The following is a 60,948-nucleotide window of genomic DNA, read 5'->3' as shown; positions in this document are numbered from 1 at the left end:
CCACTTTGCCACCATTCCGTGGAAGATGATTACCACGTACACTGTCCAAACCTATTACTTCATTTTCAATCTCCAATGATATGCTCTATCAGTATTGAGCTTAATTAGAGTCATAAAGGTTTGCAGCATGGAAACAGGCCCTTCGGCCCAACTTGTCCATGCCGCCCTTCTTTTTTAAACCCCTAAGATAATCCCAATAGCCCTCATTTGGCCCATATCCCTCTATACCCATCTTATCCATGTAACTATCTAAATGCTTTTTAAAAGACAAAATTGTACTCCCCTCTCCTACTACATCTAGCAGCTTGTTCCAGACACTCACCACCCTCTGTGTGAAACGATTGCCCGCCTGAACACTTTTGCATCTCTCCCATCTCACCTTAAACCTATGCCCTCTAGTTTTAGACTCTCCTACCTTTGGGAAAAGAAATTGACTATCTCGCTGATCTGTGCCCCTCATTATTTTATAGACCTCTATAAGATCACCCCTCAACCTCTTACGCTCCAGAGAAAAACATTCCAGTCTATCCAGCCTCTCCTTTTAACTCAAACCATCAAGACCCGGTCGCATCCGAGCAAATATTGAGGATATCCTTAAAATGTAATTTGTGAATTAAATACACTCTTTATTTTGAGTTTGTATGTGTACAGCCTTGTGCAGTTATCAAGTTCAATTATTCTCCTTGCACAGGCAACATGTTTTATATACTGACCTGATCTTTAGTGTGATTTTGGGATAGGGTTCCCAATCTCCTTCAAATCTCTCGCTTTTTTTGTTGAATTTTATGATATTATTATTTATTGGCCAATTGATTAATTCAGTTTTCCATTGTTTTCATAGACTTTTTGGCTTTTGGCATTCGCCTGTAGTCCTTTTTACAGTGAACTTTCCCATCCTGTTATTAGATGCATTGCTTATATCAAGATATATGTTTCTGAGATGGACATATTTTGCTGCATGAAGCGAACCAGCTGGAAAGTCGCGCATTCGACAATGATTTCAGAAACAGTTCATGCAATTCACACATCAATGAATGGCTTTTTAATTTGATTTTGATTTGATTTAATATGGTCACTTTATGGTTGCGGTGAAAAGTATCGTTTCTTGTGATATATACCGACACAGCATGACGTTCATATAGCACACAGAGGTGAATGAAAGGAGAGGATGCAGAATGTAGTGTTACAAATGGATGTGAAATGCATATTGTTACATAAATGATTGTCACAATTCACGCATTTATCAAAATTAATTTACCGAAACAAGTATAATCAATTCATGTGTCAGTAATTTCAATCATATGAAATGGGTACTGACATGATCTAATTTAAATGCTCACATTGCCTTAAAACGTATTCAGGATTATTTGGTTATATATATTTTTTAGTTCCGTCATGTTCAAATATAGATTTGACCCTCCATTATTCGCTGCCAGTAAACATGATTGCAACATGTTGACACTGATCAGCGTTCGTTTTAATCAACTTTTGTTTGGAGCTTCTAACAAAATTAATGTTCACCCCAAATTATAAAAGAACGCCCTTTCAATTTGTTTCAATTTGATTTCATAGAGTCAAATCCCATTCAAGTGACAATTATAATTTAAACCAAGCCGGCTGGAAACGGAATACTCTCTTTCTTAGCAAAGACTGTTTGGGTGTGTAACAGCACTTGATACTGAACATCAGACAAAGCTGCACCTGCTGCGCGTGGAAGCCACATAGATATTTTTGTTGGAAATATTTTTCATTTCAAGTGCCGTCTGATCTTAGTATGATACAATGAACTGAGCCGAAAATAAAACTTTATTCACTGTTCAAATGTGGAAGAATCCAATGCATATTGCGTAGATATTTACGAATTGTTGCTGAATCAATGCTTGCTTCAGTTTGTATTGACCGTTCGGAAAATTAATAACAGATACTAGCTCCAAATAAATAATGTTTCAGAAAGCTCGTTCTCCACAAGCGCAGTTATTTACGCTGTTTACAATTAGCAGCAATTGCCACTTTGGGAGCTGTGCTACCACTCCAAATGTTCTTTCCAGTAGAATTTATAGAGAGGGCAATGTAGGAATTAATGTCCACCCCCCCCCCCCCCCTCCTCAAACATGTCTGATAGATTTCCTGAGCAGTCCTTTGTGCTGTTTAAGAATTGGTTTTGCAAATATTCTTCGACCTGCTTGGCAGTTAGAGCTGAATGCATTTTCTATACTTCTCTACGTTTTCTGCTGCACGGAGTTCTCTGCGTTGTACAGAAGTTCTCCTTTTCGGTCTCATCGAAATTAATATTTTTTCTGTCATCAAGGGTTTCCAGATTTGGCCACCTGCATTTTATTTTTGGGTCCATGTTAATTTTTAACGCAATGCATCTCCAATTTCATGTCTCCATTTTCTTTAACAAAGCCTTCAGGTAGCTGCTTGCAGTCGGCTTTATCTGAATGAATCTCCTGCTTCGTAGTATTTCACTTACCCCAACTTTAAACTTTACTGATACAATATATTTTTACTTTTCAAAAATTATGACAAAACTATCTAAATTCTGAAAACGGCTAGATACAATCTCTGCCACTACTACTCCATCCAGCAGTGAATCTTCTTTCCAAGAGTCAAATCTCGAACTATCTCCCCTTGTCAAACAGAAGTAAGCTGACCAGACAAGTTTTGCTGAATGTCCGTTAAAAATTCTGTCCCTTCCAATCGTTCCAGAATAATATTAATCTTGTTCACGTCGGGTGAGTGAATATCTCCTCCTGTCACCGACATGCTGGATTTTTTAGCACGTTTTAGTTATTTGCCAGCGGATGCACTCTTCGATCTGACTAAATTTGGGACTGCATTGCAGGCGCAGTGGCTTGATGACGCATTTCTCTTCCCCAGCATAATCATTATTGCCTCAGCTGATGATTTTCTAAACGTATCAATAATGCTCACACCAGAAAATATTTCATTGACCAACTTTGCCAAATTTCTCCTTGGCATATTCCCCCACACTATTTCATCTGAAAATCCTGTACCAAGGACAGTGAGCGGGCCTTCATGTTCCTTGTTAAGCCATCGTTTCTTACAGATGTCAACCTGCATTGAAATGTATCTATGTGTGCTCTCAAATGGTGTCCTTATCTGCCGTAGGACTTGCATTGAACGATGTATTCTTGGACAATGTCGGTTGTTTGAATTTCATTTCCAGACCTCATTTCCTCTAATTTGTTATTTCATTCAGTGTTATTCTTATTTTTATTTCGGATTCTGATTTTGTTACGTAGCAATTCACTTCCATGTTGCTTTCACCATGAAGTTTCATGTGTTACCCTGCCCGCAATCATGACCAGACCTCACGTCAGATATTCCTGATCTGGCCCCATTGCCCTGCTGTTTCTGTCGCACTGATCTCCGTCGAACTTGTTCGCGACACTCCATGAATCCAATCTGGTCGCCTTCTGTGAATCCTCGACTGGTTGGTATAATTAAATGGAACAGGTAGCGATATGAGTACTTTTTCCTGCACTTCGGCATATTCACTCTGTCTTTGGTCATTTTCAAACAGTTGCAAGCTTTATAAAGTGAGTAGTTAATGCATATAGAGTAATTCTGTTGGAAAATTATGTTAACGCTACTGCCACGCAGAGTACTGATTGTTTGGTTGAATTCCCTCTGTCCCCTGTTATAGCGGGTTGCTTGAATCCATTTGAGGGATCTCAGCTCTAATCTTTCAACTTTAATTGAATCCTGACAATTTTTTTTCTTGCCATATGTTTTTTTATATTTTTGTGAAGATACAGTGATAAGTTCTTCAGCAAGAACGAAACTATTAAGAATTTGTAGATTAGGACTGTTAGTTCCACAGAAATTGAATGCAAGAACATAAAACGGGAAATTTAACATTGACTCATCGAGAAGAATCATATAAATCATAAAGTGCAGAAGGAGGCCACTCGGCCCATCATGTCTGCACAGAGACTCCGACATATTTACACAACTAATCTCCCCAACCTACACATCTGGGGGCACTGAGGGTCAATTTATCATGGCCAATCCCCTAACCTGCAGATCATTGATCTCTCAGAGGAAACCGGTGCACGGGGGCGGAGTGGGGGTGAGGAGTCGGGTGTGTATGTGTGTGTGTGGCAGGGGGGCGGTGGGGAGAGACCCACGCAACACGGGGAGAACATGAAACTCCACGCAGAGAGTCTCCCATCCTGGAATCGAACCCGTGTCCCTGTTGCTGTGAGACAGCAGTGCTAACCACCGTGACAGCATGAAAAAAAGAATCCTGACTGCAAAGACACTTGACGTTATTTCATGATAATAATGTTCCAAGACTTTTGCGTTGAATGAATTGCATTATTCCTAGAGCGTCCCGATTTTAATATTGAATGAATGGAACTATTTGCGACTGTGTCTCTCATTCAGATATTTACGTTCCAGGGACAACGTTTCTTCCCAGTCAACATCACTTTAAACTTCTTGTCACTTCTTGCAATGTGTGTGTTTTTTAACATTTCGATACTAGATGGAAGATACCAAGCTTAACTTCCAGCATTCAAATTAATGATTTGGCAGAAAAAAAACCCGGTCAGCATCAATGTAATTGTTCTGTGCCTATTGTAATTTGAGGCTGAGGGGACTGTGAGAAAGAAGAGTGCGTTTTTTTACCATTTGCTCCTGTGCACGCGTCAGCCACAAATCCCATGCATGCGTTTTACATGCAGTCCCTTATAAAACTCTGCGTCATGGCGGCGTTGGTTTTATCTTGACCTGGGAATTCAATGTCCTTTGTGGTTGAATTTTCAAACTCTATTTTGTAATATATAACCCTGCTCCTCCACGTCTGCCATCTGGATAAAATTCTGAAACAGGAATTGGCCAATTTAAATTATTTCAATATGACCGACAAAACACCGCCAGTCGTGCAAATTAAATCACAAATCATGATTTGTAATTTCTTCCACAAATGGACAGAAATTATCTCCTTAAGTATTGTTACATTTGTCAGTTTATTGTTTGAAATGGTCAATCATCTCTTGCCACAGCAAACTGTAACTTTCAAATTTCGTTTCAGGCAAACATGGGAACAGTCAAAGTGGCCCTTCAGGTAATCTCATTTTATTGTTATGTTATGTAGTGTTAATCTGCCCTAAACATTTCGATTGAATATTGAGACTCCCAAATAATCTCACTTTCACCATATCCACAAAATAGGCCATTTTCCGCTTATGTTTCTGGAGAAAAGGGTAACTTTTCCGATGAACATCGCTGTTAGCTAAATTCAAATATTTATGAAACAAAAAGTGTAATTTGACCCCTTCATGCTCATGAAAATCTAAAATAGGAGTTACTGAATTTAAGCCAATTTTCAGCTTCTGGTGTCTGGATATGCATCTTGAGGCACCTTAATTGTGCATTCAGGAGCTTCGTTTCGCAATGAATCAGCTCCAGATCCCAATGCCTCTCCAGTCATTCCACTAATCGCTTTAATTCTATGTTTATTTTTCTGTTGATAGTTAAGCTTCGTAGAATCAGTAATTCATATCCATTTTGTGCCCTACTCATACATTTCGATGGTTTCATCAAATCTCAAACTAAATTGCTCACTCCCCCCCCCCCCCCAAACAAAGCACATCCTATTCTGCACAGTTACATTTATCCATTCTTAGTAAGCCTAATGAGAAATACAAATTCCTTACTGCAGAATGGAAAGATGGGGCATAACTCAAAAGCATGTCATGGATGACCAGCTCCAGGTACGTTGCTGCAGATCACAGAGGATCTTTGATTCCCAACCTCAACAATCAGTGATAAGATTATGATGATTTTGGCAGTCAGCCCCTCAATTACATAATACCTCAGATTTTTTAAAAAAATGGGTATATCTTGCAATCATTACTGAGGTTCCGGTATCTATTCTTTCAACATATGTTGTTCCACTGGAGCAAGCAGAGAGGGAGTGATTGGAGGCAGGAGTGCTGGTGAGACATTGATTGAATTAATTATTTATTTAATTAGTCAGTTAGGGTGTGGGTTTTTTTATGGCCTGAACTTTTGTAGTAGTATTTTTCTTAAGTTTAAAGTGAAAACTGGAAGTGGGTTGCTAAGGAGTCTGGGAAGGGTTGTTATTTTAACTTTAAAAGTCAGTTACCTGGGAGGTTCCCACTCATTGTTCCACTGGAGCAAGCAGGGAGGGAGTAAATGGAGGCAGGAGTGCTGGTGAGAGATTGATTGAATTCATTATTTATTTGATTAGTCAGTTAGGGTGTGTTTTTTTTTGGCCTTAACTTTTGTAGTAGTATTTTTCTTAAGTTTAAAGTGAAAACTGGAAGTGGGCTGCTAAGGTGTCTGGGAAGGGTTTTTTTAAGCGCGTGAAGTATAAAAGGTAGGCTGCAGTATACAGCGGGCAGCGTTGGGAGCGGGCAGTGGAGTGTGTGGGAAGCAGACTGTGAGCTATAAGGGCTTTGGCTCACAGGGCGTGGGCAGAAAGGGCGAGGCAAGATAAGTTATTTTTATCCTAACCTATATAGGATAAGGGTAACTATGAGTGATAGGCCAGTTCAGTGCTTCCGGTGTGGGATGTGGGAGTTCCTGGAAACACCAAGCCTCCCGGAGGTTCACATTTGTGCGAGGTGCGTGGAACTGCAGCTCCTGAGGGACTGCGTCACGGAATTGGAGCTGCAGATTGCTGACCTTGGTCTAGTCAGGGAGAATGAGAGAATAATTGACATGAGTTATAGGGAACTAGTTACACCGGGGCATCGGGAGGAAGACACGTGGGTCACAGTTAGGAGGAGTAAAGGTCAGAAGGGTAATGTACCAGAGAGTACTCCAGTGGCTGTCTCTCATAATAGGAAGGGCTCGGCGACAGGTGTGTGAGGGGAGGGGAGTGAGCAATTAGTGGAAGGGTCATCTGTGGTTTTCCCACTCCAAAACAAGTACATTGTTTTGGATAGTGTGGAGGAGGATGACTCTCCAGGGGTAAGCCACAGTGACCAGGTCACTGGCACAGAGTCAGGCTCTGTGGCCCGGAAAGGAAAGAGAGGGGTTAGGAGAGCAATAGTGGTGGGGGACCCGTCAGTTAGAGGCACGGACAGGCGATTCTGTGGGTGCGAACGGGACTCCAGGATGGTAGTCTGCCTACCTGGTGCTGGGGTCATGGGTGTCTCCGAGCGGATAGGAGGCATCTTAAAAGGGGAAGATGAAGAAACGGATGTCATTGTACACATTGGTGCAAATGACGTAGATAGGAAGAGCAGGGGGATACTACGAGAGCAATTCAGGGAGTTGGGAAATAGGCTAAAAAGTAGGTCCTCCAGCGTGGCCAGCTCTGGGCTGCTCCCAATGCCTCATGCCAGTGAGGCTAAGAATAGGGAGTTAGTACAATTGAATGCTTGGCTAAAGGACTGGTCTAGGAGGGAGGGCTTCATTTTCCTAGATCAATGGGAAGTTTTCAGGAGAGGATGGCACCTGTACAAGAAGGACGGGTCACAACTAAGCTGGAAGGGCACGAATATCCTGGCTGGAAGTTTTGCTAGTGGAGTTCGGGGGGGTTTAAACTGGTATGGCAGGGGGGTGGGGATTAACATATTAGGTCTGCAAGTGTAGAGGCTGGGGACGAGCTTGGGGCTGGGACAAGGCTGGCAAAGAAGAAGAGCACTCTGTGGGAGGATGACCTCACTGGGCCTGGAGGTCTGGAGTGCTTATACTTCAATGCCAGGAGCGTAGCAGGTAAGACAGACGAACTTAGGGCCTTAATGCTCACGAGGAATTTGGATGTGGTTGCGGTGACAGAGACTTGGTTGAAAGAGGGACAAGACTGGCAGCTGAATATTCCGGGGTACAAGTGTTTTAGGCGAGACAGAGGAGGGGCCAAAAGAGGTGGGGGAGTAGCTGTATTAGTTGGAGAGCATATTACAGCGGTGCAGAGGGAGGACAATTCAGAGGGGTCGTGTAACGAGTCACTCTGGGTGGAGCTTAGAAACAGGATGGGCGCAGTCACTGTGTTGGGGGTGTACTACAGGCCCCACAACAGCCCAAGGGAAGTGAAAGAACGGATATGTCAAGAGATACTGGATAGGTGCAGGAAAAATAGGGTCGTTCTAGTGGGAGGCTTCAATTTCCCTGGTATAGACTGGAAATCGTTGAGAGCTGGGACTCTGAATGGGGAGGAATTTGTAAAATGCGTACAGGAGGGTTCTTTGGAACAAAATGTAGATAGCCCGACTAGAGAGGGGGCTATACTGGACCTAGTACTGGGGAATGAGCCCGGTCAGATCTTCAAAGTTTCGGTAGGGGAACATGTGGCAAATAGTGACCACAATTCTGTTAGCTTTAGGATAGTGATGGAAAAGGATGAGTGGCGGTCCCAAGGGTAAGGTGTTGGACTGGGGGAAGGCTAACTTTCGTGGGATTAGACAGAAATTGGCAGCTCTTGATTGGGAGAGGCTGTTTGAGGGTAAATCCACATCTGGCATGTGGGAGTCTTTTAAGGAACAGTTGTTAGGGCTGCAGGACAGGCATGTGCCTGGGAAAAAGAAGGATAGGAAGGGTAGGATTCGAGAACCGCGGATAACCAGGGAAATTGAGGGACTGGTCACAAAGAAAAGAGAGACGTATGTTAGGTCCAGGCAGCTAAACACGGAGGGAGCTCTGGAGGAGTACAAAGAAAGTAGGAAAGAACTCAAACGGGGAATTAGAAGGGCAAAAAGGGGTCACGAAATGTTCTTGGCAGACAGGATTAAGGAGAATCCCAAGGCATTTTATTCATACGTTAGGAACAAAAGGGTTGTCAGGGAAAAAATCGGACCTCTCAGGGACTAAAGGGGGGAATTATGCTTGGAGCCGAAAGAAGTAGGGGAGATCCTAAATGAATACTTTGCGTCGGTATTCACATAGGAGAGTGTCTGTTAACTGGGAGTGTCTCGGAGGGGAGTGTTGAACCGTTGGAGAAAATCTCAATTACAAGGGAGGAAGTGTTAGGTTTGTTAGAGAATATAAAGACTGACAAATCCCCAGGGCCTGATGGAATCTATCCAAGGCTGCTCAGGGAGATGAGAGATGAAATCGCTGGGCCTCTGACGCAAATCTTTGTCTCGTCACTGGACGCAGGTGAGGTCCCAGAGGATTGGAGGATAGCTAATGTGATCCCGTTATTTAAGAAGGGTAGGAAGGATAACCCGGGTAATTATAGGCCGGTGAGCTTGACGTCCGTGGTCGGGAAGTGGTTGGAGAAGATTCTTAGAGATAGGATGTATGCGCATTTAGAAAGGAATAAACTCATTAACGATAGTCAGCATGGTTTTGTGAGAGGGAGGTCATGCCTCACTAACCTGGTGGAGTTTTTTGAAGAAGTGACCAGAATGGTTGACGAGGGAAGGGCCGTGGATGTCGTCTATATGGAATTCAGTAAAGCGTTTGACAAAGTCCCTCATGGTAGGCTCGTGAAAAAGGTTGGATCTCATGGGATAAAGGGGGAGGTGGCTAGATGGGTGGAGAACTGGCTTGGTCACAGAAGACAGAGGTTGGTAGTGGAAGAGACTTTTTCCGGCTGGAGGCCTGTGACTAGTGGTGTTCCGCAGGGCTCTGTATTGGGACCTCTGCTGTTTGTGATTTATGTAAATGATCTGGTAGAAGGTGTAACTGGGGTGATCAGTAAGTTTGCGGACGACACATAATTGGCAGGACTTGCAGATAGTGAGGAGCATTGTCAGAAGCTACAGAAGGATAGGGATAGGCTGGAAATTTGGGCAAAGAAATAGCAGATGGAGTTCAATCCTGATGAATGCGAAGTGATGCATTTTGGTAGAAATAATGTAGGGAGGAGCTATACGATAAATGGCAGAACCATAAAGGGTCTAGATACGCAGAGGGACCTGGGTGTGCAAGTCCACAGATCCTTGAAGGTGACGTCACAGGTGGAGAAGGTGGTGAAGAAGGCATATGGCATGCTTGCCTTTATAGGACGGGGCATAGAGTATAAAAGTTGGGGTCTGATTTTGCAGATGTATAGAACGTTGGTTCGGCCGCATTTGGAATACTGCGTCCAGTTCTGGTCGCCACACTACCAAGAAGGACGTGGAGGCTTTGGAGAGAGTACAGAGGAGGTTTACCAGGATGTTGCCTGGTATGGAGGGGCTTAGTTATGAGGAGAGATTGGGTAAACTGGGGTTGTTCTCCCTGGAAGGAAGGAGGATGAGGGGAGACTTAATAGAGGTGTATAAAATTATGAAAGGCATAGATAGGGTGAACGGTGGAAAGCTTTTCCCCAGGTCGGTGGTGAGGGGTCATAGGTTCAAGGTGAAGCGGGGAGGCTTAACACAGATATCAGAAGGACATATTTTACACAGAGGGTGGTGGGGGCCTCGAATGCGCTGCCAGGCAAGGTGGTGGAGGCGGACACACTGGGAACATTTAAGACTTATCTAGGCAGCCATATGAACGGAGTGGGAATGGAGGGATACAAAAGAATGGTCTAGTTTGGACCAGGGAGCGGCACGGGCTTGGAGGGCCGAAGGGCCAGTTCCTGTTATTTGTTCTTTGTTTTGTTCTTATTTCAGTCCTGACCATTGTGGAGAACTACCGTTGCACCAACCCTCATGTACCAACTCGTGAAGCCTGAATATATTCAGAGTAAACGCCTGTGGGTTTCATACTATTCCATATAATTCACAAAGGCACTCCAAAAGCAGCAGTTGTTATCTGATAGCTGCCAAATGACACGTTTCCATTTAGATTGACCCAATGCCGCAGTGAACGATCTGAACCATTGGAAACGTTACTGTCTCAATCTAATGGTCCATTCTTCAACTCAGAAAATCACAGAAGGTATCTGTTGGCATCCCCCTCTGAACGTCCTGGCCCTGATCCTAAAACGGAACCCCCTCTTCATTTGCTGCTCAACGAAGGGGAGCGTTGCTTCTTATTCATCCTGTCGATACCCCTCAAAAGCTCATGTATGTCAATCATTTCCCCCCACCCTAGCCCCACCGCCTTAAATGCTCCAAACGAATACATTCTCAGCCTCTCTATGCTCCCTCCATATCGCAAAAGCGACATCCCAGACAACATCCTGGTGATTCTGATCTTTCCCCCCTCTCATCCTTCCTATAGAGAAGTGACTAGTGCTGCACACCGTATTCCAATAAGTTTAAACTGTGGCCCAGCCAACGTCCTGTAAAGTTCCAACATTACATCCTTGCTCTTACAGTTTACATCACGACGAAAACAAGTCTCCCATATGCCTTCTGAACTGCTCTATTCACCTGCTCTACCACCTTCAGCGATCTCCGAATGAGCACTCCAGGATCCATCTCTTCCTCTGAGCTCTGCAGTGTCCTGTCATTGCTTACATACCCCCCGGTTGTGTTACTTCTTCAAAAGTGCTTGACCTCACACTTATCAGGGGTAAAAATCATCAGTCACTGCTCTGTCCATCTGTCCAATCCATCTGTATCATCCTGAAATGTACCATCTCCTCATTCACTATTAACCACCTTAGCAATCTTGGTGTCATTTACAAACCTGCTTGTGATGTCCCCTACATTATCATATATACGTATTATGCGTGTCCCAAACATTAAGTGTCCCAGCGCTGCAACTTTTGGTACGCCACTGGACATCAGCCTCCGTCACTAAAACAGCCTTCTACCATCAGCCATTGTAAACTATTACGAAGCCACTTTCTAATGCATCTTGCCAAGTTTCCCTGAGCTTCAAGTGCTTCAACCTTCAATCAATCATCCACGAGGGTACTTCTCAAAGGCTTTGCTAAAATCCATATAAAGTACATCAACTGTACTTCCTTCACCCACACACCAGGTCACATTTTTCAAATACTCTGCCAAATATGTTGCGCGAGAACATCCTCTGACAAAGTCATGCAGGCTATCCCTGATAAACCCATGCCTTTCCACTTGAAGATTAAATCTCGTCTTCAGAATTTTCACCAATTGTTTGCCGACCAATGAGGTGATCCTCACCGGTCTATAATTTCCTGGTACATCTCTCCCATCTTCTCGAAAAGTAGGACAACATTAGCATTCCTTCAGGCGTTTGTAACTTCCCCGTGGCCAGAGAGGAATTAAAAACTTTGTGTCAGAGCCCGTGCAATTTCCTGTCGTGTCTCCCACAGCAGCCTGAGAGGCAATTCATGCGGGCCTGGGGATTTATCCACTTTTACGCCCATTAGAGCCTCTAAGACCTCCTCATTTCCTTTGCAAAATTGTGCAAGTCCCTCAAAGTCCCTTTTCCTGCATTCTGACCTTCTCCTTTCCCTTAGTGAAGACCGATGAGACATATTTATTTAATACCCTTCCAATGTCCTTTGACTTCCGGCACAAATTGCCCCCTTGGTCTCTAATGAGCCCTACTCTTTCCCTCGTTACCTTGTTTCCCTTAATTTATTGATTAAATATGAAAGGAGTCTCCCTATTTCTGTTTCCAAGTCCTTCTCGTGCCCCTTTTTGATGTGTAGTTGTTTTTTCAAGTTTCCACTTGCACTTCCTATATTCCTCGAGGTCTGCAGTGGAATTGCTCTCCTTGGGTTTGCCAGAAGCCTTTCACCTTTTCCGCATCCAATCCTGAATTGTCCGAGGCATCCAGGGTTACCTGAATTTATTGCTGCAAAATTTATCCCTAAAAGATCAATGTTGGACTTGTTCTATCCCCAGGTCATTTTTCAATGCTCCCCGCTGGTCCGCTGAAGGCTTACCCCCAAATGGAGCTGTTCCCAACCAAATGTGGCTGGTTCCTGCCTTATTTTAATGAAATATACCTCCCCCAATCCAAAGCTGTTTTTTGCAGGCCATCTTTCTCCTTGTCCATAACAATTTTGAACCATACAGTTTTGGGGTCGGTGTCGCTAAAATGCTCCCTCACTGGTACATTGAACAATTGTCTGCCTTCCTTCACCAGAATGAGATCCAGCACTGCGCCATTCCATCGTGGGCCTTCTACATACTGATACAAATAACTCCCCTTGATGCATTTAAAGAAATCCACCCCTTCTCCCCTGAGCAATATGACTATCCCAATTTCTGTTGGAAAAGTTGAAATCCACCAGTATAATTATTCGATTATTATGCTCACACACCACTGTGAGCTGTCTACACATTTGCTCCTCTATTTCCCGCTGACTCTTTGGGGGTCTATAATGCACTCACAGTAATTTGGCTGCCCTTTATCATTCCGAAATTTTACCCACAAAGATACTTTGGAAGGCACTTCCAAGATATCATCTCTCCTTATTGCAGGGTTTGACCCCTTAATTAATAGTGCAAAATCAGTGCCTCTCTGATAGTTGCATTGAACGGGTAATTTGCAGCCTGAATAGCCTACCTGTCGGCTACTCGTTCCCCAATGGCGCCAAAAAAATTTGCTTGGTGGTAGTAAAACAAGATAAAATCTGCAGGTTAGTTAATGTAGAGAAATCCTATGCCTGACAATCTGCAATACCATGTCAACAATTCGGCTGATTAATCAAATATTTTCCTCTCTTCCGCCTAGTTCCCATAAAGCTAACACGGCATCGTGACACAACCTGGTGAACAAATTAACTTCTCCCTATTGCCGAGAAGTTCTGTTGAACAGTGCACCACTAACCTACAGCTTTATCAAGAAAACTTCAACTGAATGGTGTAGTTTTGTCCTGGACTGGGCCAAATTATTGCTGTGTGAAGTAATGAATTTATATTTTGCTGCTTATTGAGGTTTTCAGTTCAGCAGGTAATAAATCTATACGAGCATGACCGGAGATTGTACGTCCCTTCTCTGAAAATATATTTAAAACTGTGAGTGTTATGTACACAGACTTGGGTTCTATGAACTCAATCATCCATTACAAAGTCTAAAATGCCATAGATTGTACAACTGAGAACAAGATGTTCAACCCTATTGACCTTTGTCAGTGTGGATGATTGACATGTTTCTCTTACGATGGTACTACTTCTAAAATGTTTGCACGTTCCTTTGCTGGAGTTGGATTGTTTGGTTGAGGAGTGAGGTAATTATAAGAACACGTGGAACACTGGCATGGTGACTAATGTTTGATCACATTGTTGATATGACTGGATACCCATTGTGAAGATAATGTTGAGAAGGTGAGTATCCCAGCGAGGTTTGATAGTTTGGACTTGAAAAAAAGACTTAAAAAAACGCATTCCCACTCATGCAGTGAATTAAAACCAGCAGTCATGAATACAAGCTGAATATTCAGAAAATCAATCGGAAAATTGAAGACTATCATTTACCCCACAAATATTCCAATATGGAGCATGCTATAACATCGACTTTTTGAGGGAATTTTTTTTGAATTAGCACTGCTGCCTCACCGCGCCAGGAACCGGGATCAATTCCAGCCTTGGGTGATTCTGTGTGGAGTTTGCACATTCTCCCCGTGTCTGCCTGGGTTACTTCCGGGTGCTCTAATTTCCTCCCACACTCAAATATGTGCGGGTTAGGTAGATTTGGCATGATGAATTGCCCCTTAGTGTCAGGGGAATGAGCAAGTTAAATAACATGGTTTACCGTCGCAGGGCCTGGGCTGCATTGTTGCCGGTCCAAACTCGATGGGCGGATGGCCTTCTTCTGCACTGGATGATATGATTGTATGTAACAGCAGAAATTGTTGAAGTGAGAATTTATTGGACGACTGAATGCAGTAGATCGAAATGTAGGAAATGTTAGATGTAGTGGTATGAAAAATGCTTGTGTTTTACAAAAACACACGCCGAACCACTTTAGCCCAATACGTTCATTCTCTGCTGTCCAATTCTGAGCGATATGCAAGTGTAGACAAATTTACTGAGGTGCAGCTTCAATTACCATTTGCGGTTGTGATAAAAGGTATGTCGAATTTTGCCTAGTGAATTTACAACGTAGTAGATTGAGTCAAAAGTTTAATATGTAAGAAACATATGAATCTTCTGTGTTGCTTAACAGAAAATTTGCAGTTACGACTGTCCGATGGTGGAAGCAGATGTGCTGGACGAGTGGAGGTTTTATATCGTGGAGAGTGGGGCTCAGTGTGTAACGATGATTGGGAAGTTAGTGACGCAGCAGTCGTATGTAGACAACTCGGTTGTGGCAATTCCTTGGATGAAGGGCTCATTTCTTCTGGATCAGGATCGGGGCCAATTTTGTTGGATGATGTGGAGTGCTCTGGCGAGGAACCATTTTTATGGAACTGTTCCGCACGTCCCTGGGGACAACAAGACTGTGATCATTCTGAAGATGTGATGGTCATGTGCTCCGGTAAGAGCATATTAGAAATGCACCTTTCCGCGGTCTGATAGGCCATGCAATTTGAGGAAGATGCACAGCATGTTATACTTAATCAAGCATGTATTAATTTTGAAAATAACTAGTGTCATATTGATTTGTTGTTGCTCAGTTCACATAATTCCCAGGTTACAATCCGGATTTTCCAAATGCTCGGGGATACTGGAAATTAATAAGGGTGCAACCTGGGAAAGAGTTTGTGCTCTTCACTGGGATTGGAATGACGCTAATGTGGTCTGCACACATCTGCACTGCGGTGTCGCGTTACCCACGCCAGCAGACACATATTTTGGAGAGGGTACTGGAAATAGGCGGAACCACAGCTTCGTGTGTAAAGGAAACGAGACAAACCTGAACGACTGTCCTCTGTCTCCAGTAAATCACCCCGAGTGCAGCCACAGGAACGATGTCGGTGTGACATGTTCTGGTATGTAAAATACATTGAATGACAGATAATCCAAGGACTCCTTAATAATTCAAAACTGAAGGAAGTAAAATATCTGTTCTTCTCTCAAACTTGGCCAAATGTAAACTCATTGTTACGGTTCAATTATTTCCACAGGTTTGGATGGACGTTACAAAACATCCCGACGTACTTAGGAATGATAATTTTATAAGTTGCAACTTTTCCTGCATAAATAGAGTTGCGTTGCAAATTAATTTATAATCGGCAACAAAAGTAGGCTTCTGTTGCACATTCCGATAGAAACTTGGTTTTGAAAGTCTCACTATTCTGGCTTTCAAGTTTATTTATTAGTCACAAGTAGGCTTGCCTTAACACTGCAATTGAGTTCCTGTGAAAATCCACTCGTCGCCATTCTCCGGCGCCTCTTCGGCTACACTGATGCCAATGCACCTAATCGGCACGTCATTCAGACCATGGAAAGAAACCAGAGTACGAGGAGGAAACCCACGCAAACACGGGGAGAAAATGAGGACTCTGCACAGACAGTAACCCAAGTCGCGAATTGAGCCATGGTCCCTGGCGCTGTGAGGCAGCAGTGCTAACCACTGTACCACACTAACCGTAGTCATATTACGAACTTCAGGGATAAGTAAATTAAACCAACACTACTTCATGAATTTGATTACCTTATTATTTTTAGGGAGGGAATTCCAGAACTTTGATTTACCAAGTTGTATCTGTGTGAGTAAATATTGTCATTTTAAAATCGTTGAGCTTCCTAACGAACCAAATTGCAAACATATTCTCTCCAGAGAGCAGCACTTCAAGAGGGACATGTTGAATCACTTTTGCAGGGTAAAATAGGGATGAAGAATAAATGCAACAGTTCCAAATATGGCTACATGCTGAAGGCCAAGAGAGTGGCTTCCTGAACGGCACTGTCGAGATTACCGATTTAGGGACTCTGCGCTAATATACTCTGTCTGGAAGTTGGCAGCAAGGCTACTGGTGTTTTTTGACCAAAACTGTGATGACTGGGTAATCGCTTCCTCACAGTTATATTGAAGCCCCTTTGGATTGAGAACAATTTACATTTTTTTTGGCAGATCCCTGTGGCAGTTTGCACTGCAAGTCTTGTAAACATAGTGCGAGAGAATATGTCATTTCATCCATAATACTCCTTATGTCATTTCGTTTTGTCCTTTTAATCAATTTCTTATGATGAGATTTGTGGTAACTCATTTCGTTATGTCTGTACCTAAAACAGGAAACAATGGACCCCGATTGATTGGTGGAGAGGACAGGTGCTCCGGCCGGGTGGAAGTGCTGCATGGAGAACACTGGGGGACGCTCTGTGATGTTTACTTTGATTTAGAAGACGCCAATGTGGTCTGTCAGCATCTTCAATGTGGAGCGGTAGATACAATCCCGAGAAATGCTCATTTTGGGAATGGAACAGGTCCCATCTGGAAGGAAACCTACAGATGCCGCGGGAATGAGTCCCGGTTGGAGGATTGCCCTCTTTCATCCGGGGAAAAGTTTAACTGCTCACACTTGAATGATGCCGTTGTCATCTGCTCGGGTGAGTTCCCCAATCTTTACACTCAAAGAATCACTGTCTGCGGAACCCGCACAATGGGAGGTTGCACAGTCCACATTGCCCCTGTTGGTGTTCTGCAAAAGTAACTCAACCAATTTCACATCCCGCAATTTCCCCAGTAAGTATCTTCTGAAAGATTAATCTGTATCCATCAGATTCGCACACAATGCCTTCCAGCCCAATGCACATGCTGCAATGAAAAAGTGAAACAGCGTTCCCTTCAACCATCTGGACATTGTCACCACATTAATTCATTCTCGTACTCTCCCCCAACGCCATCGATTTAATTTCCCTATTTACTGCATCCAAATGGCTCAGTATTTTGGACAATACATCATACCTCCTTCTCACTGTCCTTGAGGAAGAACTGTCCCAGCATCTGTAATCTGTTAAAGAAACGGTGAATACTCATCTGTGGAACATTTCTTGCGAATTGTTGATACACCTTTTCTATTATGCTCAGATTGTATCTGATGTGTGGTGCCGGGAAATGGCCGAGCTGCTCCAATTGATGACTCACTAATGTTTTATACAGGATTATCACAAATTCAGTACCTCTGCATTCTCTGATCTTTCGTGTAGGCCTAGGTTACCATTGGTTTTATAAAGTAATTTCTCAACTTGCCATTCCATCCTCAGTGATGGAAGGGCACGTTATGTACAAAGTTATTATACTCGTTTAGTATTGATCTGCTATTCTTTCTTTTCCTCTGCTCATTCGCCATGAGGTACCTTGTTTCACTTGCCCGGCCTTTCGTTTTTAAGTCATAAGTTCTCCTTCAAGTTCCACATTCAGGATAGTCACATAAATCTTAAGTCTGACACTGCAGTGCATCACGAATGGGATATTTCACTTAAGTATATATCAGAAGAGAGAGAAAATAAACCCCGATCCAACTTCTCGAGGGAGGAAAATTACCGATTGTGATATATTGGGAAACGCAGGGCAGATATCCCAGCTATCAGGCCAACATTATCCCTTGGTCAACATTAAGAATGCACATTCTCTGGATATTGTGCCCTTCTTCCTTGTGGGAGTAAGTTATTTTCATCTTGCCTGCTGCGTTCCTTATATAACAATAGTGGCCCAACTTCAATCTGTGCATCTATGACAGCAGTGTCCGTTAAGGCATCTAATGGTCATTGAACTCGTTATATTATGAAGACTTACTTAAATTCCTCCAAAATAGAATCGATTGATGTTCTCCTGTGCCCATTTTTAGCTGTCCTTTTGAATCCATTCCACTAGTCAATCTATATCCTTGTGAGGGCTGTGCTCTCTACTGTTCACAGAACTACAACGTTTTATGTAATTAGAACATAGAACATAGAACAGTACAGCACAGAACAGGCCCTTCGGCCCACGATGTTGTGCCGAGCTTTATCTGAAACCAAGATCAAGCTATCCCACTCCCTATCATCCTGGTGTGCTCCATGTGCCTATCCAATAACCGCTTAAATGTTTCTAAAGTGTCTGACTCCACTATCACTGCAGGCAGTCCATTCCACACCCCAACCACTCTCTGCGTAAAGAACCTACCTCTGATATCCGTCCTGTATCTCCCACCACGAACCCTATAGTTATGCCCCCTTGTAATAGCTCCATCCACCCGAGGAAATAGTCTTTGAACGTTCACTCTATCTATCCCCTAATTCGCACACTTTGAATCTGTTCTTCGTTACATCCAAGCCTGGATCATTCGTATCTCTGATGAAAAGCAGAACTGCTGGACCTCATCCATTTGGAAAGTATCTTTGTTTCATTTCTAAATTAGAAAGCGATGTTGGTCAACGCGGCCAGATGTTTCCAGTCAAACAGCCAAATTTACATTATTACAACCAATGTCCTTCTGAGTACGTAGCTTTGCCGATCATCCTTTGTGAAACATTATCAGATGTATTTTGGGAGTCCAGGAACGCCACATCAATTATATTGTCTTCATCAGCAATCTCTGTTCGTCGTCAAAAAACTCGAGCTAATTAATAATATATGATTGCCCCTTTAGAGTTATTGCTGATTTAAATTTTAGTTACCAAATTGATTGTCTCTTTCCAATTATCATTTATAACTACGTTCGCATTGTCAATATTCAACTGAGTGATCTGTGCGAACAACATTTATATGCATCATTTCTTGAGCAACAGAACGATATGTTCAAATCTCCAGTCAGAGGCAGGTAAGAATGACTGGAACATTTTATAACATATAGAATAGATAATCATTGAATCCCTACAGTGAAGAAGGAGGCCAGTTGGCCCATCGAGGCTGCATCGACCACAAATCGCACCCAGGTCCCATCCCCACAACCCCACGCACTCACCCTACACTAAGGGGTCAACGTAGCATGGCCAATCCACTTAATCTGCACATCTTTGGACTGTGAGAGGAAACCAGAGCACCCGGAGGAAACCAACGCAGACTTGGGGAGGACGCGCAAACTCCACGCAGACAGTGACCCAAGTGCTAACCATTGTGTCACCGTGCCGCCCTAATTATGGTTAATATCTTGCAATTTCCACTCTGACTTTGGTCAGATGCCTTGGAATGAATTCCTATGTTCAACTGTCTTCTCACCTTTAATATCAGTCAAGCTAACTGATGCGTCTGCTTTTTAAACTTCTACTCAATAAAACTTTTGTCTCCCTCAGTTTCACCAATATTGAGCAGCATCTGCTTCCTTGCCAGAAACATATTCAAATATCCGTTTAGCACCTGAGCAATTTTCCCAGGCTCTAGGCGTGCATGTCCATTCTACCCTGCCTTACTCGCAATTACTTTATTTATTCGGGGAACTTCTGGAGTTGCTTACGTGGTCCTGTGCGTGTTTGAGGAACGTCCTCATCAGCATCACGGAACCAAAGTGGCAATTTTCGTCTACACGTCACCGAAATTGATCAGCACACTGTAATTTCAAATAACTCTCCTATAAATCAATGTGGGCCATCTTAAACTCACTGGTTACTCTGACCCCAAGTGATATCACAATACTTCGTCCAGCGGTGCCATCTGCCTTTTACCAGCTCTCTGCGCACACTGTTTTTGTCCCAGTATTGCTTACTGCTTCACAATTCCCTGCTACATTTGGGCAAGCCCACTCCAATAGAAATAGCAAAGCAATGGATATATCAGTCCCGGCTTTGTTCACCTGCAACACATTGCAAATGCAGTTTCTTTCTCTGCAAAATCTGCTCCAATGTCCCAGGTCACGCCGTCCGTCATGCAGAATCTCTAAAGCTGCACATTCATTTGTTCAAACCTATTTTTACGCCCTGCTTGCCAGACTGATCTTATGTTCATTATACACCCACAAAGGAATGCATCACTCTTTCGACTCGTGCTCTCAATCCAAATACGAAAAAGGAATTCTGGCTGTTCAGCCTCCCGCTTCAGATTAAAGAGATGCCTTCCAGTGAAATCATTCTCTTTCGCAACAAAGATACAATATTTCATTTGGAATTCTATCCTGTTGGCGGATGTCTGAATATGGGTACATTTGCTAAACTTTGAATATATTATTGAATTTTTTAATCATGCAGATGCAATTTTCTCATTGCGAGTGTCGAATGGGGGAAGTCGGTGTGATGGACGAGTGGAGATTGACTACAACCACAGCTGGGGCAGAGTGCAGGACAGCCTATGGGATATGAATGACGCTAATGTAACCTGTAGACAGCTGTGCTGTGGCGCAGCGGTAGCCACCTATAATAACTCAAAGTATGGAGAGGGTGAAGGGCCTGTGTGGGTGAATGATGTCCAATGTGAAGGAAACGAATCACATCTCTGGAACTGCAGCGCATTCACAATGAACCCACATCGCAGTGACAACATCGGCGTAGGGGTTCTGTGCTCAGGTGAGTAAGGAGTTCTGTCTCACTGCAACACACGGAGACATTGCTGGTCTTGCGTTCAGGAGCAATAAGAGTGAGGTGTTTGCAATTTTCAATATTCACGTCGTTTAACAGGGGCGGTTGATTGCAGATTAAGATGAGACGTAAAAAACGGAAGAAGAAACAGCAAGACAAATTGCGTGGCGCCTTCAGCAACGAATATACTGTTACATCGCGTTAGACAGTTAATTCAGGTTGACGCAAAAATGAAATATTGTCACTGTGACACACATATTCATCAGATGGCGAGGAAAAAAGAATAGTGCACCTCAGTATGGGGAAGAGATTCTCCTTACGGAGGAAATCCAAATTTCTGTCTTAATGGTTCTGGGCAATGCCAGGTAGACAGATGTGATGCAAGGTCAAAGTGAGCTAAATTGTGAATGTTTTGGATTACATTGTTGACGGGGAAGTGAAATGGAAGGATTATATGCACTTGATTAGGACAATGCCAATGTAAAGTTCTTTTACATTGTTGGAGAAGGCAAAGCAGGAAGAGGCTGGGGAAGAGCGTGCAAAGTGTTCATATATGCAATTTGATACACTTCACTGAACAAAATTTGTTTCAATTCAGTACGATGGTGGTTGCAGCATTATCACTATAAACTGTATGCCTGTCTGTTCATTTGTCTGTCTGTCTGTCTATCTATCTATCTATCTATCTATCTATCTATCTATCTATCTATCTATCTATCTATCTATCTATCTATCTATCTATCTATCTATCTATCTATCTATCTATCTATCTATCTATCTATCTGAGTGCCTCTCTATCTATGTATCTATCTTTCTCTCTGTCTATACGTCCATCCATCCATCCATCCATCCATTCATCCATCCATCCATCCATCCATCCATTCATCCATCCATCCATTCATCCATCCATCCATCCATCCATCCATCCATCCATCCATCCATCCATCCATCCATCCATCCATCCATCCATCCATTCATCCATCCATTTACAATCTCTCTGTTTCTCTCTCTGTCTGTCTATCTATCTATCTATCTATCTATCTATCTATCTATCTATCTATCTATCTATCTATCTATCTATCTATCTATCTATCTATCTATCTATCTATCTATGTGCCTCTCTATCTATGTATCTATCTTTCTCTCTGTCTATCCGTCCATCCATCCATCCATCCATCCATCCATCCATCCATCCATCCATCCATCCATCCATCCATCCATCCATCCATCCATCCATCCATTCATCCATCCATCCATCCATCCATCCATCCATCCATCCATCCATCCATCCATCCATCCATCCATCCATCCATCCATCCATCCATCCATCCATCCATCCATCCATCCAAACATCCATCCATCCATCCATCCATCCATCCATCCATTCATCCATCCATTTACAATCTCTCTGTTTCTCTCTCTGTCTGTCTATCTATCTATCTATCTATCTATCTATCTATCTATCTATCTATCTATCTATCTATCTATCTATCTATCTATCTATCTATCTATCTATCTATCTATCTATCTATCTATCTATCTATCTATCTATCTATCTATTTATCTGCCTGCCTACCTACGTACCTGCCTGCCTGCCTACCTGCCTGTCTGGCTATGTGGCTATCTGTCTATCTAACTATCTATATATCTCCGTGTCCATCTATCCATCCATCTATCTATCTCTCGCCCTCTCTCTGCCTCTACGATCCATCCCCCCCCCCACCCCCACACCCAGTAGTCATCGGAATACTCAGATATTATTCCAATATGTGGATTTAACAATTATGAGATGGAGGTGGCCACTGGGCCATCGAGCCTGCTCTGCTTCCTTATGCTTCTTTACCCTTAGAGGAAGAAAGTTCAATGATTCATGACGCTCAGTCAGAGTAAAACAAAACTCCTCAAATCTACATAAATCAGTGTACCGTTAATTTTTTTAAATCCTCACATTTCTAGATTCGCCCATAAGTGCAAATATCCTCTCCATGACAAGACTACCAAAGCCTCTCTGTATTTATATTAAAGCATTGATGAGCCTTTGAGCAGCAAATACATTGAGTTATTCGTGAAGATTACTGTCATCTGTCTCCACAGATTCAGTCTGACCCTCTGATCATTTCGAGCAAATCTCTGATTTTACTCATATTCATTCGCGAGTATGGAGAGAACTGGTGAAATGCGCATGATCAAAACGTGCAGACACAAGGGAAAGCTCAAAATGGCAAAGCAAGACAGTTCAATTGGAATGTTTATTAAGAACAATCGTAGCTTGCAGTCGGGAATGGGTTAATGACCCTTGTCACACTTAAGCAGTAAGCCCCGAACTCTGTGATTTTGTTTAGAAGACTGCAGAGTCCATGTTTTTGTCAGAGTTCGGTGTTTTTCATGTCTGTGCCAGATAAAAGGAACAGCTATTCCTCTGTCTCCATTTGTTATCAAGAAATGCGATTAACCCAGCTCGAAATAAGCTAAACAGTCTCCATTTTTATGTACCTTTGTTTAACACGATGGAGTTGGCATGTATGCCTTCTGTCTTTGAATCACCATAGATTCATATATATATATATATATATATATTCATCATACGTTATTCATCTTATCCTGATATAAAGTATTATACAAACCTGCATGTAGATTAGTTAACTTGTTTGTGCAAAACCTGTGATGTTGTTTCAAGGATATAAATGACGAACAATCGTGGCCTTGGAGATCGAACAAACTACACAGAGGAAGATACTGCTAATACAACAAGAATCTCACCATGAACAATGACAGACATCTTAGAGAATTGCAATGTAATGAGGGCGGGGCCCGGGACATATATAAACTCTGTTCTTACTTGTGTTCGATGAGAAGGCTGGGGGTCCACTGTTAGGAACTTCACTTCTCCCACAATTGTGAAAATAAACACTGCATTTTGATCTACTAATAGTGTCAGAGGTTTTTTTTACCTACAACGTCCGGGATAATCTGTTTATGGTCCGGTCGAATGGCCACGACCAGAGCACCCGAATAGATTATCGAACTCTAAATAGAGAGGGTCAAAATGCAGTGCGTAATCATCTGTGATAAGAGTGTGTGATGTTTAGACGTGAGTGAGATAGAGACTGTCTGAGTGATCGCCGGGGTTTGAAGGAAAAGCCTTCATGTGTAACAGTCAGAAGGAAAGGCCTTCTAAGGAAAAGCCGGCTTTAAAGAAATAGAATAAGCGGTGGTACAGAGGGATCTGATCAACCCTTACAGGTATCACCGGACTCCGATAAGAGCGACCTGGGAGAGGGAGAGCGAGAAGGGAGAATAAGTCACTCCAGGTGGTGAGTATAAACTTATCAGTGTTATGGCGGGACAAAGACAGTGGGGACCCCCTGGGTCCCTGATAAATGAATTTATGACTAAGAGGGACAGACTCATAAAACAGATGATAAAAGCGGGATGGGATTAAGACCATCCACTAGACCAACAACGAAAATGGTTGGAAAAGGAAAAGAAAAACAAAACTAAGAAAATTGGAGTTCTCTTAGTTCATCAATTGGCTGGATTAATTGAACAGTTTTCAGTCTCGGGTAAGAAATGGGCTGATGTCAAAGAAAAAATTAAAATGTTAATCAACAAAGAGGTGAAAGAGCCTCCGAATTTGATGAGCGACTCTTTAGAATATACCAAGAATGTTGGGGAGTACCCGAAGCTGCCCGAACAGATAGAGCCTTTTTACAAGCATTTAAAGATGGGCTGTCGCCAGCTCACCAAAAAATCCTTAAAATGGGAGTTCTCAATACCCAGACTTATGATGAATTAGTGGAATGGGCATCTGGAATTAGAGATGGACCAGATGAGAAACCATACCTACAAATAAAACAGGAAAACGTTAGTGCGAACAGTAGAGAAGATAAACCAAAGGGTGCGTGCCATAATTGTAGGAAACTGGGTCACTTTGTCAGGCACTGTAGGGCTCCAAAGGGGGATAATGCACGTAGAAGAGGGTATGTGTATGTGATAATGAGGGAAACCCTAAACTTGGGTAATGTTAAAGTCAGAATGTGAGGCGTATGAGAAAGACAAAAGAGATAGACCAGAACGAGAGAGACTGCAAAGGAAAGACAAGACCGAGAAAAAGATTAGAACAGCAAGCCAAACAAAGGAAAGATAACACACCGGAGATAATAGGCTTGCCAATGTTGTTCCAAAATCCCGATACGAATGAACAGGAGGGTAGAATCTACGTGTCTGCACTAGTAGGGGGCAGACCATGCGAAATGCTGGTGGACACGGGAGCCTCCATATCTATCACTGATCTACCCTTGCCCACCACAAACAAAATGATTTATATAAGGGGTGTGAACGGACAGAAGACCCCTGCCTACTTAAGTGAAACCACCCTAGTAGAAATTAATAACCTGTATATACCTATGCGATTTTGTGTATGTCAAAATAATGAAGGAACTATTATGGGAAATGACCTGATGAAAGAATACGAAGTCTTAATAGATTGCGGGAAAGGCGAATTGATTTGGCCCCGCCCCGATGGGAGAAAAGACAGGGTAGGAACATATGTTAACCATTTAGAAACCATCCATGCAGCATCTGCAACTGGACGCAACTGGCAGTTAGAATGTAATGGATTTGGCACCATTTGCGCCTCAATCCCCGGGGTATGGGCGGAAACAAATCTGGATACTGGATTAGTCAAAATTCCCCCTATACTCGTGGAAGGGCCAGAATATAAACCACACCGACAATACCCAATTAAGCCCGAGGCCAAAAAAGCAGTTGAAGAAATTGTAAAGGGATTGGTAAAAAGAGGGATACTACGGGAAACCACTACTACCACCAACTCCCCCACCTGGCCGGTGCCTAAACCAGACGGGAGTTATAGATTAACCATTGATTATACCGCTTTAAATAAAGTGACCCCCAAGTTACACCCCATCGTGGCTAGTCCATCTACCATTTTAAACGGGTTATCACCATCCCATGGAATCTTTACGGTATTAGACATCGCCAATGGATTTTGGTCCATTCCCCTGGACTTTAATTCACAAGATAAATTTGCATTTACCGTCGGTGATAAACAGTACACATGGACTAGGCGCCCGCAAGGCTTCCACAATAGCCCGGCTATATTTCACCGGGTAATGAGTAAGATATTAGAACAAGTAGAGGTCCCGAGGGGGAGCACAATCCTGCAGTATGTAGATGACATCTTAATAGCCTCCGAAACTGGAGCAGAACACCAGACGGCACTATACTCAGTCCTGAAACACTTAGAAGAACAGGGACTAAAGGCAAGCCCCAGGAAGGCCCAAATAGGGAAAGCGCAGGTGTTATATTTGGGACACCTGATGTCCCAGGGAACCAAAGAAATGCCATTGGACAGGAAAACAGCCATTCAGCAAATGCCAAGACCAGTAACCGACCGAGGGGTAGGGAAGGTTTTGGGGTTGTTTAATTACAGCCGCAACTTTATACCAGAATTTGCAAGGCTCGCCGAACCAATACAAAGGCTAGTAAAAGGGGGGAAACCCGCTCTAGAAGTTATAGAATGGGGATCAGAACAGGAAAGGGCATATAGTAAACTAAAAGTAGAACAAATGAAGGCTCCAGGGCTTGGACTGCCTGACGCTAGTAAAGATTTTCATATCTATTGTAATAACGAGGGGGGGTTTTATTCAGCAGTAGTCACACAGGTCCATGAGGACAAACAGCGACCCGTGGGTTATTATTCCACAGCGGAGGGCCCCGTAGTAACCGGGTTACCCAGATGTATAGCCGCACTAGATTGAGTGGCATGGGCAGTAAAGGTCAGCGAGCCCATCATCATGACGGGGAATATTGTTTTACACACCAAACATACTTTGGTGGAAATGCTGAACACAGGAAAATTGCGGTCTGACTCAAACATGAGAAGGGCGAAGTGGGAGGCAGTGCTTCTCCCACCCACTAAGTCCATCACCATTGCACGACACATGGGAATGAACCCCGTAGAAGGAATGTTAGGTGAAGGGTCTCCCCACTCATGTGGGGACGTAGACGAAGAGGTAGAGGAGAGTAGAATAAAAGATGCGCCCCTGGAGGCACCAGATTTGGTCCTGTTGGTGGATGGATCACGGAAATATGCAGATGTAGGCCCAATACGGTACAGGATTAGACGATATGTATTAGAGTTAAGCTCCCAATTGAAAGATATGCGGAAACCAGTATGGGACAAACAAATAGTGATAGATGAGCACAATAAACTAGAACAGACCCCGGAGGTACACCCGGTGGGCAGCAAGGTTATGGTAAAAACACTACCAGGAAAACCTGGATTTGCCCCCAAATGGAAAGGCCCCTATGAGGTCATTATCAGTGGAGACACCTGTGCCTGCATCGATATGCAAGGTAGGGGTGTCTGGAAGCATTGGACTCAGTTAAAGGAATACACCAATTACCGCAACAAAACAGTTAAAAGGGGAATAAAGGGTTAAAAGTAAACAAGCAGGTTGTAAGTTTCTCTCACTCGAGGGAGGGAGAGAGAGAGAGAGATGTAAGATGTAATTGCGATCGAGAGCCTCATGTGATGGAATGGGGTATAGCAGATCAATGCGAGTTTAATAAATTAATAAATTTTACAACGGGGCATCGGACAGAGATTTGGGGAATGTGGGAATAATAGCATTAGATTACATCTGAAGAGTCGTAAAGAGAGTTACTGCATCTGTCTGTGTAAAGATAATTATTTTAGTAGGGATATTTAAAATTGATGAAATAAATGGATTATTTGGAGCAGGCTTTTGTTAAATTTGAAAATGTATTTTTGGTAGAACTAAAGTTGAAAAGATAAATAGAAAGAATTATTCCTGCGTATTTGAAATGATGATTAATCACTTGTTTATGTTCCTCTGAGTTATAAGACTTGCAGTAATTTTAAGATATAGTCAAAATTTAACAGAGAAGGGAGTTACATAAGATAGAATGGGAGTGCGTGTGTCATACTGGGAATTATTATACTGCCATAATGCATTCTAATTAAAATATGTTACATGGATCAACCATGAAACTGTATTAAATAACAGACGGACTAAAAGGGAGTGCCCGCCTATAATACCAAATTGACAAATCAATATAATTAGAGATGAGGGAAATAATTCAGTGGAATAATGAGATAAGAAAATGCTGGGGAAGTATTTGTTACAAACGGTTAAAGATTAAAGTGATAAGATTTCTTGAATTTACTTCTGTTTTGAGTTGAATTACTGCTTGGAAGGCAGCAGCATAAAAGCGACTGTTAATCAACGGTCTGTATTCTTAAATGTTTTACTTCCATCCCAGTTTAAGATGTTAAGTCTGAATAAATGTTGGAAGCTTCCATGTGTATCTATGTGTATCTGTGTGTTTAACAACGTGATTGCGTGAATGTTTTGTTGTTGTTCGTTTTAATGTTGAGAAAGGAGTTAGACCTTGGAAGGACCATGTGCTCTTTCCTTGTCTTGAAGTTGAAATTATAAGAGTGCATTTGAGAAGTTAAAAAAATAATAAGTAATTTGGTGAAAAATAGAAAAGCAGGAACAAAAGAATGAGGTGAATATACTGTCTATGAGTCAGTTTAAAGTCCATCAAATCAATGAATCGTAGTTCCGATTATCCCAATTTACAGCAGGAGATTAATCAGTTAAAACCTCAGTTGTTAATACAAATAAAGATGTTGTCCTTGAGTATTTTAAATTTGCATTTGATGCCAACCATTGAATACCATGAATTATTGGAACTTGTGTTGTCAGTTAGTTACCAATATGAAATTCAAGACTTGTGTGATGTTCCGATAACATGCAACAAATTACATCATTTAAATCATCTCGCATTGATGATAGTTCTGATAGTGTAACTAGTTAAAATTATATACTGCCATTGGAATTGTTCTTTCTATTGTTCAAGTTTTTCCAAATCTAAGAACACTGCAAAGCTTAGAACCTAGCCAGCTCGGAAGCAAACCAAAACATTTCTAATCAAGTAACTCTTGTTATTGTTCTAAAAGTGCAAGGAATTCTGATCTGGAGCTCAGTCTAAAAATGGAAACAGATTAATTTAAAACTAAATTAAGAGGGTTTTGAAATACCCGATGTAATTTGTAATATCTTGCACAATTAATATTAACATGACCGGGGGTGAAACCGGTTTACTGGAGAGAGACAGAAAAAGAGTTGGAGACTGGCTTTGCAGCCAGACTCAGAAATCTTGCATCATTTCGGTTATCTGTGTTTTTAAAAAGCGGTGTCTGACAGCATAAACTATTGACATCTGTGAGACCTTATGAAACAATCTGTCTAGAGAAGGATCATTTCTGCTGAAACATTGCACTTTCAAATATGGACAAGCAAATGATCAAATTAGATATAATGTAAGAATACATCATACAAAGATCGGAGTTGTATGATATGTGATATAAATGGGAAAAGCGATGTCTTGATAGAATGTCCGGCTGCAGCCAGTGCAAAGTGTTGTGTGATTCGCCCCAAGCCAACTGAAGGGTCTGTTTATTTCTTCAGAATAAACTCGACTGATCTGAAGTAAATATGCCTTTCTTTAAGCATTGTTTTCGAAATAACGGTTATTTTAGAGAAAGGAGAGAGAGAGAAAACAGCCATACAAGCAGTCTCCAGGTACATCAACAACTTGGCCATGAGAAAGTTTGTTTACCTTACATTGTACTATCAGAGAATGCAGCTAAGCTTCTCAGTTGGACTCAGAATTCCAAGCTGCCGAATCCAAATGAGCTTAAATTAACTTAAAGCATAGCACAATTAATTACATTGGGCAAAACTACTTTGCACTGGCGAAGGCCAGACAGAGATCGGGAAAAAAAACGTGGATGAAGGTATTGACCACCATACTAAATGAGTTTAAGGGTTGCTACAAACCAAACAACCAGATTAACCCCTTATGAGCTAATGACAGGACGGACGATGCAATTATCAGAAAGCATCATAATAGGTGGGACCGATGTAGGTCCAATAAAAGATAAAATCAAGAGATATGTTTTGGAACTAAGCACTCAACTAAAAGGGATGCATAAATCGGTAAAAGACAATCAAGAAATAAGAGATGCAGAGAGAGCTTGACATGTTCGCTGACAGTCCCAACAGTCGGATGTCCTAGTAAAAATATTACCTAACAAATCAGGGCTTGTACAAAAATGAAATGAGCTGTATGAAGTTATAATTAGTGGAGATAGCTGTGCCTGTATATACTCAATTGAATATGCTGAAATTAATTGGAAAAATATGTGATATACTCCACTTACAGATATAAACAAACAACGAGTGACCTCCAAGCAAGCTGAACGGGTTCGCGGATCCGCGGTGTTGTGCGTGGGCGATATTGCCTTTGGACCATTGTATAACTGTCGCGCGGGATATTAGTAAGTGATAAGATGCTTCTCATGCTGATGCTCACGACCCTGGCCCTGTTAGCCATAGCGGGAGAATATAAAGTAAATTATGAGTTAGGGGTGAAGCACAGTGATCATCTCTGTAATGATGACTCTGTCTATTGTATGAACACCTTTGTGTATATGTCTTATCTGTATGCATCACAATCGAATCTGAGCAAGTGCTGGGTCTATTCACACATTCCCATGCACGGAGGAAAGGGAGGAATTCCCTTATTTCCTATCCCTTTATCAGCTCCAGAAGTAATTGAATGGGTTTTAAATAAGGAATGGAACCCAGAAAGGGACAAGGCAACTGACATTTAAAACCCCATCGGGTACCACTATGCAGGGTATCAGCAACAGTGATGTTGTTTCAAGGCTAGGGGGCGGAGGGTGTACTTTATCGTCCTTTAAGAAGAATTACCAGCCCAGCTACAACAGATCAGATTCCCCACCCTACTTCATTGTGAAAAATAAACAAAGGGGATCTATCTGCCTGATAAGAAATGGAACCATACCTGTTGGCCGTAGCTACTGTATACAACAGATTGATATCACTGATGACGCTGAGGCCATGATACAGGTCACAATCCAGTGCCCCATAGCCACTGTCCCGGTTAGCCTCTCCTCTGCTTATGGAAGCGAGATGACTGCATATAATGGTACCTATTTTGTCTGTGGAAACAATGCCTATCCGTGGTTTCCCTGGAATTGGACAGGATCGTGTTATTTGGCATATGTGGTGCCTTATGTTCACCATTACACTGACTTACGGGACGACCCCGAGATACACCTGCTTAGGGCTAAGCGAGCCATTAGTGGGACAGAACGATTCTTCATGATAGCCTACCCATTTTTTGGGACAGCAAAGGCAGCACAGGAACTTATACGGATGGCCACAACCCTAGAGAAAGTTGCAAATAAGACTAAGGATGGGTTCGAGGAGGTGAGCACGGCTATCTCTGAAATGTCAGCAGAGGTCGTAGCTATTCGGACTGTGGCGTTACAGAACTGATTGGAACTCGATTGTGTGCTCGCCTCCCAAGGTGGAACATGTGCCATAGTTGGCTTCGAATGCTGTACGTATATTCCCGAAGCTTCGGAGAATATAACTCGCTTAGCAGATCATATTAAACAAGTAGCAAAAGCAATACAGGAAGAAGGGAGCCAATAGCATGATTATAACCCTCCGGGCTGGCTGGAGCAATGGTTCGGGTCGTGGGGTTCATACCTGATGCATGGATTGATTGTATTAATTGTAATTGTAATTACTTGCTGTGTTTGTATGGCATTATTGAACGCCTGTAGCAAAACAGTAACAGCACGAATTATGACAGTCGCAAGTGTACAGGGGAAGGGGGCAGACCTCCCGACTAAGGAGCTAGGCCCATTCCCCGATACAATGTGGTTCTGAGTTGGTCATAAATGCCATGTTTGGACCTGGCATCCGACCAGAAGGGGGGAGTGCAGTCGGGAATGGGTTAATGACCCTTGTCACACTTAAGCAGTTAGCCCCGCACTCTGTGATTTTGTTTAGAAGACTGCAGAGTCCATGTTTTTGTCAGAGTTCGGTGTTTTTCATGTCTGTGCCAGATAAAAGGAACAGCTATTCCTCTGTCTCCATTTGTTATCAAGAAATGCGATTAACCCAGCTCGAAATAAGCTAAACAGTCTCCATTTTTATGTACCTTTGTTTAACACGATGGAGTTGGCATGTATGCCTTCTGTCTTTGAATCACCATAGATTCATATATATATATATATATATATTCATCACACGTTATTCATCTTATCCTGATATAAAGTATTATACAAACCTGCATGTAGATTAGTTAACTTGTTTGTGCAAAACCTGTGATGTTGTTTCAAGGATATAAATGACGAACAATCGTGGCCTTGGAGATCGAACAAACTACACAGAGGAAGATACTGCTAATACAACAAGAATCTCACCATGAACAATGACAGACATCTTAGAGAATTGCAATGTAATGAGGGCGGGGCCCGGGACATATATAAACTCTGTTCTTACTTGTGTTCGATGAGAAGGCTGGGGGTCCACTGTTAGGAACTTCACTTCTCCCACAATTGTGAAAATAAACACTGCATTTTGATCTACTAATAGTGTCAGAGGTTTTCTTTACCTACAACATAGCTGATGGTGTAATTGTGCACAGAGCATTAAGCCCCAAATATTAAACTGCAAGTCAAAATGTTGCTGAAGTCAGATGCAGGAATATTATAATTATCTGTACTCTCTACAGTCTTCATTTTGGTCAATTCCAGTAAGATGTTCTAACTTATTGATCAATTTAACTGTTCGTGTTGGGGAGAAAGGATTTTAGTTCTGCGCACATTATGCAATATTTGAAATTGAGTCCTGAGATATGTATTAGGACTACACTGTTTTTTCGTTATTTTCTTTGCTGTCAGAACACAAGCAATTAAGACTTTCGGACGGTGGAAGTTCTTGTGCTGGTCGAGTTGAGATTTATTACAATGACAAATGGGGCTCCGTTTGTGATGATTCCTGGGATGCAGCGGATGCTCAAGTGGTTTGCAAACAGTTGGGTTGTGGAGATGCATTGCAACTGCCACTTCCTGCTTCATGTGGACCAGGTATGGGGGCAATTTGGTTGGACGAGTTGGATTGCATCGGGAACGAATCTTTTCTCTGGAATTGTCCCTCAGCTTCATGGGGAAAACATGACTGCTCTCATAAAGAAGATGTGAAGGTCACGTGTTCAGTTAATGGCGATCTCAATCTGTTAATTATCCTAAAGAACTGAGCAAAGTTACACAAAAAAAGATATTTCACTGAATTATTCAAAGATAGAAATAGAACAGAAACTGCCAATTCGGCCCTCCCCGTTTGCACGCCAAGATATCATTTAATTGGCCCCCTATTTATATTTCTTTGGGTTCTTTATTTTCACCCCTACGTACTTTGTTCTTAGACCATTATGCCACATTGAAGAGAGACACAGAGTCCGCAAATTTACGTGATGCATGATTCTGTATGAGTGGATGCTTTTTTTCTGATCGCACATTTAACCTGTCATTTACCAAGGAGTATGAAAACTCTTTAATTTTTATACTGAAATTCTCGATCTGAGACTGATCAGGACTAAAATTAATTTGTCAGATACAAATCCATTTTTTAAATGTTTCTTTCCTTGTATTTTTGTGCAGCCTGCATTAGCATTTAATATGCATATCTATTTTCTGTCTGTGATACAGCTTGACATTTTACTTCCGATTGAAGGTCCATCTGGCCCACATTAATGCCAAATAGCAGTGAGGACAGGACCAATCCATGTGAACACTTCATCCCAAATTCTGTAATTCGAAATAACTATTTGTGTTGCAGCCAATAGTCAATCAGTTGTTCTCGCGATTCCCATATTTTGCATTCACTGAACTGAGTCAAAATATGGAACTTTGTTGAATACCTTTAGTTAATTCACACACTTCATTTTTACTTCATTTCCCTGGCTGACCCTCCGGTAACATTACCAAATCATCCAAGTAGGGGGATCATACAATTGTTTGTTTAGTAATCCCTTGTCGAATGTTCTTGATGATATAATTAGCTTGCAGCTCTCTTCCTGCTAACTTTCTGAAATAATCTCGGCAAACCTTCAACACAACTGATGAAAAACTGAATTTGTAATCGACAGAGCACAAAGAGTTACGCTTGGTAAATGGCAATCATCGCTGCGAGGGAAGAGTGGAAGTGTTCTACAATGGTGCCTGGGGAACAGTTTGCGCAGAGAAACTGGACCGCCATGATGCAGAAGTGATCTGTAAACAGTTACAGTGTGGCCTCCAAGTTTCCATTGACCATCGCGCTCAGTTATTCGGAGAAGGATCCGATCCGATTTGGCTCGATGAGATTGAATGTAGTTCACACGAATCGACAATTTGGCAATGTCTGTCAGACCCGTGGGGCCAACACAACTGTCATCATTTGGAAGACGCAGGTGTTGTCTGTTCAAGTAAGAGAGTATGTTTTTCAGTGTTAAGGTGTCATCAGAAACATTGATATCTGTTTGAATCAGCATGATTCTCTTCTTAACAGAACCCAAAGCAACAGAGGCGGAACGCTACAATTCAAGGGAGTGCAGTGGTCAAGCAGGTGTTTACTGCTCTTTATTACTTTTGCATTGTTGAATTGTGCTCCTGAGTTTTAATATGGATACATTAACGATTGATCTCGTTGACAGATTCTGGGCTAAGTTTGCATCTGGTTGGAGGTAACACTAAGTGTTCCGGCAGAGTGGAGGTACTGTGCAATAATACCTGGGGCATGGTATGTGATGACTACTGGGATATCGCCGATGCCAATGTTGTACGCAGACAGCTGAATTGTGGCCCGGCACTGCTGGCCTCAGGTGGGGCCATGTTTGGCGTGAGTAACACTGCTGTCTGGCTTGATGAGGTGAAGTGCACCGGAAGTGAATCCATTCTGTCCGACTGTACTTCCGCATCTTCAACTCAACCTGATTGTGATCATAAGGAAGCTGCCAGTGTGATTTGCTCCGGTAAGTTTACTGCTGAATAAATGGTTTTCGTTGCTGTGGGTGGAAGATTGCGAAGTCATTTTAAAGCTGGATATAACTCTTCGTAAATTTAGAATATAGTTTGTATTTCAAGGAAATTCATAACATTTGATGTATTTTTTTGTGTTATTTATTCCATTGGGCCAGAATTGCCGCAGACATCTTCGTCCACACCTGAAGGTACTTAGAATCAAAACATACTATTCGTATTAGCGTCAGTGTTCTTACTTCTGACGTCTGTCTCGTTGACACTTTCTCACTGTTGATAATTTCTGAAGATTACATGTGTGGTTTCAGAACTATGGAAACATTAAAAAATATAAGTGGGAGTCGCAGTGTTAAATCATCCTCGAACTTTTCATTCAGGACAGGAAGCGAAAACCACAAACGTCCCAGTCGTGATCTGCATAACCCTGGGAATCATGTTAATCTGTGCATTGATCGCACTACTGTTGGTCGTGCGGAAGAACTCAAAAAGAAAAGGTGAGGCTGAAATCTTTCCCCCGAATTAGCATTGGAGCTCTGATATTGAGTCATTGCCAGGCCAGTCATCAGCTGATTGGCCAATTCAAGAGAATGTCACTTCTCCTTTTTCGAAAACAATTTTAATAATCTGAATTAGGTTTTCCTCGTTGGTTTTAATCAACTTAATCGTCCAGTCTTAATATATGACAATTAAAATGTAGAGTTGATTAAATATCCAAGTCCAATGTTACAGTTAGTCTGCTCTGGTGAGACACCAGATGGATTTCCTTCTTTTCTGGAGCAGGACGTTTCATTAAACCGTTTCGGCTCCTGTGTTCAGTTACTTTTTCGACAATTAATCTTCCTTTATCCAAAGAGTATCCATTCCACTGGTGCAGGTTTTCGGCACTGATTTCAATCTCAAACTTCCTGATCGGGTTCCATCCACCATTCTGAGAAGTAACACTTTTATAGGATTTCCTGCATTTGTCAGTGATTATTCCACATCGTAAGATAACGATTACTGTCACATTCCAACAAACAACGACCTCCTCTTCCATGCACAGAACAAAACTGTTCCCATTCTGATGTGTCACCAACCATCAATAACACACTGTTATTGCAACCTGACGCTGCAAGCGGAGATCAAAGTGTCTGCCAGAATTGTCACGTCCGTCACCAATACATTTATTAACATTGAATTAAATCCAACTTTTTTCTTATGTGAGTTCTGCTTTGCTTCAGATAAATATGCATTTATTCAGATATTCTCTCTCTCTCGCACAATGATACAAACCGCAATATGTATAATCACACTCTCATACAAACACATAAACGCATACATATACACACCGACACATTCACTGCCTCACTTGCACGCAGACACACATATACTTTTCTTTCTCTCTAGCTCGCTCTTGCACAGACTCAGCAAAAATACTACACTCATTCTTTTCTTCACGCGCACACATGAACACACTAACTTCACATGCACAGAGACGCTTCCTTTCACTATCTTTCTCTATCTCTTGCTCGCTCTCGCACAAGCGCAAACACACCAATATGAATGCACTTCATCTGTCTCTCAAACAAATATAACATTGCACTTAAACAATATTTCACTTGCACGAAGGCATAAGCTGTGTCTCTCTCTCACTCACTCTCGCACTCTCTCTTATCTTCCAGTCTGCCTCTCTATGTCTCTCCTCTCTCTCTCTCTTTCTCGAACTTAAACATCAACATACACACGCACTCACACTCATACACACGCCTGCAGTAACATAATAACTCTCTCGCACATGCACCATCTCAATCAGTGTAATTCCCCCTCGCTTCGGAACACTAACACCAAAATACACATACTCTCTCGCTCACACATGCTGACTCACTTGGAACATTCGTTCCATGTTTCACGTTTTTCACTCTCTATGTGGCTTTCATCCACTAACACTCTCTCTCTCTCTCTCTCTCCATTTCTCAATATCTCTCCCTCCCCCTCTTTTCTCCATCTCACAGACACACAGGAACACATATGCAGCTATGGACCTCCGCAGTCAAGCTGAATGTCTTCGTCCGTTGGTTACCATCTCATTTGTGATTTCATCACAAATACAAAAGGCGGCACAACGCAACAAATGAATGCTCCACCTTCTCTCCAACAGGAGCTTCCAGTGGGCATTGGGGTTCACCGGTCGGCTTGTACCAGGCAATTTATGAGGAGATTGACAATATTCCGCATAGAGAAGATTCAATCTCTACTCATCGTTCAGGTTTGTATTTTCAGTTTGATATGCACCATGCATTGGACAAGCAGCACTTTCGTCTTAACCCAGTTAAATTTCCCCATATGCAGTAGTGATATCTCAGTGTCCGGGTGCAGAGTAAGAAGAATAATGGAAGTTCTGAAAACTGCCACTGTTCATTTTTGCTCAAAGGGAGTTTTATGACACAGTTATTTGTAAGTAGCGACATGCTGTTTGTTAGTATTTTCCGTTCCACAGCCAAATAACTCCCTGAGGTATCTGAGCCAGTGAACAATGCATAGTGCACATATTCAATATCATACACTTGCAAAATTGGCTCAGATTTTCCAAAGGCATTTGAACATACCTACTTTGAATATATTTTTTGCAAATATAATCCTGGAAGACAGATGTAATCGAATTGTTAAGCACAGTGATTTGGTATGACAAAAGTAAATGAAAACATTGCTGCAGAATAATGACGCCATCAAAAGCAAACAAAATGATAAGTTTGTTATCAGATGGATGGGATTTAGAATTAAAGCGGTTAAGCAGAACTTCCAACCCAATATTTGTTAGGTTACACGTGGAATATCATCAAAGCCGATGAAAAATCACAAGAGTGCAATGAGGCAAACCTGTTTGACATCAGAAGGGCTGAAGGGAGGAAAACAGATATGATTTGATTTTTATTTTTCGACTCGGACGCTGTTTAGTTGACAGACCGTCGAGTATTGCGCCTCGGGTCATGAGTGACGATTCAAAACCTCAGAAAGTACAAGAGATGGTGCGTCCATAAGCCGGGAAAGGATTCTGCACAAATAAATTCAATCAAAGGATGTTGGCGTAAGGGGTTATATCTGAAGTTATATTATCTTTTCTGATATATGATAAACTGCCGTTCCAAATGGGATGCACCTTAACCCAGTCAGTTCCAGATCAGCAGCGAAATGTACTGTCTATCTTTAGTTGTCCTGATGCAGTGGTGCTGAGTCTTCCCCTTTTCAAATTGAATTCGCACGGTGACTGTTTTCGAAAAATGATGTCAGGTCGCAAACTCCGGGAGATTATCACGTGAATTTATTATGATTTCTACTAAAACATATACAATGTTTCTGTGCTGTGTTCCAATATAGTGTTTCTGGACCGTCAATCTCACCAATTGTCATTCGTATTATTTTGTTTTTAACAGTTCCTGCTTCCATTGATTCCCTCAATCAGGTGGTGTATTACACCAGGAACCGTTTCAGTGACACGGATCCTGCTTCAGAAAATCCTCAAGGGGACCCCTGCAGTGCTCACAGTGAGTGGATTCTCACTTTCTTGGTGTTGTGCTCCCATTCCCAATTTGAAATAAAACAAAAATGAAATATCAAAAAGTGCAATGATCCAGATAACGGAGAATATTTTATAACAAACGATCGCTGAATGAATTTCATACAGATCGTCCCCAGTTGTAAACAGGAATGGCACATTCAAGTCGTGGTGTGTCGTTACATGAAGTGGGAGGTGAAATGTGCGTGCAATTAAAAATAAATTGGACCTGATCGTCACTGGGCTTGACCAAATGTTATTGTCCATCAGCAATTGTCCACGCTTGACCAATTTAGAGGGCATTCAAGAGTACATCTCACTGTTGTGAATCTGGAGTAACATGTATGGCAGTCAAATAAAGGTGGCAAATTTCTGTCGTTCAAGGGACAGCAATGAAGAACGTTATTTTATGTCTGAAAATCACAAAATATCCTAATTCTACTTTTAATTCCAGTAAATTAGTGCAGTCAAATTTCAGTATTTGCCATCTAGTGCTTCGAAACTGCGTCCTCACCGATAACCAATGTGAAGTAATGCATTTTGGAAGATCTAATACAGATAGGAAATACACAGTAAATGGCAGAACCCTTAAGAGTATTGATAGGCAAAGAGATCTGTGTGTACAGCTGCACAGGTCACTTAAAGTGGCAATGCAGGTGGAGAAGGTAGTCAAGAAGGCATACGGCATGCTTGCCTTCATCGGCCGGGGTGTTGAGATTAAAAATTGGCAAGTCATGTCACAGATTTATAGAACCTTAGTTAGGCTGCACTTGGGATATAGTGTTCAATTCTGGTCGCCGCACTACCAGAAGGATGTGGAGGCTTTGGAGAGGGTACAGAAAAGATTTACCAGGATGTTGCTTGGCATGGAGGGCATTAGCTATGAGGTGAGGTTGGACAAACTTGGTTTGTTCTTATTGGAGCGACGGAGGTTGAGGGGAGACCTGATAGCAGTCTAAAAAACTATGAGAGGTATGGACAGAGTGGTTGGTCAGAAACTTTTTCCCAGGGTGGAAGAGTCAATTACTAGCGCGCATAGGTTTAAGGCGCGAGGGGCAAGGTTTAAAAGAGATGTACGAGGCAGATTTATTACACAGAGAGTGGTGGGCGACTGGAACTCGTTGCCGGGGGAGGTAGTGGAAGAGGATACGGTAGTGACATTTAAGGGGCGTCTTGAGAAGTAGATGAATGAGATGGGAATAGAGGCATATGGTCCCCGGAATGGTAGGGAGTTTTAGTTAAGTCGGTCAGCATGGTCAGTGCAGGCTTGGAGGGCCGAAGGGCCTTTTCCTGTACTGTAATTTTCTTTGTTCTTTGTTCTTTGACCTTGGGGCTCGACATAATGATTGAGTGACAATATCAATTTGCTAATTGTCGCTCGACATTTGCCCTGCCAACTTCAGTTGTTCGCACTGCTGTCTCTCAGTGTCAGGGAACCAGGTTCAATTCTGACTCGGTTGCTTGTCTGTGTGGAGTTTACACGTTGTCCCCATGTTTGCGTGGTTTTCTTCCGTGTGCTCCGGTTTCCTTCTGCAGTCCGAAGATGTGCAGTGCAGTTGGATTGGCCATGGTCTATTTTTTCGTAGTGTCCAAAATTGTGCAGATTAGGTGGATTAGCCATCGTGAATATGTCAGGTTCCGGGGAGAGGTAAGATGCTCTTTCAGAGAGTTGGTGCAGAGTCGATGGGCCGAATGTCCTCCTTATGCTCTCTTGAAATTCTCTGATTCCACGACTCATTAGGATCCAGTAAGGATAAAACATGAAATAAAAATACCAAGGCGAATTTCACAACGATTTTCCATCCTCTAAACTTGAAAATGAAGATCACAATCGATCAACATTCTCGCTCTGCATTTGCAGAGTGGATTAATATTTTGCCCGTCCATTCTAATTATTAATAATGTAACTAGTTACAGTGAAGATCACTATTCCCTCCTATGTCCGTTTCCAGGCCTGGATGATGATGTTGAGACAGGATCCATTGACTCCCAGCGCAGACACATGCTTCTCGATTGCACTGCTGATGATCATTCAATGCTGACGATTGGTGGTGCCAATGTTTCCACTCTCGGTGAGATAAACCATTGATTATTTCTGCAGCCAAGTGCTCTCAGTGGAATATACTGACGCGATGTTGAAATTCATTACATATGGTCACAGCACAGAATGCCATTAAATGTCAGATCCTGCTTTAATTGTACAAAATTATGTTCCACAACCAATTAGTGGATCCAGAAAGTAGGTGATCCCCTGTTCAGAGTGAGGTATCTCCTTGTTAAGACCGTGAACAGGAAATTCTTCCAGTGCTCATTTTGAGCCTCCTGACCCTGGTGATCCAATCTTCAGTCATCCAGTTGGACAACACATCATGGTCCTGGATGCTCCTTCATTCTGACAGCAACAAAAATCCACCCTTATATTACTGCCATGAGTATCGTGTCTGAGCACCATTTAACACGCAGTCTGCTCTTTAGAAATCCAGTAGCTCATTTATCTCTCCCCCTCCCCTCCACCCCCCCCCCCCCCGCCCCACCCCCTTCACCCAGCATGCAACAATCAGGCTTGCTTGCATTCCCCTTTACCGGTTTTAACTTCCAACTGCCAATTAACAATTACCCCGTGCAGGTTGTAATTATATATGATGCCTGTTTGTATCAGATTGAAACTTGTTGAAGGTTCACTTTCTCTCTCAAACCGTCCCCTCCCCCCGCTCTTTTCAGGTAAAATTGAGCATCAACACCAGGAGGCGCCATCCTCAGACATATGACACACTTCCAGAAATATTCTGCGTTGCAACGAAGAGAAGAAACCAACTGTTCCAACAGTGTGGTCATTCCGAAAGTGCTTGTATTTGCGATAAGTGAACCGAATTATCTTATTGAATACCACACAACAATGTGTCAAGGTGTCGAGATTCTTTTTGAAGGAATATTCTGCAATCAACTCAATAGTTTTATTTCTGAAACTGACTATTTCCCTGTCCATTGGAAAAAAAAATCATTGGGCTGTACTCCATAGATCTCTGGAAAATGTGTTGCTTTCGATAACTGACATGAATTCATGAAGTGTTTTTTTGAACTTAATTTTGTTATCCTTTATTTTATTTTATTTTGTGCTTTTGCCATTAAATATGGATTTGAATAAGCAAATTAATGTTTTATCTCCTCTTATTATAGTTGCTATCTTTGGTTACGAGCTCAGTAACATCAACAACACAGCACCAATATGATCAGGGAAAGCAACATTGAATGTAGGCCTTTACTTTCAAAATCAGTAACATCACCCTCACAATTCTACGATGACCACGTGAAGCCTGGCTGAAAGTAAGCCCTTTGTTCCTTCTTCAGTAGCATTGCCATCACAAAACCAAAATAACCAGGGAAAGCAAGGTTGACTGTATTAATTGTGTTACTAACTCAGTAACATTGACATCAAAACACCCAATTTAATCGGGAAAGTGATGTTGAATGTAGGCGTTTGGTTACTAACTCAGTAACATCGGCATCACAACTCCACTATGATCAGGGAAATAAGTTGTTAATGCAGACCTCAGTTTAGAAACTGAGTAAAATTGCCATCCAAACATTAATGTGATCAGGGAAAGAAAGACTGTAGGCTTTTGGTTAATAACCCACGAAATCGCCATCACAGCACCACATTGATCTCTTAAAGCAAGGTTGAATATAGGAATTTGGTTACTAACTCAGTAACATCATCACCACAGTAAAAACAAGATCGCGTAATACAAGCTTGATTATTGTATTTTCTACGTCAGTAACATCACCATTGTAGCACCACAGTAGCCAGGGAAATAGTGTTGACATTTGACCTTTGCTGACTAATTCAGTCACATCGTCATCATAGCACCGCAATGGTCAGGGACAGCAGGGTCGCATTTAAGCCTTTGATTACAAGGTGAGTAACGTCACAATCAGAGCACCATTGTCATCACGGGAATCATGTATGAATGTAGGACTTTGGTTATTAACTCAGTAATAATACCAAAAAGCATCACTATGGTCAGGGGAAGCAAGATTGAATGTATGCCTTTGGATACTGACTCAGTAACAATGACTTTGCCATTGCAGCCTCACAATGATTAGGGAAAGCGGGGTTGAAAGGAAGCAATTAGATACTAATTCGGTAACATCGCAGTTACATTAACACTATGGCCAGGGAGAGGAACATTGAATGTGGGCATTTGATTCCACATTCATAGAACATAGAACATAGAACATTACAGCGCAGAACAGGCCCTTCGGCCCACGATGTTGCACCGACCAGTTAAAAAAAAAAACTGTGACCCTCCAACCTAAACCAATTTCTTTTCGTCCATGAACCTATCTACGGATCTCTTAAACGCCCCCAAACTAGGCGCATTTACTACTGATGCCGGCAGGGCATTCCAATCCCTCACCACCCTCTGGGTAAAGAACCTACCCCTGACATCGGTTCTATAACTACCCCCCCTCAATTTAAAGCCATGCCCCCTCGTGCTGGATTTCTCCATCAGAGGAAAAAGGCTATCACTATCCACCCTATCTAAACCTCTAATCATCTTATATGTTTCAATAAGATCCCCTCTTAGCCGCCGCCTTTCCAGCGAAAACAATCCCAAATCCCTCAGCCTCTCCTCATAGGATCTCCCCTCCATACCAGGCAACATCCTGGTAAACCTCCTCTGCACCCTCTCCAAAGCCTCCACATCCTTCCTGTAATGTGGGGACCAGAACTGCACACAGTACTCCAAGTGCGGCCGCACCAGAGTTGTGTACAGTTGCAACATAACGCTACGACTCCTAAATTCAATCCCCCTACCAATAAACGCCAAGACACCATATGCCTTCTTAACAACCTTATCTACTTGATTCCCAACTTTCAGGGATCTATGCACACATACACCTAGATCCCTCTGCTCCTCCACACTATTCAAAGTCCTCCCGTTAGCCCTATACTCAACACATCTGTTATTCCTACCAAAGTGAATTACCTCACACTTCTCCGCATTAAACTCCATCCGCCACCTCTCGGCCCAACTTTGCAACCTGTCTAAGTCTTCCTGCAAACTACGACACCCTTCCTCACTGTCTACCACACCACCGACTTTGGTGTCATCAGCAAATTTGCTAATCCACCCAACTATACCCTCATCCAGATCATTAATAAATATTACAAACAGCAGTGGCCCCAAAACAGATCCCTGAGGTACACCACTTGTAACCGCACTCCATGATGAATATTTACTATCAACCACCACCCTCTGTTTCCTATCCGCTAGCCAATTCCTGATCCAATTTCCTAGATCACCCCCAATCCCATACATCTGCATTTTCTGCAGAAGCCTACCATGGTGAACCTTATCAAACGCCTTACTAAAATCCATATATACCACGTCCACTGCCTTGCCCCCATCCACCTCCTTGGTCACTTTCTCAAAAAACTCAATAAGGTTAGTAAGGCATTCAGTAACATCTAAGGTTAGTAAGGCATTCAGTAACATCACCATCATAGCACCACAATGATGTGGGAAAGAAAGGTTGAATGTTGTTCTTTTATTACATATTTAGTAACTTTGCCATCATAGCACATATATGATCATGGAATATAGGTCTTTGCTTACTAACCCATTAATGTCGACATGAGAGCTCCACAATGAGCAGGGAAAACAAGATTGAAAGGAGGCCATTGGTTACCAACTCGCAAGATCGCCGTTACAGCACCAATATGATCAAGGTAAGCCTTTGTTTATTAGGTGAGTAACATTGCCATCAGAGAATTACAATTGTGATGGAAACCAAGCAGGCCTTTGGTAACTAGTTCAGCAACATTCCATAAAGCACCATTGTATTCTGGGATAGCAAGTTTCTATCTAAACCTTTGGTTAACAACTCAGCAACATCACCATCACAGAACAAACATGATCACTGAAAGCAAAGTAGAATGTAAGTCTTTGATTAATAACTCAGTAATATCACCATCACAACACCATCTTGATCACGGAAAGCAAGGTTCAATGCCATCCTCAACACTGAGCTGGTCTTCGTCCGTTCGGTAGTGTTTTCTTTCATCTGACGGCTGTCGTCTAAACCCTACATATCAAATGAAGTTTTATTTTTACTTTAATTTGGACAGGACTGCGTCCGTTTGTGTCCAGTCCTTGACATGTTTCCCAGACACTGGCAAGTTGTCCAAATATTTAGTGTCAGCACAGCATCATCCACAACTGGTTGGAATGTATTGTTGAAGTTGTACAAGACATTGGTAAGGCTACACTTGGAATACTGTATGCAATTCTGGTCGCCCTATTATAGAAAGGATATTATTAAACTAGAAAGGGTGCAGAAAAGATTTACTCGGATGCTACCGGGACTTGAGGGATTGAGTTATAAGGAAAGGCTGGATAGACGGGGACATTTCTCTGAAGCGTAGGAGGCTGAGGGGTGAACTTATAGAGGTCTATAAAATAATGAGGGGCACAGATCATCTCGATAGTCAATATCTTTTTCCAAAGGTAGTGGAGTCTAAACCTAGAGGGCATAGGTTTAACGTGAGAGAGGAGAGCTACAAAAGTGTCCAGAGGGGCAATTTGTTCGCACAGAGGATAGTGAGTGTCTGGAACAAGCTGTCAGTGGTAGTAGTGGAGGCGGGTACAATTTTGTCTTTTAAAAAGCATTTAGATATTTACATGGGTACGATGGTATAGAGGGATATGGGACAAATGCGGGAAATTGGGAATAGCTTAGGGTTTTAAAAATAAATGGGCAACAAGGACAAGTTGGGCCGAACGGCCTGTTTCCCTGCTGTAAACCTCTCTGACTCTATGACTCTCGGGTGCAGAGCCCAGACTTCAGGACAACTGTAGACGACTCAGTAGAGCAGCATTAGTTATCATGAACCGAGGGTGGAATTCTCGCAGGCAGACTTATGCCAACAGTAACAAGGCCCGATGATATATCAGGGCACAGGAAATGGGGGAGGAGGGGGTGGGGGTTGTATTTCTTCTTTAAAAAGTCCGAACAGAGGTTTATGATCAGTCACTACAATGAAGCATCTACCGTAGACGTATTGATGGAACCTCAACACCGAAAACCACTGCCAACCCCACTGTCTAGATCTGGGAAAATAGAGAAACAAGCCAGTCTGCACCCTTTCAACACTATGCCACAGACATCGAAATATGTAATAATGTATTTTTGGTACCAGTTCAAGATAGAGTCATAGAGGTTGACAGCATAGAAACAGGCCCTTCGGCTCAAGCTGCCCACCCCGCCCCTCTTTTTAACCCCGACGCTAGTCCCAATTGCCCGAATTTGGCCCATATCCCTCTATACGCATCTTATCTATGTAACCATCTAAACGCTTTTTAAAAGACAAAATTGTATCCGCCTATATTACTACCTCTGGCAGCTTGTTCCAGGCATTCACTATCCGGTGTGTTCAAAAAGAAAACTGCCCCTCTGGACACGTTTGTAGCTTTCCCCTCTCACCTTAAACCTATGCCCTCGAGCTTCAGACTCCCCTACCTTTGGTAGCTGATCTTTGGAAGCTGATCTATGCCTCTCATTGTTTTATAGACTTCTACGTTCCAGAGAAAAAAGTCTCAGTCTATCAAGTCTCTCATAACTCAAACTATCAAGGCCCAGCAGCATCCTAGTACATCTCTTCTGCACTCTTTCTAGTTAAATAATTTCCGTTCAATAATAGGATGACCAGAACTGTACACAGTATTCCAAGTGTGGTCTTACCAAATTCCTCTCCAACAATACGTCCCAACTCATGTATTGAATGTTCTGACCAATGAAACCAAGCATACTGAATGACTTCTTCACCACTCCACCTGTACCTCCACTTTCAAGGAGCGAAGAACCTGTACCCCGAGATCTCGTTGTTCTGTAACTCTCCCCAGGGCCCGACCATTAACTGAGTAAATACTGCGTTGGTTCAATCTACCAAAATGTATCACCTCACATTTATTTCAATTAAACTCCATCTGCCATTCGTCAGCTCACTGGCCCAACTGATCAAGATCCCCTTGCCATCGCAGTTAAACTTCTTCACTGACCACCATGCCACCAATCTTGGTGTCACCTGCAAACTTACTAACCATGCTGGACTGCCGGCAGTGATAGTGGAGTCAGACTCTTTAGGAATATTTAAGCGGTTATTAGTAGGCACACGGAGCACACCAGGATGATAGGGAGTGGGATAGCTTGATCTTGGTATCAGATAAAGCTCGGCACAACATCGTGGGCCGAAGGGCCTGTTCTGTGCTGTACTGTTCTATGTTCTATGCCTCCTATATTCTCATCCAAATCATTAATATAAATGACACATAACAGTGGACCCAGCACTGACCCCTGAGGTACACCGCTGGACACATTTCTCCAGATTGAAAAACAACCGGCTACAACCACCCGCTGGCTTTTGTCATCAAGATGTGGAGATGCCGGCGTTGGACTGGGGTAAACACAGTAAGAGGTCTCACAACACCAGGTTAAAGTTCAACAGGTTTATTTGGTAGCAAATACCATAACCTTTCGGAGCGTTGCTCCTTCTTCAGATGGAGTGGAAATGTGCTCTCAGACAGTGCACAGCGACACAACATCAAGTTACAGAATACTGATTAGAATGCGAATCCCTAATGCCAGCCAGGTCTTAAAGGTACAGACAATGTGGGTGGAGGGAGCATTAAACAGAGGTTAAAGAGATGTGTATTGTCTCCAGACAGAACAGCTATTGAGATTCTGCAAGTCCAGGAGGCAAGCTGTGGGGGTTACTGATAATGTGACATAAATCCAACATCCCGGTTTAGGCCGTCCTCATGTGTGCGGAACTTGGCTATCAGTTTCTGCTCAGCGACTCTGCGCTGTCGTGTGTCGTGAAGGCCGCCTTGGAGAACGCTTACCTGAAGATCCAAGGCTGAATGCCCATGACTGCTGAAGTGCTCCCCTACAGGAAGAGAACAGTCTTGCCTGGTGATTGTTGAGCGGTGTTCATTCATCCGTTGTCGTAGCGTGTGCATAGTCTCCCCAATGTACCATGCCTCGGGACATCCTATCCTGCAGCGTATCAGGTAGACAATGTTGGCCGAGTTGCAAGAGCAGGTACCGTGTACCTGGTAGATGGTGTTCTCACGTGAGATGATGGCATCCGTGTCGATGATCCGGTACGTCTTGCAGAGGTTGCTGTGGCAGGGTTGTGTGGTGTGGTGGTCACTGTTCTCCTGAAGGCTGGGTAGTTTGCTGCGGATAATGGTCTGTTTGAGGTTGCGTGGTTGTTTGAAGGCAAGAAGTGGGGGTGTGGGGATGGCCTTGGCGAGATGGTCGACTTCATCAATGACATGTTGAAGGCTCCGGAGGAGATGCCGTAGCTTCTCCACTCCGGGGAAGTACTGGACGACGAAGGGTACTCTGTGCACCATATCCCGTGTTTCTCTTCTGAGGATCTCTGTGCGGATTTTCGCTGTGGCGCGTCGGAACTGTTGATCGATGAGTCGAGAGCCATATCCTGTTCTTATGAGGCATCTTTCAGCGTCTGTTGCGATCCGCCTCATCCGAGCAGATCCTGTGTATTCGGAGGGCTTGTCGGTAGGGGATGGCTTCTTTAACGTGTTTAGGGTGGAAGCTGGAGAAGTGGAGCATCATGAGGTTATCCGTGGGCTTGCGGTACAGTGAGGTGCTGAGGTGACCGTCCTTAATGGAGATGCGTGTTTCCAAGAATGCAACCGATTCCGGAGAGTAGTCAGACTCACCATCGACTACTCTCCGGAATCGGTTGCATTCTTGGACACACGCATCTCCATTAAGGACGGTCACCTCTGCACCTCACTCTACCGCAAGCCCACGGATAAGCCCATGGTGCTCCACTTTGATGTAGCAAATTATTTCCATAAACGGGAGTTAATAAAAAACAGTTGTTTGGATTTGTCGATGAGTTGTAATTTGTAAAGAGAAACAGGTCATACATTAATGATCGGTCAGAATCTTTGGAAACACATTGAATGTCTATGCCACCATTTATGCTGCATGCTATTCTCAATGTACACAGGAGTGCTTTGAAGTATTTTGTTAATAAAAATATTTGCATGGAGCCACACATTTGCTGTTTGAAAGAGGACAATTTAAAACAAGTCACTAAGGGAGAAAATGGAGGAAGAGAAAGCTTCCAGGGAGAGTTTGGGTCTTGAAAAATTTGGACAAGGCTGTCAATCACAACCATAGCAGAAATGATTCGATGTTGAAAATACCAAGATTGGGAAAAAGAAAATTGCAGGTGTTGGGGAATTTTACGGAATGAGGGCTGAGCTGATGGAGGGAGTGAAAAAGTTATCTAAAGGTTTTAAAATCTAAGCAGTTCTTCATTGAATTCACGACCATGGGTACATGAAACTTGCAGCCAGTTGCTTCGATTATCTGAAGGGCGCCGAGGGCTGGATGCGTTTGGACAACCCGAAGTCAGTTGGAAAGGTCGAATATGCAGGATTCGCAAGTATGTATGAGTGTTTCAGCAACAGATGCACGGAGGAGGGTGATGGTTGGGCAATGTTATCTAAAAAACGTCTCTGGCACGTTTAGCTGTTTTTCATATCCCCAACTGCAACAGCTGAAAAATCTGCTCAACGGATGCATGGTTGTTCATTCTATTTCCAGGAAATGTGCCATCCATTGCAGCAGATCAGTCGTCCTACTATAATTAGTACATTTAATTTACTTCATACAATGATGGTACTATTTTTTTAGCTTATGATTGCCTTTTTTCTTAAAGAGGTGGCATCAATGCATCCGAATTATTGCAAATCAGAACTCGTTCCCTTAATTCTCGCCATTTTATTCAATCTCCAGCATAAATGGCGCCTCCAATTTTATTTGGCGGCGAGAAAACTCTGACATATTTGCTATTGCTGTTAGATTTTCCGTGCATAAATCATGGTCAGAAAACTGAAACGGAATTCATAAACCAGCCAATCGACAAAACGATTGCTGGTAGCAAGAGTCTCCGTAATTCACCTCAACGAGAATGTGAGGGAACAATGCCGGTGCTTTTCTCTGTGACGTGTCTATCTGTCTCCAGTAGGAAGTGAATGCCCTGTGTCTCACTTGCTTGAATTTCAACGTCTTCAGAATCGCCCTGAATCGGTCCTGCGAGGAAATAGGTACATTCAATGAAATCGAATGCCAACGTTGGACACTGAGGAAATGCATGTCTCCACGTAAATGTACTTGGATGTGATAGAATCGAGAAATTGATCTATTTTACTCGACAGATGTAATGAGATGAGAAAGCGTGGAATGTCTGGACTCTGTTGATTGAGTTTCAGTTTGAAAGCCACAAGGATCTCATTGTCTCGCACACATGCAAATTGCACGAGTATTTCTTATGTTCATACCTTACACTCAAATTAATAGTTTGCGAATTGCAACAACTGGGTGCCATCGCCAGGCTAAAAATACACGCTACAGATATTGGAATCTGAAACAGAACACCCATAGGCAACTATATTATCTCAACTTCAGGAGTGAAAATCCAGTATTGATTTTTACACTTCTCATTATGTGCGGCGTTCAGTTCAAGTTGCTCTATTCATATGAGGGCCGGATTAGATTTCAGGAGTATAACGGCATTACTGGACAGAAGTCATACTGTAAAATCTGTCTTCATCATATTAACATTCTCATTCACTTGAGCGTGTTGCATGTGATCACTCGCCTGTGTTTGTTGGAGTATTTTTGTCAATTGGAGGCTCCATATCAGTTGGAGTGTCTATGTCTTCTGAGGACTTTGTTATGGTTCAGAGTTGCATTGTTTGGACGGCCTCGGTTGGTTGAATGGGGTTGAATCAGCTACAGAGGTTGTCTCAATATTATTCGTATACCAAATGAGGTCATGGCTCATTCGGTTGGTCCCTATCTCTTGAAGGATTCATATCAGTGTAGAGCGGAATCAGTGTAGAATTGCAACATCAGCACGCGAGTAAGACTCAGATCCAGGGTAATGCACTCAAGTCATGTGTTGGAGTCCCACGATGATACTTGCTGGACATTAAGTTCAATTAATTGAAATACAATCTGGATTGTAAAATTAGGTACAAAAATGTAACCCAAAACTGTCATCAATTAATATAATAGGCCACGTCTGGACACTCGTTATCTTCAGAAAAGCAAATGCACTAGTCTTACTTATTCTGCCCTCCAAATGACTCGAGGTGGGCAGCGATGCTTTTCACTCTGACCTGCTTTTGAAATGACCGAGCTCGCTGTTCAATTGCACAGAAGTTAAGAATGAACGCATTCTGCCCTTCCACGCTACACCAGCCACACACAACACACAGAAGAACCATTTTAAAGTAGGTTTGAGGGAGAGAATCAGTTGGATGCTGCATGCAGCTCTTGCAGCTCTAGCGTTCTGGGTTTCAGTGCCACTTAGAGGAGCTGTATCGATTGAAGCGGTGAAAGAGGCGATCTAACATTTGATATTGAATCACTAAAGGCTCATATTTGAACGAAGGACATGACAGGATCATGAGTTCAACGGCTGGTACTGGACTTGCTTGAAAGAACAAACAATTTCTGCAAAGTGCACCTTCCAGTTTTCATTGTTTAAAATAATTTATCTGAGGAGCAAATCGAGTCACTGTGCTAAATATAGTCAATCACATTAGGGAATTAACTCACCTCCACATCCCTTTCTTCATTTAAACTGTGAGTCAAACAATGTTGCGACACTGTAAGTGGAATTCCCAGTGAATAAAAGAAAGGCTCTGGGTATTGAGCAGATCAGAGTTCATTGCATAGCGAGAAGCAACATCAGAAAAGGACAGATCCCTTCTCACGGAGAATGTATTATCTGATGTTCTATATTCAGAAATCATTCTTCACGATTCTTGCCGTTATTGGAGTTCCGGGTGAGTGACTACAACTATTCCAGTTTTGAAAATTTGTGTTTTGGAGTCTCTCTATTTTTAATTAGTGACTGATACTGCTCACTGTACACATATCTTATGATTGCTTCACTTTGTTCAGTGAAATATCCCGAAATATCATTGCAGTTTCATTCAACTTAATCAAGTCATATTTGTGACATTTTTCCATCTCATTGGTTGCATTGGTTATTAAATGAATGTCAGGATTACAGGATTATGGTGTATTCGAATTCACAATGAATCAGTCTCCGTGAAGCTATTGCTAGAGATAGTTGCCACGTTAGACTTGTACTGAGCGTCGACCAGTAATGTGTCTCCAGTTATCCTGTATTCGTGCCAGGACCTGCAGTGTTGAAATGCATCAAATGTGGGCCGCTAATTGGAATATTCTATTTTGTTTCTATAGCTATTTTTTCGAGTGATCACAGCAATCATTCGAGCTGACTTTGTGTTTTACTATCGCAGCAGAATGCAAACAGCATGACATTTGCTGTTGCTTAATACCTGAAGTGAAACGTTACAAAGTTTCTGTTTTCTGTTCAATATATCTAACATTACCAGTTGTCTACGAGATACTGAACTTAAAAACAAAGGTAACAGCGTTCTCGAATTCAACTGTATTGTGTAATATTTTATTTCATTTTACTGCGACGGCGCAGTTGATGTTACAACTGGTAGAGAAAATGACAGAATGGAGCTCTGGCTGAAATTACCGAAATTATAGTTTTTTTTTAAATAAAACGTGGAGAAACAGAGTCACCGGACCGCAAATTAGTTTTAACAAAACAAATGTTTTAATCAGGGAAAAAATATTAGAATGCAACACTCATTTATTCTGCCTTAGTTTAACAAATACACAGACGTTCTAAGTTTAGCATGGATGACAAAGTAGATTTGTAGTCACAATGATCTCATTAACACCCAAAGTCGCACAGACAGATCACTGGTTAAATGTACTCTCCTCGTTGTGCCCAAATTAGTGTATTTGCGTTTTTCACAGTATCCACCGAGATAGTTACCTCAAAGAAGTTCGAAACGCTCCTCTTCGAAGCACACTTTATCATCTTCTCTCATAATCATACTTTCCATTAACTGTTTGCACTCCACAATTGATCCACGTTTTCCAAAAGAACACGCGTCAACAGGGCCTCTGCTCTACTTTAACAAGCAAATCCACGACATGAACGCATTTTAGGATGTGTTTGTCTGACTGCTTTTCCACTTGCAAATTCAGATACTCAGCCACCAGCGACATATGTTTCAATGAACGTTCTGCCTGCGTTTTCAGTCTCTGCAAATCATAGCAGACCGCATTGAAAGAAGTGAATATAGATGACCACGTTTAAAGACGTGAAAGTGAACTTCTCTAACAATTGAGATGAGGTTTGTGCCCTGGCCAGTGAGGAGGGAAACCTCCTGATAAAAAGTTGGTTTCACACGTGCATGGCATGCAAATGTGCCTGCTGTAAAGATCAGTAATTTGCTTTATTTTATGTGTTATCTCTATTGGTGCATTTTTTTCTTCTTTTGCTACCAGCTGAATCCATTCTGAACGTTGCATTCATTTTCCAGCACATTTGTTGATCTGGTGGGTTATTTTTCTGATTGTTCCCAGCATTTCAATATTGAGCAAGAAGTTTCCTTTCCTTTATTCACATAATAACAAAAATTCAGATCAATTCACATTTATTGATACAACTAATTTCATCTGCCCATGAGCTTAACATGTGAAAAGCATCATTGAAGCCTCCTTGAAAACATGTCACAGGTTACATTGTCACTTCTATCTGTGACTGTCCCGAGGGTGCCTCCAACCTTGCAATTGTCTGATATTTGGAATGTTCCAAAGAGACCGAGTTTCTATCCTCGGGGTGATCCAAATTTTTCGAATCTGAGACGTGCCAGAGCCTGCAAAGGGTCAGTTTCTCGGACGGGGCAACGGAAGGGGATCTTCTTACGCAGGATTTGTAACAGTTCTAAACAAGGGTCTGATCTGCCGTTGACCAGATGTTTTTGTTAAACTGGGGATGCCTCGAGATTGCAAAGGAATTGAATCTGGGATGACCTGAACCCACGCGAGCTTCAGCCCTCGGAGCAGCAGATGATGAGAAGTATCTGAAGAAGTATGAGAATTCTATGCATTTGGGAATTTCGGGATTGTGGTCGCTGGAATCTGTTTTGATCATAAATTTGACAGTGAACTCATCCAGGGGCCGCTTTGAACCTGTGTCGATTATAATCCCAAAACAGAAGAGGAACTACAGGTGGTCTTGGGGCAGCAAGGTGGCAATGTGGTTAGAACTGCTTTCTTGCAGTGCCCTGAACGCGGGTTCAATTGAAGTCTCAGGTACTGTCTGTGTGGAGTCTGCACGAAGTACGCCCCGTGTCTCCATTTTTTTTCGAGGTGCTTTGGTTTCCTCCCCCAGTCTGAAAGACGTGTTGGTTAGGTGCACTCACCATGCTAAATTATCCCTCAGTGTACCCGAAAAGTCGCCGGAGTGTGACGACTAGTGCTTTTTCTCAGTAACTTCATTGCAGTGTTAATCAAGCCCACTTGTAACAGTAATCCATTTTTAAACTTTTTTGGCGTGATTAAGGAAGGAGGTTTTGAATCCGTGCAGATTCTGATCGAGGAATGACTGATCACAAAACGGAAGTGCAATTGCCGTTGGTATTGGGATGAATCTGAATAGTGAAATGTCAATGGTGACATTAGAATTTGTTGGCAATCCGGTATGTGGATGTATCTGGTCCAGGAAGGAACTGGAACTGAAAAAGACCGATCAAGAATCTCCAGATGGTCTGCAAATCTGAGATATAAAAGCAGCTGTGAATGTCCAAATATGTGAACGGTCAGCAACCGAGGATGGAGTGAAACTAGGGAGAGCAGGAAAATGGGACGGATGTGGAAACCATTGGGTGCGCGCCTCGGGAGTTTGTGAACTTGGGTACGGTACGAAGCTGAGAAGATTTTTATTCTGAGGTGTTCAGGAATACGAACGTCCAATATTTGCTTGAGGCGGATGGTGTTATTAATCTCTAATTCCTGGTGTCTTATTGCGGCGTGTGAGCTCTGAGGAGAAAAAAGACTGCTACTTAAATTAATAGCTGGAAAACGTTTTCCTTCAGACACGCGAAGCCTTATTAAAACAAATATAGATATGCCACGGTTATGGTTTGCTCCAAGCTACAACATATGTTTGCTTTTTTTTGGTGCTGAAACCCTCTTCTTGCTGTGTGGCTCGGATGCTGAGAACTGTTTGTAGTAATTTCTGGTTTATTTTTGTTTCTCACTCTCACAGTTAATTTGCTGGCGATTGTTGTGCTATCCCGTTGGAAGTGCGGCCTCTCCACCTGTACCACTTGCTATCTGGTGGCCATGGCAACAGCGGATCTACTGGTCATCGGCACCGATGTCTTTTTGAGGTGGATCAATATTTATTATTTCCCACTGTCTTTCCTATACATCACTCCAGTGTGTCGAGTCATCCTCGTCCTGATTCGGGAGGCCAAGGACTGTTCTGTCTGGTTCACTGTCACTTTCTCCTTCGATCGATTTGTGGCCATTTGTTGTCGCAAGCTGAAAACGAAATATTGCACCACAAAGACTGCAGCAGTGGTTCTCGCAGCAACATTCATTCTGCTCTGTTTGAAAAATATTCCCTTCTACTTTACATATCAAACAGGAGAGATAGTCAATAATGTACATTGGTTCTGTGATATTATTCCAAGCTATTTCACCGAGCCAGTATGGGTGGCGTTTGACTGGGTTGATACAATTTTAACCCCATTGTTCCCATTCGTTTTAATTGTCTTGCTTAACGCTCTGACAGTCAGACACGTTTTAGTGGCCAGTCGAGTCCGTCAGGGTTTGAGGGGTCACAGCAAGGGAGGGAATCGCAGAGACCCAGAGATGGAGAGCAGAAGGAAGTCAGTGATTTTACTTTTCACCATATCTGGCACCTTCATTCTTCTGTGGTCGGCAACAATTATAAAATTCCTACATTATACCACCACAGGAACAAACCCAGTGGACTACCGGGATTATCTGTATGTCCTCTCTCGGGTCGGATTGATGTTGCAGGATTTAAGTTGCTGCACGAATACATTTATTTATATGGTGACTCAGTCTAAATTCAGAGCACAGGTGAAAGGTGCAATGCAGTATCCGATCACATCATTAATTCGACTAAGAGTTAAAGAAAACAATTGAGTGCCGCCTGGAATCCGTCCCGTGGTCAGTTGGCCCTCATCAGATGGGGGGAGTTGGACTGATGAAAGATGGGAAACTAAATATAGGAATATGAAGTAAAAATAAATAAACCAGACCAAAAGAAGAAATTGAACAACATAAATGGAAATGGGGTGAAGATGGAGGGGACAGTTCATGTTGAACTCACTGTTTAGTCCAGAAGGCAGCCAAAGGGCGCAAATGGAAGATGAAAAAAGGACAGCATGGACAGGCTCAGCCGAAGAGCCTGTGTCCATGCTGTAAAGCTCTATGACTCTATGACTCTTTGAGGTTCTGTTCCTCCAGTTTGCATTGGGATTCGCCAAACATTGCAAAGGTCAAGTACCGAAATATGGAAAGGCGAGCATGGTGGTGTGTTGAGTTGCCAAGTGACAGGAAGGTCTGGGTCCTGCTTGCGGATGCTCTGAAAGTGCTCAGCAAAGCACTCAACCAGTCTCAGTTTGGTCTCTCTGACCGGGCGGCACGGTAGCACAGTGGTTAGCACTGCTGCTTCACAGCTCCAGCGTCCCGGGTTCGATTCCCGGCTCGGGTCACTGTCTGTGTGGAGTTTGCACATTCTCCCCGTGTCTGCGTGGGTTTCCTCCGGGTGCTCCGGTTTCCTCCCACGTTCCAAAGGTTAGGTTGTTTGGCCAGGTTAAAAATTGCCCCTTAGAGTCCTGGGATGCGTAGGTTAGAGGGATTAGCGGGTAGATGTGTGGGGTGGGATTGTGGTCGGTGCAGACTCGATGGGCCGAATGGCCTCCTTCTGCACTGTAGGGTTTCTATGATTTCTATGATGTAGAATAGACTGCATTGGGAGTAGCTAATACAATAGACCAGAGTGCAGGAGGCGCACGTGAAGTGCCGCTTCACCTGAAAGGAGTTTTTAGGACTCGGGATGGTGAGCAAGGAGGAGGTAAAGAGGTAGGTGTTGTAACTTCTATGAAGGCGGAGTGGACCAGGGTGTCCTGGAGGGAATAGACTCTGACGGGGAGTGATGTGTTGAGTGGTGGTATCATGCTGGGGTAGGCAGACATGGCAGAGGATGATTCTCTGAATGAGAATGACCCGGATCTCCTGTCCACCTGCACGTCCTTGGCCTTTTGCAATGCTGCACGGAAGCCCAACAGAAACTGATGGTGCAGCACCTCATCTTCCAATTAGGCACTTGACAGCCTTTGGATGGAATATTCAGTTTGGATGGAGTATTGAGAGCCTGAAATTTTTCCTTCACCTTCAGCCCATTTCCATTTATAGTACTTAATTGTTTCTTTTCATCTTATTCATCCATTTATTTGCGTTCTACTCTATCGTTTTATTTTTCCACTTCTAAAATCCCACTTTCCACATTGTTTCACCCGTCCCCCCAGACCCATTCCAGCCATCTGCCACATCCTACACTCTGCGCCGTTGTCCTACCATTTACGCATTCCAATCTCTTAATGGAAGCTCTTTGTCCACCCCTACTTTTACCATCACCATTAACATTCCCTTTGTGTTGTTGTCCATGCCATTCCTATCAATTACATTCCCCCTAACCCCTAACATCTCACGTCCACACAGTATAAATCTTGTCTGATTTTCCTCCACTTCATCTCTGACCCAAGGGTCATCCTGACTCGAAACGTTAGCTGTGATCTCTCTCCAGGGGTGATTTCAACCCTTCTGAGATTTTCAGCATTTTCGATGTCTGTGTTGGGAAAGAGGATACGCATTACGGAATTAATTTTTCACAGCGTGTGCCGCGGGAGAGCAGTGGGCAGGGACGCCATCGATTTCAGCGTGCCGAGATCTCTGAGAAATAAAGAGACAGGAAGGATCCATGCATGCTGCAGGCAGCAAAGTAAAAGAAGATAATACAAATGCCAACTACATTCCCGCAGGCAGGCTTGAACACCTGGAGCAGATTTGGATATGAGTGTCAAGACATCTGCAAGCCCCTGCTCAGCTTTAATTGTTGGAACACTTAGCATCTCAGGAACCGAGACAGGGAGAAAACCTACTCTCTGAGTTGAACATAGCACTGTGGGCGTATCCAACGTGTGCAGTCGACTAAACAGAAAAAAAAAGCTTTAACCTGCCGACCTCTGAGAAGGGAAAACGGCACTTTGAATTCAATTCTGAACTTTCTTCACACGGAAAAAACAATAATTACTTACTCTGTGTTCTTTTTCTCCTGTAAGTCTCCTTTTGTACACCTCTGCAGTGCATAAGGGTGAAACCCCGCAACCCGAAATTGGTTTACCTGCAGTTGAACTCACAGTCTCCGTTCAACATGCTCTGTGCTTTCTTTTGGTGTGATTGAAATCAACACATCACTCCAAAACCAATGGATTGGTCAACAAAACATTCTGGAGGGGAGGCCATTTTTCAGTGATATTATCGCTGGAGTTTTAATTGAAACTCAGCTAATGTTCTGAGGGGCCGAGTTTGAATCCCAGCACGACGGACGGTGAAATTTGAATTCAATGAAAAAAATATCTGGAGTTAAGAAAAGGATGATGACCATGAAACAAGTGTCGCCTTTTGGGAAAACCCACCCGGTTCACTGATGCCATCCTTACCTGGTCTGGTTTACTTGTGTCTCCAGAGCCACAGCAGTGTTGTTGAGACTCAACCGTCCTCGAACAATGAGGGATGGGCAATGAATGCCAGCCAGAAACCACATATCCCGCATGAATAAAAAAATACACCACCTTTCCTGAAGGGGGATATTAAAATACAAACATCATTAATTTTTCGGAAAATCATCGTTGTTTATATTAAGACCGTACCTCAGACTCTTCTGCTCTCACCAGTCCGTTACAGAAGTTGGGAAACCAAGCCTTGGCAATAAATTTGAAATTGGCCAATGTGTCCATGTTAAGTGATGTCTGATGGAAAAAAGCCAAGACAATGAAAAACTGGAATGTCGCGGTGACTGTTACAAAATTAACAACACGAGACATTTCACTATAGGACATTTATCTTTCTAAAATTCCGCAAATGTCATCTTCTGATGCCCAGCTATGGATCACAGGAACAGATTTTGAGCGGTGCACATTTGGCAGCACCCCGAACAGAAAATCCTCAAGTTGCAAGCACGGAGATACACTTCAAAATGTCCAATAACATGGGAGAGGTAACCTGATCGAAATGCCGTTAGAATATTTAGATGCCATGATACTGATTTAGCAAATGTATATATCTATACCCAGCATAACTCTGAATTTTTACCACCAGCAAAATTGCATTTGGGAAAACGAATATTGCATCCAGACACTCAGGGGAGGGGAATTAGTTATCTAAGTGGCAACAGGAAAGGAAATTTCAGCTCCGAAATTTGTAAACTTAAGCTCTCCAATCAAATAGAGACGAGGTAGCTGGAAGCATCAGGAAAAACTCGTCGCTGTCTGATTTTATCCCCCCATCCCCTCAGGCAAAACATTAAATAAAGACTCTGATATGTGTTATATTGATTGGCAAATTCGAAAACATCGTTGTGAAGACATGTTTTGTCACTTCATAAAAATGCAGCACAGTTAAAAGAACTTCACATCTCTGGATTGGATTCATTGGAGGACAACATTTATTGGGACCCAACGTATCCCACGGCATGCCAACAAAGGAGATGTCCATGTGCGATGAACACGAGGAAAGACTGCCATAATTAGTTCCATAACTTTAGTCCCGGACGAATGTCGCCATCGATTACGCAGCACTCCTCAGAAACCGATTAAAATCCTTATCCAGCTTGAAGGGCTGCATCAAAACCCTTTCGCCCGATGGGTCAGTTGCCTAAAAAACCCAGATACTCGTGAGGCACTCTAAGATCTAGCATTGCTCTAACAATTCAAATATTATTTAACACATTATCTGTGTGCTTAGAGGAGATGACTTGTGGGAATCAGTAGATAGATCACAGAATGATAGATTCATAGGATCGCTCCGGTTCAGCATGAGGCCATTAGATCCATTGAGTCCACACCACCTATCTGACAGATCTTACTCAGGCCATTTTTCCCACCTTATTCCCATCGCCCCACAAATTTATCCACCTAATCTTCACATCGTTCAAATGTGGGAATAAACCGGAGCACCCGAAGGAAACCCACGGAGGGGACGTGCAAACACCACACAAACAGTCACCCGAGGCTGGAATTGATCCCGGATTCCTGTCATCTTGAAGCAGCAGTACTAACCACTATGCCAGCGCAGGCCATCATCACACGCAAAGGCCTCAGAACTCAAAGATTCTTCCTAATCACGATCATTGGAAAGTAATGCCGAGACCCAGACAGCAAGTGTTTTAAAGACAGAATGTAAGCACATGAGACGTCCTTGCAGCCATAAAGACGTACCTCACATACCGACGCTGTTGAAATACAGCTGTCCGTTCCAGACACTCGAGCTGGTGGTTGCGGGGGAAATATTTTTGCGACATAGAAATTGAGATAATTGCTACAGGAGCCCAGACCGTGAACGGGACATCACGATCTGCATGTCCGCTAGAGAAACATGTAACCAGATTAAAGAGTTTTGGACCTTTGAGAAACAATGTCACCAATCAATCCCGACATGATAACAATTCCGATGTAGACATAGGGGGATCTCATTCCTAGAAAATAAAATGCTGGAAAATCTCAGCAGGTTTGGAAAAGAGCTGACATTTCGAGTCCAGATGATACTTTGTCAAAGCTAAAAGGCAGAGAAAGTGAGAGATATCTATACTGTAGGGTGAGGGAATGAAATATGCCACAACCACGAAAACAATCGGAAAGGCTTCTAATGGCAGTCCAGAGAAAGAATACAAAGTGTGAATGGCCCAACGGCAGAGAAGCTGAAAGCAGAGGGTAAGCTGTGACAGATGAAAATGTGGCCGGTGGGGGTTGGGGGGGGGGGGGGTGGTGGCGGGGGAGCGGTGTAAGTGGGAGAGATGCTAAATTGAGAAAAAGGGGGAGAGGGGAAGCAATGTTGAAGAAAAGGTACAGAAAAGGGGGAAGTAAATAGCGGGAACAAATGGGGCGGGATGGGTGGGGTGGCGGGCGGTGGTGGAATTAAAGAAGGACAAGAAAGAAAAAAGTTAGAAAACATTTAAAAACTAAATAAAATGAACTCAAAGGGGTAGAAATGGGATAGGGCTTATCATCTGAAGTTGTTGAATTCGATGTTGAGACCGGAAGGTTGTAATG

General features: G+C 42.7%; 1 protein-coding gene across 1 annotated transcript; it reads left to right on the top strand.

Annotated features, from left to right (window-relative positions):
• The first annotated feature begins 14,690 nt into the window (after positions 1-14,690).
• Positions 14,691-41,856, top strand: LOC144509696 (scavenger receptor cysteine-rich domain-containing protein DMBT1-like). The gene is made up of 11 exons (XM_078238478.1): positions 14,691-14,832; positions 14,929-15,240; positions 16,941-17,255; positions 20,811-21,125; positions 32,977-33,290; positions 34,226-34,541; positions 34,625-34,681; positions 34,770-35,087; positions 38,505-38,615; positions 40,579-40,698; positions 41,804-41,856. The coding sequence occupies exons 1-11, from the start codon at positions 14,691-14,693 to the stop codon at positions 41,854-41,856; spliced, it is 2,373 nt and encodes a 790-aa protein (XP_078094604.1).
• The last annotated feature ends 19,092 nt before the right edge of the window (positions 41,857-60,948 follow it).

The sequence above is a fragment of the Mustelus asterias genome, chromosome 22, assembly GCF_964213995.1.
Source record: "Mustelus asterias chromosome 22, sMusAst1.hap1.1, whole genome shotgun sequence".
In the NCBI taxonomy this organism is placed as follows: domain Eukaryota; kingdom Metazoa; phylum Chordata; class Chondrichthyes; order Carcharhiniformes; family Triakidae; genus Mustelus; species Mustelus asterias.
Note: the sequence above shows the minus strand (reverse complement) of the source record. Positions and strands in the feature narration are given on the sequence as shown.

Excerpts from the sequence above, each read along its gene's own strand:
- LOC144509696 (XM_078238478.1), top strand. The coding sequence starts at position 14,691 with ATGCTTGTGTTTTACAAAAACACACGCCGAACCACTTTAGCCCAATAC. Across the intron at positions 35,088-38,504 it reads TGCCAGTGTGATTTGCTCCG|TTCCTGCTTCCATTGATTCC; the intron begins GTAAGTTTACTG and ends TGTTTTTAACAG. Across the intron at positions 38,616-40,578 it reads GGACCCCTGCAGTGCTCACA|GCCTGGATGATGATGTTGAG; the intron begins GTGAGTGGATTC and ends GTCCGTTTCCAG.